General features: G+C 44.5%; 2 protein-coding genes and 1 long non-coding RNA gene across 5 annotated transcripts; 1 reads left to right on the plus strand and 2 right to left on the minus strand.

The window, feature by feature from the left end:
* Positions 1-20614: 20614 nt before the first annotated feature.
* SIGIRR (single Ig and TIR domain containing) lies at positions 20615-49487 on the minus strand. 2 transcript variants are annotated; one of them, XM_077287859.1, is made up of 10 exons: positions 49256-49487; positions 48920-48972; positions 40764-40956; positions 38153-38283; positions 35541-35681; positions 34158-34301; positions 22756-22858; positions 22042-22192; positions 21353-21515; positions 20615-21267 (listed from the first exon to the last, which is right to left on the minus strand). In XM_077287859.1, exons 2-10 carry the CDS (start codon positions 48924-48926, stop codon positions 21107-21109), a joined length of 1194 nt encoding a protein of 397 aa, XP_077143974.1. In that variant the 5' UTR covers positions 48927-48972; positions 49256-49487; the 3' UTR covers positions 20615-21106. The 2 variants fall into 2 exon arrangements, with proteins under 2 accessions (XP_077143974.1, XP_077143975.1); XM_077287860.1 differs by having other exon boundaries at positions 40764-40953; positions 49256-49467.
* An 11483-nt stretch (positions 49488-60970) lies between these two features.
* Positions 60971-66267, minus strand: TSSC4 (tumor suppressing subtransferable candidate 4). 2 transcript variants are annotated; one of them, XM_077287863.1, is made up of 3 exons: positions 66124-66267; positions 64188-64260; positions 60971-63073 (listed from the first exon to the last, which is right to left on the minus strand). In XM_077287863.1, exon 3 carries the CDS (start codon positions 62996-62998, stop codon positions 62105-62107), a length of 894 nt encoding a protein of 297 aa, XP_077143978.1. In that variant the 5' UTR covers positions 62999-63073; positions 64188-64260; positions 66124-66267; the 3' UTR covers positions 60971-62104. The 2 variants fall into 2 exon arrangements, with proteins under 2 accessions (XP_077143978.1, XP_077143980.1); XM_077287865.1 differs by having other exon boundaries at positions 66102-66267.
* A 1817-nt stretch (positions 66268-68084) lies between these two features.
* LOC143806883 (uncharacterized) lies at positions 68085-68916 on the plus strand. Its single transcript, XR_013221585.1, has 3 exons — positions 68085-68202; positions 68622-68650; positions 68790-68916. It is a non-coding gene; the product is annotated as an uncharacterized LOC143806883 (long non-coding RNA).
* The last annotated feature ends 3173 nt before the right edge of the window (positions 68917-72089 follow it).

A 72089-nucleotide genomic window follows, 5' to 3' on the forward strand; every position in this document is an offset into this window, starting at 1 on the left:
CTCCATTCTGCTTAACAGTGGGGCCAATCATTTACATTCACCTTGCCACCTGCATGTTTTCCCTCTATGTCCATCCCCTCTCCCTTACTAGACCGCTCTGGCTTCAGATCAACGGAGAAGGTTGGAGATCGAGGGAAACCAAGCAGGTGGGAAGATGCACTTAAATCATTGCCCACTGTGAAGCACCAAGCACCTGGACTTAAGCCCCCGTCACACTAAGCGAGGTCGCTAGCGAGATCGCTGCTGAGTCACAAGTTTTGTGACGCAACAGCGACCTCAGTAGCGATCTCGCTATGTTTGACACGTAGCAGCGACCAGGCCCCTGCTGTGAGATCGCTGGTCGTGTCGGAATGGCCTGGACCTTTTTTTGATCGTTGAGGTCCCGCTGGGTAGCACACATCGCTGTGTTTGACACCTTACCAACGACCTCGTTGACGACTCAGACACCGACACATAGGCGTGCATTTGCGTTGCCTTTTCCGCACCCCTCTGCTCCGATTGGTGGTCGCTACCGCGTTCTGATTGGCGGTCATGCCTTCAACAGAAGGCGACATGTGTCGCCTCATAAGGCAAGGCCGCCACCAATCAGAACGCAGTAGCGACCACCAATCGGAACTGAATGGGCGCAGAAAAGGCAACGCAAATGCACGCCTGTGTGACTACAACGTCACACAGGACGTCCCTCATCGAGGTCTGAATCGTCATAATAGCTGCCATGTGACAGGGTCACAACGACCAACGACATCGTTGTACAGGTCGCTACAGGTCGCCGCATCGCTGCTGCGTCGTTGGGAAGATCTCACTGTTTGACATCTCACCAGCGACCACATAGCGACGCAGCAACGATCTCTGACAGGTCGTATCGTTGTCGGGATCGCTTTAGCGTCGCTAAGTGTGACGGGGCCTTAAGTTGAACAGTCATTCTTTGCTGACAGAGTCCTTTTAAAGCAGTACTCCAGCGATGGGAAGAAAAAAGCAAGCATAGAGACACTAGCATACAATCACGTACTGTTATGGTGGACAAACGAATACATGGACTTGTTATTTACTCACACAGCCAAAGTTGCCACCGCGCCCACCACCCAGACAAGAATAATCTAATGGTCGTCTCAGCCTGCCTACCTCTGCCACCTCAGGCTGCCAACCAAATAAATGGAAAGTGTATATTATTGCATATATAATCACTTTATTGGTATTAAAAACCTATAAATTAGAGAAAATAAATACACCTCAAAACTTAACTGTAAGTGATTATATAAAAAAACACATAAATTAAAAAGGAGTCAAGAGTAAAGAGGTGATCACCCCATTTATTTATTTTACTCACTTTTTTAGCAGTAATAATTCCAAAACTCTTTGGCTGTGTGCACACGTAGCATATTTTTCGCGGTTTTTCGCTATAAAAACGCTATAAAACCGCGAAAAAAAACGCTTACATTAAGCATCCTATGTAATAGAATGCATTCCGCATTTTTTGTGCACATGCTGCATTTTTTTCCTGAGCGGAATCGCATTCCAGAAAAAAACGCAGCATGTTCATTAAAATTGCGAAATCGCGGCGATTCTGCACCCATAGGAGTGCATTGATCTGCTTACTTCCCGCACGGGGCTGTGCACACCATGCGGGAAGCAAGCAAATCATGTGTGGTTGGTAAACATTGTCGTCATCACAGGTCCTGAACCACATCATCTATAGGAACGGAAGAGAGAGCATGCACCGGAGAGGCGGGAACACTTCGGGGGCCATCAGAGGGTGAGTATATCGCTATTTTTTATTTTAATTCTTTATTTTTTACCAATTATATGGTGCCCAGTCCGTGGAGGAGAGTCTCCTCTCCTCCACGGACTGGGCACCATATAATTGGTAAAAAATAAAGAATTAAAATAAAAAATAGCGATATACTCACCCTCTGATGGCCCCCGAAGTGTTCCCGCCTCTCCGGTGCATGCTCTCTCTTCCGTTCCTATAGATGATGTGGTTCAGGACCTGTGATGACGTCACTGTCTTGTGATTGGTCGCGTGACCGCTCATGTGACTCACGCAACCAATCACAAGATAGTGACGTCATTGCAGGCCCTTCACTGCACTCCAGCTATAGGAACGGACGCCTGCAGGTGAGTATAACCATGTTTTTTATTTTTTTTATTATTTTTAAACATTCGATCTTTTACTATAGATGCTGCATAGGCTGCATCTATAGTAAAACGTTGGTCACACTTGTCAAACACTATGTTTGACAAGTGTGACCAACCTGTCAGTCAGTTTTCCAAGCGATGCTACAGATCGCTTGGAAAACTCTAGCATTCTGCAAGCTAATTACGCTTGCAAAACGCTAGTTTTCTGCGGGTATATGCATGCTAATTCTGCATGCGATATACCCGCGGCAGGAGGCGCAGAATTGCCGCGGAAATTTCCGCGGCAATTCTGCAACGTGTGAACTTAGCCTTTAGGCTATGTTCCCACAGTCAGTAATCGCTACAGGAAAGTAGACCCCCTAAGGAACTTATCTAGATGTGTGGTGAGAGCACTTTGATCCCCCAAGTGCTTGACAAAAGTTTATAATGTAGAGCCATAAAAAGAAAAAAATCTTATTTTTTTCAAAAGAAAGATCTTTTTTATTTTCCCTAACAGGAGAAATTGGACCCCAAACATTGTCGTGCAGCCACGTAGCATATAACACAGCCACGTAGTATATAGCAGTGTGGGCACCATATACCTGTTAAAAAAAAAAAATTAAAATAAAAAGAGATATATACGCACCTTCTGGCGGCCCCCGGATCCAGCCCATGCTTTAGCGATGCTCCCGCCAGCTACCATTCCCAGTGATGCTTTGCGACAATAACCTGTGATGATGACAGCAGTCTTGCGTGATCCTACGTCATCTTGGGTCATTTCGCAAGGCATCACTGGGAACGGGAGCTGCCGGGAGCATCGCGAAGATCAGGAAGGCTGCGGGGGGGGGAAGGGGCTGAAAGGTGAGAATAGCACGATTTTTTTTTTTAATTATTATTTTTAACATTATATCTTTTTACTCTAGGCAGCATCAATAGTAAAACGTCGGCCGCACTTGTCAAAATGCCCCCCCCTCCCCGTCTCGCTAGGGCCCCTGCAACTATGCTACATATGCCTGACAAACTATGATTTTTATGATTTTTTTTTTCTGGGGGGGGGGGGGGTGAATTTTTAGAAGGGAGGGGGGGGGGAAGGAAAACTGCAACTAGGTATATAGCTAATAAGCAGCAGCAGACAGTTATGGAGCTTTGGGAGGAATGGACGCACATACAGTGCCTGCAGGCCTTGCACTGATGTGGATATGTAGATATGCAGACAGCCAAATAACCAATATGTACCCTTCACATAGCCCTGCATCTGGACCCCCCACATGGCCCTGCAACCCACATATGTATCCCCCACATAGCCTTTCAATCCCCCATATGTACCCCCATATAGCCTTTCAACCCCCATATGTGCCCCCCACATAGCCCTTCAACCCCATATGTACCCCCCGCATGACCCTTTAAGCCCCCCATGTACCCCTAAATAGCACTACAACCCCCATATGTACCCCCACATAGTCTTAACCCCCCATATGTACCCCCATATAACCCTTCAACTCCCTATGAACAACCCACATAGCCCTTCAACCCCTTATATGTACCTTATAGCACTGCATGCCCTACAACCAGGGCCGGTTTTAGGCAAAGTGGGGCCCTAGGCAAAGTTTAAAATGGGGCCCCAAATGCTAACATATTGCACATCACACAGAAGCATTTCTGTTGTATTTACATGTGCTGAGTTCAGGCCGCTAAACGAGTGTGATCGACAATACTGAAGTCTTTCGCTTGCTTCCCGGCCTCTTTCTTTAGATCACTAACAGATCACCATACAGTATCATGCTATCAGCAGCACATCTACAGTTTACACCGGTGATGTGCTGCTGAGAACAAGGATTTTTATTCCGGCATAAACAATCCAATCACCCAATGAATATGCAGCATTTTGCTTGTTTAGTATAATACACCCCATACTCCTCCATATAATATAATGTGCCCCATAGTCCTCCATATTGTATAATACACTCCTCATAGTGCTCCATATAGTATTATACACTTCCCATAGTCCTCCATATAGTATAATACACTCCTCATAATGCTCCATATAGTATAATATACTCCTCAGTCCTCCATATAGCATAATAATCTCCTCACAGTGCTCCATATAGTATAATGCACCACCATAGTCATCCATGTAGTACAATTCACTTCCCATAGTATAATGCACCCCATACTTCTTCACATAGTATAATGTATTCCCCATAGTCCTCGATACAGTATAATTCAGCCCACATATAGTATAATGCAGCCACCACCCCACAGAGTGTAATGCAGCCACCCCACAGAGTATAATGCAGCCACCCCACAGAGTATAATGTAACCCCCTCACAGAATATAATGTAACCCCCCACAGAGTATAATGTAACCTCCCCATAGAATATAATGCTGCCCCCATATAGAATAATGTTGCCCCCTCATAGAGTATGATGCAATCACCCCTCATAGAATATAAATATATTGCAGCCCACCTCCCCATAGAATATACTGTAGCCCCATCAAAGAGTATGATGCAATCATCCCTCATAAAATCTAATAAAGCCCCCCACAGAATATAATGCAGCCCCCATAGTATATAACACAGCCTCCTCCATAGAATATAATGTATAATGTGTGTGAATAATATATAACACAACCACATAGTATATAACACAGCCTCCCCCTTGCACAGGCAAGAGGAAAGGTGAGGAGAGTGTTTTTTTTTTACTGGACTGTGTGGCCATTATCGGGGGGGAGATGAGATGTGGGCTGTGCTGTATATCCCACTGTGTGGGCTGTGCTGTATATACCACTGTGTGGGCTGTGCTGTATATACCACTGTGTGGGCTGTGCTGTATAGACTGTGGAGACCTGGGTGTCGTAACCAGTGCCTTCCCCCCTCCCATCAATCCCATAATGAAACACACACAGTCCTAGGTGGGTTGAACAGGTCGGTCACAGTTTATTAATTAAATAAGCTGAGAAAGGCAATTACATATCGTAACGGGTGCTCGCGCCGAGCTCTGTCCGTGATCGACAGGGGAATTGGCCGAACGAGCGGTTACTACCTTTGCCCTCCTCCGCTTCTTCCACCACGGAGGATCCCGTGTATTACCTACGCGGGACTCCGACCCCACCCATCAGTGTTAGGGCCTGTTCAGCCCCCTCCTGTAAACCCGACAAAAAAATATCAAGGCCAATGTCCGTTAGGTGAACTCTGCCCGGTCTTAATTGTGGCGTGTTATCCCCTTGTAGGTATTGGTGACGAATCAAGATACTGCCTCTTCCTCTCACATATTTTCCAATCCGAGCATTGAATTTCACCCTTGTCCACTCTATGGCTTTGTTATCTCTTGCTCCACGCCATACGGCCCGTGGAGTTATATCATGTTTCTGAACAGACAGTTGAACCGTTCCATATCCGTTGTCATCCATTTGTACAGCTCGGCCACCTTTTGTTTGCCTAGGTCATTGCCACCCGCATGTAACACCATTATCACAGGGCGTTCCGCCATCCTTGCTATGCCAACCATCTCCTTGAACACCTGTTTCCACTGGAGGTCTCTGATACCTCTCCAGTTAACTTTTATGCCCGGGAGGTGAAGATTTGTTCCTCCTGGCCGCAGTTTGGCCCTCTTTTCGGCCCAGTATACGTAAGAATCTCCTACAACCCAAACTTCAACCCCTTGTAAGAGACAACACATGTTAATTAAGCAAGTTGGGTCTTATGTATCTGGCGAAGTATGCGGACTTCCAACGACCCATTCTCTGCACTTCGGCCTCTGACACTCCTGCCCTAGCTGCTTCTGTAGCCACCCCGATCCGGAACGAATGTGTTCCGTACTCCTTTGGATTTGCGCCGGTTTTTTCCAAGCATAGCTTGAACATTGCCTGGAATTGGTACTTGGTCAGAGGGGACCCGTCTGTATGAGTGAAGAAAAATCTACCAGCACGTCTTATTACGGCGTATCTTTTAACAATTATTAACGGGCAAGCTGGGCCGTCTGTAGAGTTAACTAGGATCCATGTGCCCCTACCGGTTGGATCGCATTTGGATTTTCTAACCCTGATGCGCAGGGTGTCGCTGCATATTACTATGTCCTCATTAATTAGGCCTCCTTCCGACGCGTTTTTTGACCGCGGTAGCAATTCACTAATATGCAGTGCTCCGAAAAAGACGGTTGCAAAAGCTGCCGATATGAGGGCCGCCTCATATTGCGATGAGCAGACTGACGGGGATATCGCAATCAGGTCCTGCAATAGTCTCAGAGAAATGGGGCGGCGACATTCTTGGCTTGGCTGAAGCCTTTTCCAACCTTTTATGGCTTGTCTTATGCCGAAGGACTTAGTTACGTCTACCCATCCCAATAATTGAAAGAAAAATGCTAGCCCCAATAATTTCCGTTGTGCCGAGGTGCCTGACGTCCCGCCTTCCCTCATCCGTAATAGAACATCAGTTGTCACCGCGCTTCGAGCTCCGTCGCATTCATCGACTGGCCTACCCTGAATTAGTGAGCACCACTCCTCCCAAGCCTTACCATACACCTGCCAGGTAGCTGGCGAAACGGAGGCCCGGATTAAGGGCATCAATGATTGGCCACTGTGTCCCAGAGGGACAGTGGACACCGAATACCCCGGAGTTGCGCGTTGGGCTGCTGGGTTCTGAAAGCCTGCCAATTGGAAAATAACAGTGGGTTAATGATATTATCATCTACTTCCGCCACCACGGTGGCTCTACACCAAATATTGTTTTCAAGGCATATCAGCGCTAGCCGGCGCAAGAGAGCTAGTATGGGCAAGGAAGAAGATGACATGTGATTTAGACTCTTCGCTGTTTTCGCATTTTTTGTTTGGAAACAAATGTTCGTGTTTCTCAACTGATTGGCCCATATCTCCATCGCTGCCATTACCGCAAACAATTCCCATAGGGCTGGGTCTTGCCCCCACTTTGTTGTCGTCCATTTCTCTGGCCAACCAGACTTGCACCATTGGTTTTTATAGATTGCTGCAAAACCCTCTTTTTTGTTCCATCCTATTGTCAGCCCTAATTCCTTGCTTGTGATCTCGTTAGCCATGACGCACGTGTGACCGTTGTACGATTGTAGGAACGTCTGCCATACAAGCAGATCTGCTTTTAGCGAACGAGTGAGCCTAATTCTATGGCCGGGCAGCGAAGCGCCTTTTGTTGCCAAAGAAAGTCTGCGCGAGAATGCTCTGCCGACCGGCATTACGCGGCAGGCGAACGTCAGTAGGCCCAATAATGCCTGCATTTGCTGTAGGGTTACCTTGTTAACTTCGCGAAAGCCTTTCAACATTTGCTGGGTTTTTTGTATTTTATCCTCTGGTAATCAGAAAACCATCGAATTGGTATCTATTTCGATGCCCAAAAAGGGCAACACATTACATGGTCCCTCCGTTTTTTCCGGTGACAATGGCACGCCGAATTTGTGTGAGATAGATTTGAATTTTTCTAGTAAGTCGGAGCAGAGATTAGAATTTCTGGGGCCGACGAACAGGAAATCGTCGAGGTAGTGAATTAGGGATTTACTGCCTGTTTCGTACCGAATTACCCAATCTAGGAAGGTGCTGAATAGCTCGAAATAGTGACATGAGATGGAACATCCCATCGGGAGGCACATGTCGAAGTAATAGTGTTGGTCCACTTTGCAGCCCAGAAGGTGGAAACATTCGGGGTGCACGGGTAGTAAACGGAATGCCGATTCAATGTCGGATTTGGCTAGCAGGGCGCCGAGTCCGGCTGCCCGGACTAATTCTACCGCCTTATCGAAAGACGCGTATGATACAGAAGCTTCTTCTGGGGAAATTGCGTCGTTAACCGAATCGCCCTTTGGATGAGATAAATGATGGATTAGGCGGTATTTACCGGGTTCCTTTTTTGGAATAATACCTAATGGTGATATTTTGATGTTTTTGAAGGGGAGCGACTTAAAGGGGCCTGCTATCCTACCCAATTCTACCTCCTTTTCAATTTTTTGTCTAAGAATTTGGGGGAATTCGCGAGCTGATTTTAGGTTATCGGATAAGTTTGGCGTTCTTGTTAGCTTAAAGGGAATAAAAAACCCGTCGGAGAATCCCGCCTGCAGCTGCTGAGCCGCTTTCTTATTGGGGTAGAGCTTTAGCCAGGGGGCCATCGCGGTTACGCTCATCGGGGTTCTGCCGTGTAGGCGCTTTCTATGGCTGACGAGTGCACCTCGACGCTGGGTGTGTCCCCCCCCCCCCCCCGCAAGTGGAGCAATCGTGTCTGAATTTGCATAGCGCGTGGAATTGGCAGTTTCCCTCGTTGAATAGCCAGCAGGCCCCGGGTTTTCGTACGATCACTGAGTTCTGACCTGCGGCTGTGGAGTAATTAGTGGTCGTGCCAGAAAAGGGGGGCTGCTTTTGGGACAGCATCAATCGCAACCACACGTCAGTCGCTTTAACCCCCCAGCCTAGATCGGGCTGTAGGGCCAGACGCCTGCGGAACTCCTCATCGTACCGCCGCCAGGCTGAACCACCGTGCGACTTGTACGAACTATATATCATGTCCTGATATATAAACAATTCGGAGCAGCGTTCCGGATGTTTCTGGCCCATAATACAGCCCAATACTGCGAAGGCCTGGAGCCAATTATTCATGGTTAATCCGATTTTCGATCTCCCTCTATCAAAACCCCTATCGTTGGCTTTATCCACCGTTAGTTGGTCCGCTGATAACAGCGACCATATATCAATATAATCGTTGCTCCAGATTTTCTGTCTCGTTTCCTGATCTATGTGAGCGCCTAGCGGGCTGATCCCGCAGAAGAAGGCGTCTTTGTGTAGATTGTGATGTTGTATTGTTCACCACTTTTCCGCTCGAATGTGATAGCTGTAGGATTATCTCCTTTACCGCTGAGGTTAGCTCCATTTCTGTTATGTTAACCCCGCAATGTAACATTTCCTCGCTACTCTTGGAACACTCACCGCTGTGTGATTCTGGACGAGTGTACACCGATCCTGGAGGAACCCCCGCAGATGTTGACGGGGTGATGTCGCAGGATGGGGAAACTCTGGCTCCCGCTACAGCGAGGGACTGGCCGATGGCCTGGGTATCGAGCGTTGGAGCCCGATTGCAACCACGTAGTGGCGGATTAATAGCTCTGTCTTCCGCGATTGCATGGCAGTTGTGGCTGGAAGCCGTGGGGGATTGTTCTCCCCGGCTGAAAACCCTAGAGGGTGCCCGTGATTTAGCGGGTCTGCCACGTGCATGATGACTCCTATCCGGGCTCAGCGATACCTCGGACCCCTTGGATGTTGCTGATGACCGCCATTCCTATGGGAGCTGCGTCTGCGACGCTGACGGGAGGGGCGTTTAGAGGGGTAGCACGAATGGCGACGGGAGTTATCGGAGGAAGATTGGGAGGACGTTTGGCATCTACACCTTCGTCCGCCGTTACTTAGCGGTGTAATGGGGGCGATTCTAAAACTTTTATGAGGGGGATTACTGGCCGTGTACGGTCCCGCAGTGCTACTTAGCAGGGGGGGGGGTTAGGAGGTAACTGTAATCAGCCCCATTGCTGGGATTTGGTGGGGCGGCGTTTACCGGATAATTTTTATTAGGAATTTGGGCAGTGGGGGGGAGGGGGTGTAAATGTGTCCGTGTTTGGTGCGTCTAATGATATTTCGCAGTGATTCCCGCTGTGCGGCTGTTGAGCGCCATTCTCGGTCCTATGGGACCGAACAATGCGCTCTTCAGCAGCACTGTGACCTCTACGTCCTGACCCGATACCCCCGTGCAGGCATCAGTGCTGCGTCTGCCGGGGGTAGGCTGGAGGTCAGGCCAGGTGAGAAATCAGCACGCTGATCGGTCGGGTGTGACCGATCAGCGCGTACTGGGGACTGTGTGGGGTTAATGCCGGCCTCCCGGTTACCCCCTGCGGGCGACATATATGTGCCCGCAGGGAAGGTAACAGAGGGCCGGCCAGTGCTGTGTTTAGCGCTGATATCCGGCGACCGGAAGTGGCTGGGCGGGGACCGGAAGTGGCTGGGCGGAGCCTTCCCATCGTTCCCAGCGGTGCCCGAAGACGCCGGAAGCCGCCTGCAGCTGCGAGGCCGCCCCTTCCCCGACCTGGAGCCGCTCTGGGGTGCGGGGTAGTCGGGCGGAACGTCTTTCCCCCTGTACCGGACGCAGCGCCCCTGGAGCGGCCGGGGGATGGGGCGATGCCTCTAGCTGTCCGTCGCAGCACGCCGACACACCGCCTGCACCTGGAGCAGCAGGAGGGGAGCGTGGCGGTGATGCGCGCAGCTTGGGGCAACCTTCCAGAATGGGACCACCACCGTTTTTTCCCAGCCCTCACCTGCCACCTTCGGGAGGTCCCCTGCGCGCACACAGCTGGAAGGACCTCGACCGGCTGCGATGCGGAGAGGGGCTCCGGCGTGGGAGTTTGTGCAGCTCCCAACTCCGGCCTGCAGGTACGCAGCGCAGCGCGACCCACAGCAGGCGTGCCGGTCAACGGCGGGGGAGAGGGACCCGGGGGCGCGGGGGTAACGGTCCCAGCCGAACCAGGTGAGGGGATTGGGGGGTTATGAGGAAGGATAGGGAGGTGAGCCCTGACGTCGGTAATAATGGCCTGAAGCCAGCGCTCACCTCTCTGTTCCGCTCCTCTCAGCAGGGCCTCAACCAGGGGATCCGACATCACTGCAAGGGTACAGACAAAAGCTTCCAGGACAAAAGCTTCCAGGTGTCCGCTGGGAGGAAAAGAGAGAGTTCCTGGCCGGGCACCTGGATTTAACCCCTGTAGGAGTGGCCGTAGGACCCCTCCCCTCTAGTGACCACTGGTCGGCCGGGGGTCTTCTAATTAGTGCATCACTAGGGGGGGGGGAACTGGCACTGACAACCTTTTCGTGCTGCTCTCTATGGGTGCTCCCCAGTCAGAGACGCGCACCTTATGCAGTACCGCATCTGCCATACCACTGTGTGGGCTGTGCTGTATATCCCACTGTGTGGGCTGTGCTGTATATCCCACTGTGTGGGCTGTGCTGTATATCCCACTGTGTGGGCTGTGCTGTATATCCCACTGTGTGGGCTGTGCTGTATACTACTACGCGGGCTGTGCTATATTATGCAGGCTGTGCTATATGCTATGCGGGCTTTGATATATACTATGGGGGGTATATTATACTCTATGGGGGAGGCCGTGTTATATACTATGTGGCTGTGTTATATACTATTGAGGGGGTATATTATATTCTATGGGGGAGGCCATGTTATATACTATGTGGTTGTGTTATATACTATTGTGGGGGTATATTTTATTCTATGGGGGAGGCTGTGTTATATACTATGGGGGTATATTATATTCTATGGGGGACGCTGTATTATATACTATGGGGGGCTGCATTATATTCTATGGGGGCTACATTATATACTATGGGGAGGTGGGCTGTATTATATTCTATGGGGGCTGTATTAGATTTTATGAGGTATGATTGCATCATACTCTTTGATGGGGCTGCATTATATTCTGTGGGGAGGTGGGCTGTATTATATTCTATTCGGGGGTACATTATATTCTATGGGGGGCTGTATTATACTCTGGGGTGGCTGCGTTATATTCTGTAGGGTGGTGGCTGCATTATACTATATGTGGGCTGAATTATACTGTATTGAGGACTATGGGGAATACGTTATACTATATGAAGAACTATGGGGTGCATTATACTATGGGAAGTGAATTGTACTACATGGATGACTATGGCAGTGCATTATACTATATGGAGCACTATAAGGAGTGTATTATACTATTTGGAGGACTGAGCAGTGTATTTCAATATATGGAGGTCTATGAGGAGTGTATTATACCATATGGAGGACTGAGGAGTGTATTATACTATATGGAAGACTGTGGTGCACATTATAATATATGGAGGACTATGGGGTGTATTTTACTAAACAAGTAAAATACTGCATATTCAGATTGTTTTTTCTGGAACAAAAATCATTGTTCTCAGCAGCACATCGCCGCTGTAAACTGTAGATGTACTGCTGATAATATGATACTGTATGGTGATCTGTTAGTGATGTATTAGTGATGGTTCTGTCCCATCATTCTTTCTGAGACGGTGGAAAGAGGCCGGGAAACAAGCGTTGAACAACTTCAGTATTGTCGATCAAACTAATTTAGCGGTCTGACCTCAGCACATGTAAATACAACCAAAATGCTTTTGTGTTATGTGCAATATGTTAGCATTTGGGGCCCCATTATAAACTTTGCCTAGGCGTAGGGCCCAACATTGCCTAAAACTGGCCCTGCCTACAAGTGTACAAAGATATTATACAGTCACCATGTGACAAGTGGGCCTGTGTAACTTCAAATGCCAGGGCTGAATTTTAGTCCCAGTCCGGCCCTGGCACTGCCCACACAGTAGTATACAGCACTGCCCACACAGTACAGCACAGCTCACACAGTAGTATACAGCACAGCCCACACAGTAGTCTACAGCACTGCCCACACAGTAGTCTACAACACTGCCCACATCCCCCCTTCCCTCCCCTCCTCTCCCCTCCTGAGAATGGCCCCACAGTCCAGTAAAAAAATGAAAAAACACTCCTCACCTGTCCTCTCCTCGTGCCCGCGCTGCCCCCTGCTCCTGTGTCAGCGGCTGCCGCCGCACTGCCTGGCACACAGTGAGTGCGCGATGATGCACACCCGCAGTGTCAGAGGCAGAGCGAGGAATGATGGGAGAGGGAGCGTCAGGTAATGCTCTCTCCTCCATCATTGCTTTGAACTGTACCGGCAGACGCCACATTCACACATTCATTGTGAGAGACAAGATCCAAGAGAAACAGACCAATGTTTCCTCTGGTGTCGTCCTAGTTGTACCTCTTTCCTTCTGTGTGTGGAGGAGTCCATGCTTCCAAGGCAACAAAAATCCTTTGGAAGATCACGATAATATCACTAAGCAACAAATCCATGAACGGAAGCAAATGTGAAGTCACCGATCTGCATCCATATCTCACGGATCCCCATAGACCTGAGCGAGTCTGATCAGCCGATAGGATCAGATTAACCCCTTAGTGACAGAGCCAAATTTTTTAAATCTGACCAGTGTCACTTTATGTGGTAATAACTCTGGAACGCTTCAACAAATCCCTGTGATTTTGAAACAGTTTTTTCGTGACACATTATACTTTATGATAATGGTAAATTTAGGTTGATATGGTTTGTGTTAATTTATAAAAAATATCAGAAATTTGAAGAAAATGTTAAAAAATTAGCAATTTTCAAACTTTGAATGATTATCCCTTTAATCCAGATAGTCATAACACAGGAAAACATTAATAAATAACATTTCCCACATGTCGGCTTTACATCAGCACCATTTGTAAAATGTTATTTTATTTTGATAGTATTTTAGGAGATTTAAAAATATAGCAGCAATTTTTCATTTTTTTCAAGGAAATTTACAAAATGTATTGTTTTAGGGACCTATCCAGGTTTGAAGTGCCCTTAGGGGTCCCATATATTGGGAAACCCCCAAAAGTTATACCATTTTAAAAACAGCACCCCCTGGCATATTGAAAACTGCAGTCAGGTAGTTTATTAACCCTTCAGGTGATTATCAGGAATTAATGCAAAGTGGCATGACAGAAATTAAAATGTGTATTTTACCACCTAAATGCCTCTAACTTCTGAACAGAATACTACAGCCGTCAGACTCTAAGGCTGCTATTTGGTTGTGAATTGCCACGGCAAACATCATGACCACACAATCATGATCTGAGGACACCAATTGGGATAAAGAGGAAGTCCCCACACTCTGTTAACCATTTATATGATGTAGTCACTATTGACAGTAGCATCTAAGGGGTTAAACAGATTTCGACAGTGACAACACTGATAGTGGATGATGCAGCAAGTTGTCAGCTATAGTGCACAGCCCTTCAACCTCCCATATGTACCCCCCTCACATATCCCTGCAATCCCCATATGTACCCCCAACATAGCCCTGCAACCCTCATATGCACCCCCCACATAGCCCTTCAACCCCCCATATGTATCCCCCACATAGTTCTGCATTTGTACCCCCACATATCCCTGCAACCCCCATATGTACCCCCACATAGCCCTTCAACCCCCATATGTACCCCCCACATAGTTTTGCCTCTGTACCCCACATATCCCTGCAACCCCCATATGTACCCCCCACATAGCCCTTCAACCTCATATGTACCCCCCCATAGCCCTTCAACCTCATATGTACCCCCCACATAGCCCTTCAACCTCATATGTACCCCCCACATAGCCCTGCACATGTACCCTCACATAGTCCTGCAACCCCCATATGTACCCCCCACATAGCCCTTCAACTCCGATATGTACCCCCACTTTTCAGTTTTTGAATTTCCACAAAAATGTAAAATAACCAATAAATTTCGTTCAACTTCACAATTGTGTTCCACTTGTTGTTGATTCTTCACCAAAAATTTACATTTGGTATCTTTATGTTTGAAGCACGATATGTGGGAAAAGGTTGAAAAGTTCCAGGGGGCCAAATACTTTCGCAAGGCAGTGTAACTTCCCCATAGATTGCACACCTCCCCTGTCCAGAAAATGGCGGCTGATGTGAGGATCATGTGACTAGATCTGTCCATCAGCCTCCACCAATTGAAAAACAGCTTTCCTAATACCAGAGCTTTTAATTGGAGGAGGCTGATGGATGGGTCACATGCTCCTCCGCCAGCCATTTCCAGACTAGTAGACCTGTAAGGAAGGTGACACCAACAAGTCCCGGGAGGAGAATGTGTAATACTTCAATATTAATAAGTGCCACAAAATGGGGTTTTTAACATATTTAATAAACCAACTAAACGGGTAAGCAATACATAAGCTCCGCCATATCAAATACACTGAAAACCCAACAAAAAATGGACAATAGAGCTAAAAATTGTATAAATTTATTCAGAATATATTAAAAATAAATCAGATAAGCAATAATAAATAGCCAATGAATGAAGACACAAGAAATATTAAAAGACACAATAGATAAGATAAACAGGCAACACACTAAAGCCCCATCCAGGTGAAAAATGTCACAGGTTGTAATCAAAGTAGCCACTTAATAAAGCAAATATGCTGCATATATAGTTAATCTCAGAATAATATATTAAAAATTATATAGAAACTAGCAGTATTAAGTATGTAGGCTAACAGTTCATGGAAACCAGTCACCACCCTAATATCGGACCAAAATATCAATAAAGACAAGATGAATAGTACCAGCAATATAGTATCTATGGTTCCACAGTGGGACCAAAAAAATAATAAATGCACCAAAATAAGAAATAGTACAATTAATAAAGAACACATGCAAACAAAAAAAGTTGTAATGAATAATAATGGATGATATTTGTTGATACTAAATAGTTAATATATTAAATATATAGTGCAAAGTGCCAATAGTCCAATATAAGTAACCCCAAAGAGTAAAGCCAGAAATAGCCAAATTCACATAGAGTATATAAATGGCCAATGCATATAGAACTGATCTGGGTAAGTAAATCATATAATACAGTGCAAAGTGCAAACTGCAACAAATTATAGGGAACAACTTTTTTTGTTTGCATGTGTTCTTTATTAATTGTACTATTTCTTATTTTGGTGCACTTATTATTTTTGTGGTCCCGCTGTGGAACCAAAGATACTATATTGCTGGTATTATTCATCTTGTCTTTATTGATATTTTGGTCCGATATTAGGGTGGTGACTGGTTTCCATGAACTGTTAGCCTACATACTTAATACTGCTAGTTTCTATATCATTTTTTAAATATTATTCTGAGATTAACTATATATGCAGCATATTTGCTTTATTAAGTGGCTACTTTGATTACAACCTGCGACATTTTTCACCTGGATGGGGCTTTAGTGTGTTGTCTGTTTATCTTATCTATTGTTTCTTTTAATATTTCTTGTGTCTCCATTCATTGGCTATTTATTATTGCTTATCTGATTTATTTTTAATATATTCTGAATAAATTTATACAATTTTTAGCTCTATTGTCCATTTTTTGTTGGGTTTTTAACATATTTGTTAAAATAAAGATAAAATGGACAGCCCCTTTAAAAATCGCCCACTGACGATTGTTCTATGTATGTGCTTTATGCCGGGGTCAGCAATAATACTGAGTATATGGAGTTTCCTGGACACGATTCTTGCATCTTTCTATGCTATCTTGTGATAGATGCGTGCTCGTCAATGAGGAGTGCTTAGAGTGCAAAGAATAGACTTTTAAGAGCTACAAATTTCAGTCCTGACTATATTTTCAGGCATAACCCAGGTGAGAACGTGGCTCTAGAAAATTGGAGCTGATGTCAACTGTCCCTAAACTCAACGTCACAGGAGCTGGGGTGCGCTCCGGCAAGCAATTGGGTAGTGCCACAAGCCATGAGTGACACTGAGAGTCAGGGCTGTCACAAACATGACATTTACAGATGACTTTTTCTATTTAAAGATAAGTGAGTCATTGCACCCCATGCTAATCACTGATCCCCATGTCATTAAAGGGGTATTACCAAGATCCTATTGCAATATGTAGTAGGTATAATAATAAATATTAGCATTGAAATTAGAAATATAGTATAGTTCTTCTGATTCGCAATGTCGCCTACCACATGTCATTAAAGGGGTATTACCATCTCCAAGATCCTATTCCAATATGTAGTAAATATAATATTATTAGCAACAAGATTAGATATGTAGTATAGTTCTTCTGATTTGCAATGTCGCCTACCTCATGTGCAGGGCATTGCAGTACCTCAGGTAGCCATGGTTACATCATTAACAACCAACTAACTGTCACTATATGAGGGGTCGTTACTATAGCTACCTAAGCTACTGCAATGCCCTGTACATGGGCTAGGTGACATAGCGAATCAGAAGAACTATACTACATTTCTAATTTCATTGCTAATATTATTATTATAGCTATTACATATTGGGATAGGATCTTGGGAGATGGGAATACGCTTTTAAGTGAATGGAAACCTTATTCACGTTGTTGGTTGGGGTATATACTCTTCACATTGGCTCAGTTTTATAAGATTGTTCTATAAAATAAAAAAAATAAAGCTTTTTTATGCAGCTTTTAAAGGGTTTTATAAAATTAGAAAAGTAAAGCTATATTATTTTTTGGGGGCGTGGGGGAAATAACACCTCTCTTATCCACTGGAAGTTATTGGCATTGCAGCTTGGCTCACTTTATGCGAGTAGAACTCAGCTTTTAGTATTAGAAATAGCCCATGACAAGAGGTGTGCGGTTCAGGGAGAAAGCAGTCAAAGACGAAGGTTAAAGAGTGATCTTATTATGCTTTACTGTAAGCGCAATAAGATTATGGATTCTTTACTGTAAGAGCAGTGCGATTATGGATTCTTTACTGTAAGAGCAGTGAGATTATAGATTCTTTACTGTAAGAGCTGTGCGATTATGGATTATTTACTGTAAGAGCTGTGCGATTATGGATTCTTTACTGTAAGAGCAGTCAGATTATGGATTGTTTACTGTAAGAGCAGTGAGATTATGGATTCTTTACTGTAAGAGCTGTGCGATTATGGATTCTTTACTGTAAGAGCAGTGAGATTATGGATTCTTTACTGTAAGAGCAGTGAGATTATGGATTCTTTACTGTAAGAGCTGTGCGATTATGGATTCTTTACTGTAAGAGCAGTGAGATTATGGATTCTTTACTGTAAGAGCAGTGAGATTATGGATTCTTTACTGTAAGAGCTGTGCGATTATGGATTCTTTACTGTAAGAGCAGTGAGATTATGGATTCTTTACTGTAAGAGCAGTGAGATTATGGATTCTTTACTGTAAGAGCAGTGCGATTATGGATTCTTTACTGTAAGAGCAGTGCGATTATGCATTCTTTGCAGTAAGAGCTGTGCGATTATGGATTCTTTACTGTAAGAGCAGTGCGATTATGGATTCTTTACTGTAAGAGCAGTGAGATTATAGATTCTTTACTGTAAGAGCTGTGCGATTATGGATTATTTACTGTAAGAGCTGTGCGATTATGGATTCTTTACTGTAAGAGCAGTCAGATTATGGATTGTTTACTGTAGAGCAGTGCGATTATGGATTCTTTACTGTAAGAGCAGTGCAATTATGGATTCTTTACTGTAAGAGCAGTGAGATTATAGATTCTTTACTGTAAGAGCAGTGAGATTATGGATTCTTTACTGTAAGAGCAGGGCAATTATGGATTCTTTACTGTAAGAGCACTGAGAGTATGGATTCTTTACTGTAAGAGCAGTGAGATTATGGATTATTTACTGTAAGAGCTGTGCGATTATGGATTCTTTACTGTAAGAGCAGTGAGATTATGGATTCTTTACTGTAAGAGCAGGGCAATTATGGATTCTTTACTGTAAGAGCAGTGAGATTATTGATTCTTTACTGTAAGAGCAGTGAGATTATGGATTCTTTACTGTAAGAGCAGTGAGATTATGGATTCTTTACTGTAAGAGCTGTGCGATTATGGATTCTGTACTGTAAGAGCAGTGAGATTATGGATTCTTTACTGTAAGAGCAGTGAGATTATAGATTCTTTACTGTAAGAGCAGTGCGATTATGGATTCTTTACTGTAAGAGCAGTGCGATTATGCATTCTTTGCAGTAAGAGCTGTGCGATTATGGATTCTTTACTGTAAGAGCAGTGCAATTATGGATTCTTTACTGTAAGAGCACTGAGATTATGGATTCTTTACTGTAAGAGCAGTGAGATTATGGATTCTTTACTGTAAGAGCAGTGTGATTATGGATTCTTTACTGTAAGAGCAGTGAGATTATGGATTCTTTACTGTAAGAGCTGTGCGATTATGCATTCTTTATTGTAAGAGCAGTGAGATTATGGATTCTTTACTGTAAGAGCAGTGCGATTATGGATTCTTTACTGTAAGAGCACTGAGATTATGGATTCTTTACTGTAAGAGCTGTGCGACTATGGATTATTTACTGTAAGAGCTGTGCGATTATGGATTCTTTACTGTAAGAGCAGTGCGATTATGGATTTTTTACTGTAAGCAGTGAGATTATGGATTATTTACTGTAAGAGCAGTGCGATTATGGATTCTTTACTGTAAGAGCAGTGAGATTATGGATTCTTTACTTGTAAGAGCTGTGCGATTATGGATTCTTTACTGTAAGAGCTGTGCGATTATGGATTCTTTACTGTAAGAGCACTGAGATTATGGATTCTTTACTGTAAGAGCAGTGCGATTATGCATTCTTTATTGTAAGAGCTGTGCGATTATGGATTCTTTTCTGTAAGAGCAGTGTTTATGGATTCTTTACTGTAAGAGCAGTGAGATTGTGGATTCTTTACTGTAAGAGCACTGAGATTATGGATTCTTTACTGTAAGAGCAGTGCGATTATGCATTCTTTATTGTAAGAGCTGTGCGATTATGGATTCTTTACTGTAAGAGCCGTGCGATTATGGATTCTTTACTGTAAGAGCTGTGCGATTATGGATTCTTTACTGTAAGAGCAGTGCGTTTATGGATTCTTTACTGTAAGAGCAGTGTGATTATGGATTCTTTACTGGACGAAGCTCAGAGTGAAATGTGCATCTGGGTGAGGAGGAACGCCCAGACTATCCATCCACACTATTTCTGCGGCTCATGTGTTTAAGGTATTGAAGTCTATGTATTTTTAATTGGTTTTATATTGATGTCTCATACAGGGTTTCATCACAGCCTCTCCTTGTGTTTACAGGTGCATACTGGTTAGGGGATAATTTAGTTACCCCTCCACCTGATTCACTTTTTTCATTATATTTTCCAGGCATGCTCTATTCCATTGGTCGCATTAATTTCCTATGCTAGGCCCTAGTTCTGTGGGTTATTGATTTTTACTGGTTACTGTTATCTTTATGTTTTGGTCTACATGAGATTTTTCCCATTGTACCATTTATCTTACCCATGTATTTAGGATTTGTATCCCTCTACAGGGCTTTTGTACAGGTGATTTTACTTACCACTTTTGCTGGATAGTGTTGGAGTTCCCCCTACAAGGTACTCTGTGAATAATTGTTTTGTGCTATTTTTTACAATTTTCTATTTTTTTGTTTTGTTTTATGGATTAGCAATAAAATTTTCATCATTTTATTTCTATTCATGGGTCTCTTCTTCCGGGTCAGCTATTTTTACTGATCCGGCCTTTTGGTGTTTAAAAAGTACGAGGATGGCCTGGGTGTCTTTCTTGTAAAATATAATAGGTTATAGGTACTAGATCCTGTGATGGGACGTTGATCCAGAGAACTAGTCTGATTGCCCTATGTGGAGTAAAGAATGAATTTTCCCCTAATATGGGGCAATTAAATCCACCTTATGGGTTTTTTTGCCCCTCCACTGGATCAACTTAGAACATGAGATGAACTTGATGGCTTTATGTCTACCTTCAACCTTGCAAACTAAAACTTATTCTGACACTACAGGTATGTTGGAAGAACATGGAAGTTATGTTGGATATAAGAACTCCTGATTTTGCAGCGTTTTCCTGATTATTGACTCAAAGTTTAAAACATAACATAAAATGATATACAGTGTATACAATATGTTTCTTCTCCAATTTTCTCATGAATTATATAACAGTATCAAAATACAGTATTTCATAATGAGCAGAACTTCTCATGGTCAGCGAAATTCTTCAGTCTTAACTGTTTCTTCTGCTTTCCTCAGCTTTATTTGTCCCCTCTCAGATATTTTTAGCTTTGCCACTGACATAAGCTGCTTTTGGTAATTATATTCTTCCACCTCTACCGTAATAATTAGACCTAACATGAACATCATGAGGAAGGTAGCGGAATAAGATGATAGAAAGGGATTATTTCGCTTCACGTTTGTCTCTTGATTAATCCATTGTCACAGCTTTAAGAATAAGAATGATCCAGTCTGTGCTCCAGTTGGGTTCCTTCTTCACCATGATGTGACTTTTCACTGATCACCTCCATTGTCCTTAACTTTCTCAGTCTTCCTATAGATCAGGCTCAGTGACCAGACAATAATAATCTGTTCTGGCCGAGTAGTTCCGCGAGCCTAAATCTGAGATGTCCACATCTACTGGTTCTCTGTCTGGGACACGTGTCACTGGGGCTATCCGAGGTGGTGGAGCTTTATAGAAACTTCTTCTGACTCCTGAAAATAATGGACAGTGGTGAAGAGATGGGTAAAAATAGGCAAAGAAAGCAATGTCACTTGAGGTACAAGGAAATGCTGGTACCTAGGTCTCCCTCGGGGTCAAGATCGGCTGCTTCGTTATTTACAGTCAGCATTGGATCCTTATCCTCCTGAGACTGAATTTGAGGATCACCTTTGCCTTCAGAGAGTGAAATCTTCCGAGGTAGGGCCAGCCGAAGCTCCTTCCAGAACTCAGAGGCTGGAGACTATATTGAGATATGCAATACAATTATTTATTGTCATAGCAGTTACATTTACAGAATTCTGTTTTACATTATTTCTACATGATAGAAGAGTCTTTTGGTAACTTCAACCTTCAGCACTACTGCAGGGAAAATTAATCATTAGACCATGCCCATTCAAATCAACAGCTGCCAAGTTTATGATCCTTTACAAGCTGCTTTCAACCGCTGCTCAGCCAAAATGCCTGCTGTATTTACAATCAATCAAAGTAGGGGTACTCCCCTCACTGAACATCTCTGCTCTCCACTCACGTACTCAGTCAGGGGACTTAATGTATTATGATTGTTTGTAAATAGAGTACAGATCTTGCTGAGCAGCAGATGAAAGTAGCTTCTAAAAGAGCCTAAAGCCAGCCACTGCAGCAAAGTATTGGGGAGAGAAGGCTACAAATTAAAGTAATGAACTACGGTATATTACTGTATATTACTGTACATTTTGCTCAAACAACTTATACTCCCTCTCCTCCACTTTTACCACAGACAGTCATACCACAGAATTGGTCTTCCACATCAGCATTTTCAATGTCCCCTTCTGACTGTTGAGAAGATGGATGACTTCTGCAGGCATCTCCTTGTACTGATTCTCAAACACAATGAAGATAGGCGTCTGCGAGAGCTCCAGGAGGCGGAAGAAGCCATCCCTACGCACAAAAAATATAATCCATTAACGGGGTGTCTCACGGAATTCCCTATTAGACCATATGGCCATCATACAGGGAAGGCCCTGCTTTAGGACCACCCTTCTGTGACCCAGGATGGAGAAACACTCAGAGGTGTGGTGAAATGAATGGACATGCCTTATAATATCGTCATGGGACCTTTGGGACATGTAAGCACTTTCCATCTCGAATCAAAAAATTCCAAGTTACAACGTAGGGGCTCATTCAGACTTCCATTTTTATCTGAGTTTTTAAAAATAGAACAGGCACCCATAATAGTCCATGAGGCGCTATTTTGCCAACTGTATTTGCTTTTGATCTGAGACATGGATAAAAAACACACAGACAATGGGTCCATGAAAATCATTTGTTCGTTGTTCGGGTGGTCGGCAGCCTGTTTACAGCATTTTTAACAATGCTTGTTCACGATTTTCTTGCAGTGTAAATGCTCCTTAATAGTGAACATCCCCTTTAATTCTTTCACGATAGACAGAAAATAGTAGTGAGCTTTTTCTCTTCTAACTTAATTCAGTAGATAACCTCACCTGAAGTTACTTTGGCACCATTCTTGCTCTAGATACGCCATCGAGAGAACCACAATCAGACGTCGGCTGCGGCTGACATTCATCAGCAGTTCAGCAGAAGGTTCTGTGTATAAAGAGAATGACTTTGTGTTTGGTATTCAGTACTTAGTATCTACAGATTAATTAAAGAAGCCCTCCTCCTCCTCCATCAATGTTTTCATCTTCTTAATATATTGCAGTCATCATATTATACAGCACTGTGAACTTACAATTGCTCATTTTGCCTTTCTACCTATTAATTCTTCTCTTTTCCATTAGGTCTATGACATCGCATGATTAAAAACTGACTGGCTGAATCCTCCTAAGCTCTATGAAGAAACAGGAAGTCTCTTCTCCCTGTATGAGTCATCATTGGAACTGCAATTCTACATCACTGCAAACTCCCTGGTAGAGGGAAGGAACAGAGCAGCTGGGTCAGGAGTTGAAAAGGAGGTGTTCTGCCAAGGACTTTGCAGTGATGTAGAATAGTAGCTCTAATGATGACTCATGCCGGTAAAATAGACTTACTGCTACAACTGTTGTGAATTTGCTTTTTGCTCCCTCTAGTGGTTACTAGTTTTTTGACTCTGGTTTTTCTGTCATTCCTTTTATCCGCACCTGGGTCATTAGTTAGGGGTGTTGCTATATAAGCTCCCTAGACCTTCAGTTCAATGCCTGGCAACGTAGTTATCAGAGCTAGTCTGCTGTGCTCTTGTCTACTGATCCTGGTTCCAGTTATATCAGCTAAGTCTGCCTTTTGCTTTTTGCTATTTGTTTTGGTTTTGTATTTTTGTCCAGCTTGTTCCAAATCTATATCCTGACCTTTGCTGGAAGCTCTAGGGGGCTGGTGTTCTCCCCCCGGACCGTTAGACGGTTCGGGGGTTCTTGAATTTCCAGTGTGGATTTTGATAGGGTTTTTGTTGACCATATAAGTTACCTTTCTTTATTCTGCTATCAGTAAGCGGGCCTCTCTGTGCTAAACCTGGTTCATTTCTGTGTTTGTCATTTCCTCTTACCTCACCGTCATTATTTGTGGGGGGCTTCTATCCAGCTTTGGGGTCCCCTTCTCTGGAGGCAAGAAAGGTCTTTGTTTTCCTCTACTAGGGGTAGCTAGATTCTCCGGCTGGCGCGTGTCATCTAGAATCAACGTAGGAATGATCCCCGGCTACTTCTAGTGTTGGCGTTAGGAGTAGATATATGGTCAACCCAGTTACCACTGCCCTATGAGCTGGATTTTTGTATTCTGCAGACTTCCACGTTCCTCTGAGACCCTTGCCATTGGGGTCATAACAGTTTGCCAGGCCAGTATTAAATGTTTAATGCATTGCAGAAGAGGGATTATAAGAAAGAAGATTCTGAGTTTTTTTTTTTTTTTTTTCTTCTTCCCCTTTACCTCAGAGTGGCTATGCTTGCTGCAGACATGAATGTCCAGACCTTGATTACAAGTGTGGACCAGCTGGCTACTCGTGTGCAGGGCATACAAGACTATGTTATCAGAAATCCTAGGTCAGAACCTAAAATACCGATTCCTGAACTGTTTTCCGGAGACAGGTTTAAGTTTAGGAATTTCGTGAATAATTGTAAATTGTTTTTGTCCCTGAGACCCTGTTCATCTGGAGATTCTGCTCAGCAAGTAAAAATTGTTATTTCGTTCTTACGGGGCGACCCTCAGGATTGGGCTTTTTCGCTGGCGCCAGGAGATCCGGCATTGGCTGATCTTGATGCGTTTTTTTCTGGCGCTCGGTTTACTTTATGAGGAACCCAATCTTGAGATTCAGGCAGAAAAGGCCTTGCTGGCTATGTCTCAGGGGCAGGACGAGGCTGAAGTGTATTGCCAAAAATTTCGGAAATGGTCCGTGCTGACACATTGGAACGAGTGTGCACTGGCCGCTAATTTTAGAAATGGCCTTTCTGAAGCCATTAAGAATGTTATGGTGGGTTTTCCCATTCCCACAGGTCTGAATGATACTATGGCACTGGCTATTCAAATTGACCGGCGGTTGCGGGAGCGCAAAACCGCAAATTCCCTCATGGTGTTGTCTGAACAGACACCTAATTCGGTGCAATGTGATAGAAAAACCGCAAATTCCCTCATGGTGTTGTCTGAACAGACACCTGATTTAATGCAATGTGATAGAATCCTGACTAGAAATGAGCGGAAAATTCATAGACGCCGGAATGGCTTGTGCTATTACTTTGGTGATTCTACACATGTTATCTCAGCATGCTCTAAACGTATAGCTAAGGTTGTTAGTCCTGTCACCGTTGGTAATTTGCAACCTAAATTTATTCTGTCTGTAACTTTGATTTGCTCACTGTCATCTTATCCTGTCATGGCGTTTGTAGATTCAGGTGCTGCCCTGAGTCTCATGGATCTCTCATTTGCTAAGCGCTGTGGTTTTACTCTTGAACCATTAGAAAATCCTATTCCTCTTAGGGGTATTGATGCTACACCATTGGCAGCAAATAAACCGCAGTATTGGACACAGGTTACCATGTGCATGACTCCTGAACACCGCGAGGTGATACGTTTCCTGGTTTTACATAAAATGCATGATTTGGTTGTTTTAGGGCTGCCATGGTTACAGACCCATAATCCAGTCCTGGACTGGAAGGCTATGTCAGTCTCAAGTTGGGGCTGTCGTGGTATTCATGGGGATTCCCTGCCTGTGTCTATTGCTTCTTCTACGCCTTCGGAAGTTCCGGAGTATTTGTCTGATTATCAGGATGTCTTCAGTGAGTCTGAGTCCAGTGCACTGCCTCCTCATAGGGACTGTGACTGTGCTATAGATTTGATCCCGGGCAGTAAATTTCCTAAGGGAAGACTGTTTAATCTGTCGGTACCTGAACATACCGCTATGCGTTCATATATCAAGGAGTCTCTGGAGAAAGGACATATTCGTCCGTCTTCTTCCCCTCTTGGTGCGGGATTCTTTTTTGTGGCAAAAAAGGACGGATCTTTGAGACCTTGTATTGATTATCGGCTTTTGAATAAGATCACTGTCAAATTTCAGTATCCTTTACCGCTGTTGTCTGACTTGTTTGCCCGGATTAAGGGTGCCAAGTGGTTCACCAAGATAGACCTTCGTGGTGCGTACAACCTTGTGCGCATTAAGCAAGGTGATGAATGGAAAACCGCATTCAATACGCCCGAAGGTCATTTTGAGTACTTAGTGATGCCTTTTGGGCTCTCCAATGCGCCTTCAGTTTTTCAGTCCTTTATGCATGACATTTTCCGGAAGTATCTGGATAAATTTTTGATTGTTTATCTGGATGATATTTTGGTTTTTTCTGATAATTGGGATTCGCATGTGGAGCAGGTCAGGTTGGTCTTTAAAATTTTGCGTGAAAATTCTTTGTTTGTCAAGGGCTCAAAGTGTCTCTTTGGTGTACAGAAGGTTCCCTTTTTGGGGTTCATTTTTTCCCCTTCTGCTGTGGAGATGGACCCAGTCAAGGTCCGAGCTATTCTTGATTGGACTCAGCCCTCGTCAGTTAAGAGTCTTCAGAAGTTCTTGGGCTTCGCTAACTTCTACCGTCGTTTTATCGCTAATTTTTCTAGCATTGTGAAACCTTTGACGGATATGACCAAGAAGGGCTCCGATGTAGCTAACTGGGCTCCTGCTGCCGTGGAGGCTTTCCAGGAGTTGAAACGCCGGTTTACTTCGGCGCCTGTTTTGTGCCAGCCTGACGTCTCACTTCCCTTTCAGGTTGAGGTGGATGCTTCGGAGATTGGGGCAGGGGCCGTTTTGTCGCAGAGAGGCCCTGGTTGCTCTGTTATGAAACCTTGTGCCTTTTTCTCTAGGAAGTTTTCGCCTGCCGAGCGAAATTATGATGTGGGCAATCGGGAGTTGTTGGCCATGAAATGGGCATTTGAGGAGTGGCGTCATTGGCTCGAGGGTGCTAAGCATCGTGTGGTGGTCTTGACTGATCACAAAAATCTGATGTATCTCGAGTCTGCTAAACGCCTTAATCCGAGACAGGCCCGCTGGTCATTGTTTTTCTCCCGCTTTGATTTTGTTGTCTCGTATTTACCAGGTTCAAAGAATGTGAAGGCCGATGCTCTTTCTAGGAGCTTTGTGCCTGATGCTCCTGGAGTCACTGATCCTGTTGGTATTCTTAAAGATGGAGTTATCTTGTCAGCTATTTCTCCGGATCTGCGACGTGTGTTGCAGAGATTTCAGGCTGATAGGCCTGAGTCTTGTCCACCTGACAGACTGTTTGTCCCGGATAAGTGGACCAGCAGAGTCATTTCCGAGGTTCATTCCTCGGTGTTGGCAGGTCACCCGGGAATTTTTGGCACCAGAGATCTGGTGGCCAGGTCCTTTTGGTGGCCTTCCTTGTCAAGGGATGTGCGGTCATTTGTGCAGTCCTGTGGGACTTGTGCTCGAGCTAAGCCTTGCTGTTCTCGTGCCAGCGGTTTGCTCTTGCCCTTGCCTGTCCCGAAGAGACCTTGGACACATATCTCCATGGATTTCATTTCTGATCTTCCGCTATCTCAGGGCATGTCCGTTATCTGGGTGATATGTGATCGCTTCTCCAAGATGGTCCATTTGGTTCCTTTGCCTAAGCTGCCTTCCTCTTCCGATCTGGTTCCTGTGTTTTTCCAGAACGTGGTTCGTTTGCACGGCATCCCTGAGAATATTGTGTCAGACAGAGGATCCCAGTTCGTTTCCAGGTTCTGGCGATCCTTTTGTAGTAGGATGGGCATTGATTTGTCGTTTTCGTCTGCTTTCCATCCTCAGACTAATGGACAGACGGAGCGAACCAATCAGACTTTGGAGGCTTATTTGAGGTGTTTTGTCTCTGCTGATCAGGACGATTGGGTGACATTCTTGCCGTTGGCTGAGTTTGCCCTTAATAATCGGGCTAGTTCCGCCACCTTGGTTTCGCCTTTTTTCTGCAACTCTGGTTTCCATCCTCGCTTTTCTTCGGGTCATGTGGAGCCTTCTGACTGTCCTGGGGTGGATTCTGTGGTGGATAGGTTGCAGCAGATCTGGAATCATGTGGTGGACAACTTGAAGTTGTCACAGGAGAAGGCTCAGCGCTTTGCCAACCGCCGTCGCGGTGTGGGTCCCCGACTACGCGTTGGGGATTTGGTATGGCTTTCTTCCCGCTTTGTTCCTATGAAGGTCTCCTCTCCCAAATTTAAACCTCGTTTTATTGGGCCTTACAAGATATTGGAAATCCTTAATCCTGTATCTTTTCGTCTGGATCTTCCTGTGTCGTTTGCTATTCACAATGTATTTCATAGGTCCTTGTTGCGGCGGTACATTGTGCCTGTAGTTCCTTCTGCTGAGCCTCCTGCTCCGGTGTTGGTTGAAGGCGAGTTGGAGTACGTGGTGGAGAAGATCTTGGATTCTCGCCTCTCCAGGCGGAGGCTTCAGTACCTGGTCAAGTGGAAGGGCTATGGTCAGGAGGATAATTCCTGGGTGGTCGCCTCTGATGTTCATGCGGCCGATTTAGTTCGTGCCTTTCATGCCGCTCATCCTGATCGCCCTGGTGGTCGTGGTGAGGGTTCGGTGACCCCTCACTAAGGGGGGGGTACTGTTGTGAATTTGCTTTTTGCTCCCTCTAGTGGTTACTAGTTTTTTGACTCTGGTTTTTCTGTCATTCCTTTTATCCGCACCTGGGTCGTTAGTTAGGGGTGTTGCTATATAAGCTCCCTAGACCTTCAGTTCAATGCCTGGCAACGTAGTTATCAGAGCTAGTCTGCTGTGCTCTTGTCTACTGATCCTGGTTCCAGTTATATCAGCTAAGTCTGCCTTTTGCTTTTTGCTATTTGTTTTGGTTTTGTATTTTTGTCCAGCTTGTTCCAAATCTATATCCTGACCTTTGCTGGAAGCTCTAGGGGGCTGGTGTTCTCCCCCCGGACCGTTAGACGGTTCGGGGGTTCTTGAATTTCCAGTGTGGATTTTGATAGGGTTTTTGTTGACCATATAAGTTACCTTTCTTTATTCTGCTATCAGTAAGCGGGCCTCTCTGTGCTAAACCTAGTTCATTTCTGTGTTTGTCATTTCCTCTTACCTCACCGTCATTATTTGTGGGGGGCTTCTATCCAGCTTTGGGGTCCCCTTCTCTGGAGGCAAGAAAGGTCTTTGTTTTCCTCTACTAGGGGTAGCCAGATTCTCCGGCTGGCGCGTGTCATCTAGAATCAACGTAGGAATGATCCCCGGCTACTTCTAGTGTTGGCGTTAGGAGTAGATATATGGTCAACCCAGTTACCACTGCCCTATGAGCTGGATTTTTGTATTCTGCAGACTTCCACGTTCCTCTGAGACCCTTGCCATTGGGGTCATAACATACAACATAGAAAATGATCCAACTAGTCTGCTTTTAATCACGTTATGTAACAGAGTACATGGAAAAGAGGAGAATTATCTGGGTACAAAGGCAAAATGAGGAATTGTAGGTACACAGTGCTATGTTAAATGATGACTGCAACACATTAAGAGGATAAAAACATTGATGGGACGCTAGAGTTCGTGTACATGGGCGCTTCATTATTAATCCATCGGAGATGGAAGGGACAACAGTTCTCTGACTTATTGCACTTGCGTCTGATCCTACAGCTTTACATACATTAGAAACAGACACTGTCATTTGGCAAAAATTCCATTGTGAAGGTTTTTTTTTCAACATTTATAACTGCAAAGGTGTATTTAATCCCATCTGTTGAGCAACTGAGAAGCAGCACTCGGGCTCCTCTGTGTTTTAGCTAGGGTGGCCTAGGGCAGAGATCTGATGATCCATACATCCCTGGTGACCAAGGGCAGAGATGTGATGATGCCTGCATCCCTGGTGGCCTAGGGCAGAGATGTGATGATGCCTGCATCACTGGTGGCCTAGGGCAGAGATGTGATGATGCCTGCATCCCTGGTTGCCTAGGGCAGAGATGTGATGATGTCTGCATCCCTGGTGGCCTAGGGCAGAGATGTGATGATGTCTGCATCCCTGGTGGCCTAGGGCAGAGATGTGAGGATGTCTGCATCACTGGTGGCCTAGGGCAGAGATGTGATGATGCCTGCATCCCTGGTTGCCTAGGGCAGAGATGTGATGATGTCTGCATCCCTGGTGGCCTAGGGCAGAGATGTGATGATGTCTGCATCCCTGGTGGCCTAGGGCAGAGATGTGAGGATGTCTGCATCACTGGTGGCCTAGGGCAGAGATGTGATGATGCTTGCATCCCTGGTGGCCTAGGGCAGAGATGTGATGATGTCTGCATCCCTGGTGATGTAGGGCAGAGATGTGATGATGCTTGCATCCCTGGTGGCCTAGGGCAGAGATGTGATGATGCCTGCATCCCTGGTTGCCTAAGGCAGAGATGTGATGATGCCTGCATCCCTGGTGGCCTAGGGCAGAGTTATGATGATGCCTGCATCCCTGGTGGCCTAGGGCAGAGACGTGATGATGTCTGCATCCCTGGTGACGTAGGGCAGAGATGTGATGATGCTTGCTTCCCTGGTGACGTAGGGCAGAGATGTGATGATGCTTGCATCCCTGGTGGCCTAGGGCAAAGAGGTGATGATGCCTGCATCCCTGGTTGCCTAAGGCAGAGATGTGATGATGCCTGCATCCCTGGTGGCCTAGGGCAGAGATGTGATTATGTCTGCATCCCTGGTGACCTAGGGCAGAGATGTGATGATGCCTGCATCCATGGTGGCCTAGGGCAGAGATGTGATGATGCCTGCATCCCTGGTGGCCTAGGGCAGAGATGTGATGATGCCTGCATCTCTGGTGGCCTATGGCAGAGATGTGATGATGTCTGCATCCCTGGTGACCAAGGGCAGAGATGTGATGATGCCTGCATCCCTGGTGGCCTAGGGCAGAGTTGTGATGATGCCTGCATCCCTGGTGGCCTAGGGCAGAGATGTGATGATGCCTGCATCCCTGGTTGCCTAGGGCAGAGATGTGATGATGTCGGCATCCCTGCTGGACTAGGGCAGAGATGTGATGATGCCTGTATCACTGGTTGCCTAGGGCAGAGATGTGATGATGCCTGCATCACTGGTGGCCTAGGGCAGAGATGTGATGATGTCGGCATCCCTGCTGGACTAGGGCAGAGATGTGATGATGCCTGCATCACTGGTTGCCTAGGGCAGAGATGTGATGATGTCTGCAACCCTGGTTGCCTAGGGCAGAGATGTGATGATGTCTGCATCCCTGGTGACCTAGGGCAGAGATGTGATGATGTCTACATCCCTGGTGACCTAGGGCAGAGACGTGATGTCTGCATCTCTGGTGGCCTAGGGCAGAGAAGTGATGATGCCTGCATCCCTGGTTGCCTAGGGCAGAGAAGTGATGATGCCTGCATCCCTGGTTGCCTAGGGCAGAGATGTGATGATGCCTGCACCCTGGTTGCCTAGGGCAGAGATGTGATGATGCCTGCATCCCTGGTTGCCTAGTGCAGAGATGTGATGATGTCTGCATCCCTGGTGGCCTAGGGCAGAGATGTGATGATGTCTGCAACCCTGGTTGCCTAGGGCAGAGATGTGATGATGTCTGCATCCCTGGTGACCTAGGGCAGAGATGTGATGATGTCTGCATCCCTGGTGACCTAGGGCAGAGATGTGATGATGTCTACATCCCTGGTGACCTAGGGCAGAGACGTGATGTCTGCATCTCTGGTGGCCTAGGGCAGAGAAGTGATGATGCCTGCATCCCTGGTTGCCTAGGGCAGAGATGTGATGATGCCTGCATCCCTGGTTGCCTAGTGCAGAGATGTGATGATGTCTGCATCCCTGGTGGCCTAGGGCAGAGATGTGATGATGTCTGCAACCCTGGTTGCCTAGGGCAGAGATGTGATGATGTCTGCATCCCTGGTGACCTAGGGCAGAGATGTGATGATGTCTGCATCCCTGGTGACCTAGGGCAGAGATGTGATGATGTCTACATCCCTGGTGACCTAGGGCAGAGACGTGATGTCTGCATCTCTGGTGGCCTAGGGCAGAGAAGTGATGATGCCTGCATCCCTGGTTGCCTAGGGCAGAGATGTGATGATGCCTGCACCCTGGTTGCCTAGGGCAGAGATGTGATGATGCCTGCATCCCTGGTGGCCTAGTGCAGAGATGTGATGATGTCTGCATCCCCGGTGGCCTAGGGCAGAGATGTGATGATGTCTGCATCCCTGGTTGCCTAGGGCAGAGATGTGATGATGCCTGCATCCCTGGTTGCCTAGTGCAGAGATGTGATGATGCCTGCATCCCTGGTGACCTAGGGCAGAGGTGTGATTATCCCTACATCCCTGGTGACCTAGGGCAGAGATGTGATGACCTCTACATCCCTGGTGACCTAGGGCAGAGATGTGATGACCCCTACATCCCTGGTGACCTAGGGCAGAGATGTGATGATCCCTGCATCCCTGGTGATCTAGGGCAGAGATGTGATGATCCCTGCATCCCTGGTGACCTAGGGCAGAGATGTGATGATGCCTGCATCCCTGGTGACCTAGGGCAGAGGTGTGATGATGCCTGCATCCCTGGTGGACTAGGGCAGAGGTGTGATGATGCCTGCATCCCTGGTGACCTAGGACAGAGGTGTGATGATGCCTGCATCCCTGGTGACCTAGGGCAGAGATGTGATGATCCATACATCCCTGGTGAACTAGGGCAGAGATGTGATGATCCATACATCCCTAGTGACCTAGGGCAGAGATGTGATGATCCATACATCCCTAGTGACCTAGGGCAGAGATGTGATGATCCCTGCATCCCTAGTGACCTAGGGCAGAGATGTGATGATCCATACATCCCTAGTGACCTAGGGCAGAGATGTGATGATCCCTGCATCCCTAGTGACCTAGGGCAGAGATGTGATGATGCCTGCATCCCTAGTGACCTAGGGCAGAGATGTGATGATCCATACATCCCTAGTGACCTAGGGCAGAGATGTGATGATCCATACATCCCTAGTGACCTAGGGCAGAGATGTGATGATCCCTGCATCCCTAGTGACCTAGGGCAGAGATGTGATGATGCCTGCATCCTTGGTGACCTAGGGCAGAGGTGTGATGATGCCTGCATCCTTGGTGACCTAGGGCAGAGGTGTGATGATCCCTACATCCCTGGTGACCTAGGGCAGAGATGTGATGACCCCTACATCCCAGGTGACCTAGGGCAGAGATGTGATGACCCCTACATCCCTGGTGACCTAGGGCAGAGATGTGATGACCCCTACAGCCCTGGTGACCTAGGGCAGAGATGTGATGATGCCTGCATCCCTGGTGACCTAGGGCAGAGGTGTGATGATCCCTACATCCCTGGTGGACTAGGGCAGAGGTGTGATGATGCCTGCATCCCTGGTGACCTAGGGCAGAGATCTGATGATCCATACATCCCTGGTGACCTAGGCCAGAGATGTGATGATCCATACATCCCTGGTGACCTAGGCCAGAGATGTGATGATCCCTGCATCCCTGGTGATCTAGGGCAGAGATGTGATGATGCCTGCATCCCTGGTGACCTAGGGCAGAGGTGTGATGATCCCTACATCCCTGGTGACCTAGGGCAGAGATGTGATGACCCCTACATCCCTGGTGACCTAGGGCAGAGATGTGATGACCCCTACATCCCTGGTGACCTAGGGCAGAGATGTGATGATGCCTGCATCCCTGGTGACCTAGGGCAGAGATCTGATGATCCATACATCCCTGGTGACCTAGGGCAGAGATGTGATGATCCCTACATCCCTGGTGATCTAGGGAAGATGTGATGATCCCTACATCCATGGTGACCTAGGGCAGAGATGTGATGATCCATATATCCCTGGTGACCTAGGGCAGAGATGTGATGATCCATACATCCCTGGTGACCTAGGGCAGAGATGTGATGATACAAAACCTAAAAGAAACAAAATCAACATAAACCCTGTGGTAAGTAAATAAGTAAAAAGGAAAAGTGCATTTAAAGGGAACCTGTCAGCAGGATTGTGCTCAGTAACCTACAGTGTCAGGTCGGCGCTGTTATACAGATTACAATGATACCTGGTGATGAAATCCTTCTTGTGGTTATTGTGTAATCATTATTTTTAGTTAATGATATGCTCGTGCCCTAAGGCGGGGTTGGTGTATGTGGTGCTCTGATTATATATTCGTAATGCAGACTGCTGACAGGTCACTGCTCCCTCACTGCCCCGCCCCTAGTTTGCATAATGAATAGAACACATACTGAATTAAAAAAAGCTTCTGCAGGCAGGTGCCGGCCGTGGCCCCTGCGCTGCAGCATAGTTACATGGTTACTGTTCACTTTTATGCCTTTTGCAGATTTATTTGAGCAAGGGAAAAAAAAAGTCATTTTGAAAACGGTGCCCGCCAGAAAAATAAAATGTCCTCCACTAAGATGGCGCCGCCCGCGCATGCGCAATAGCAGCCTGTTGTGTGATGCCATTACCTGTGTTGGGCAGGAGACTCTGCTCGTCCAGGTGCAGCTTGTAGCCGTACCTGTTCTCCAACTGTGGCTTCAGGATGAAATTCGTGAACTTTGTGTCGATGTTTGAAGGACAAAAAGAGACGTATGCATCAAACAGGCGGCCATCTGTGGAGACACTGGGAATTATAGATGCTGAATACACATTATTGGGAATCCGAGCTGCTGTGTGTCACTCTACAATCTCTGTGCTCGCAGGTAACCAGAGCAGATTTTTGGGCCTCATGCGATTTTTTTTTTTTTGCATTCTGAAAGCTATAAACCTTTCATTTTCCTCCGAAGTAGCCATACCAGGGCTTGTTCTGTTTGACCTGTTGTATTTTTCAATAGAACTTTTTAATTAAAGCAAATCAATTCTAATATGGGTAAATTTGTGAATTGCTTATAAAATTTTGCCTCGTTCTCCCCAAATATTACTTTATTTTATTGTTTACTGCTCATTGGAAAAAGAACTATGAAAAAGCTTGTAAGCACTGCTCATAGTTGGCCTAGCACCAGCGGATAAACATGAGCAGTGCTTACAAGCTGGTTTATAGTGATCTTGTAAGCACTGCTCGGAGGCTGTCTGGGATTGCTGAAGGATAATGTTAGCTCTAGTGATGAGCAAACGCAGTCCAATGTTTCACTTGCACCCATAGACTCGCTGCCATTCGCAGCCTGCTGCTGTTGTTCTCTCAAGTCAAATGGGCATGAGAAAATAATTGCAGATGTGATCTGCCCCATAAAATAACACTGGGCCGACTGCTTTGTGATGTTTTATCGCATAGCACCTAGCCGTGTTATACGGTAGTGTGACTCCAGCTGAACCCTTTAACCTTTATTAACCAAAGTTTTCATTCACATGAGGAAAGAGACCTAGCGGCGAATCAGAACTACACTACATTTCTAATTGGAGGTATTTGCTAATATTATTATTAGTACACCTACTACATATTGGGATAGGATCTTGGAGATGGGAATACTCCTTTCATTTGTTCTACATATCTACTTTTTATTCAATTTTTTTTGTGAGGCAGCATAAAAAATTTGGAATTGTTGTAATTTTTTAGTTAAGGCTTTTACCATAGGGCATAGTTCACATGATAACTATTCTGCGGATCAGCGCATGTACAGTGATCCCCAATTTTTTATTGGTTTTGTAAGCTTTACTACTTCTGTAGAATAAAACTGAGTCTTTTAATTTTGGGGAACATGTCCGTCTATCCACTTTAGGCAGTAACACCAATGTTGCAGAAGAGATCCCAAAAAGAAGAAAATGTTATGGAATTTCACCAATGTTCCTTCAATGTAGCAGACCATATTACATCCAGGGCAGAAACTCATTTCCATCACTATTCTGACTCGTACCGTTTATTTCTGGGTCTCCGTATTTGTCTCTGTACCAAAGAGTAACGTTCAGACGACACTTGATGTAAAGAATGATACCGATCACCAAAACTGCCAACACACACAGGGCGAAGGCCACCGCGGCGATGTGTCCGGCCCTATCTGCAGGCACAAGAGAAGAACATATGAAGTGAACACCATTCCTACAGCAGCGCGTGATGCCCCCCATCTACATGGACCCCACCCCAATTAGGCAGAGACAACCCAGCCAAAGAACGTCCCAGCCTCCACCTACTGAGGTCCTGGGGCCTGTGAGGAGGAGAGCGGTCATCCTTTTATAAGGAAACTTCGTTTGATAACCATCTGCCATTCAGACAGCACATACAGGTCCTTCTCAAAAAATTTGCATATAGTGTTAAATTTCATTATTTACCATAATGCAATGATTACAATTAAACTTTCATATATTATAGATTCATTATCCACCAACTGAAATTTGTCAGGTCTTTTATTGTTTTAATACTGATGATTTTGGCATACAACTCCTGATAACCCAAAAAACCTGTCTCAATAAATTAGCATATTTCACCCGACCAATCAAATAAAAGTGTTTTTTAATACCAAACAAAAAAACCATCAAATAATAATGTTCAGTTATGCACTCAATACTTGGTCGGGAATCCTTTGGCAGAAATGACTGCTTCAATGCGGCGTGGCATGGAGGCAATCAGCCTGTGACACTGCTGAGATGTTATGGAGGCCCAGGATGCTTCAATAGCGGCCTTAAGCTCATCCAGAGTGTTGGGTCTTGCGTCTCTCAACTTTCTCTTCACAATATCCCACAGATTCTCTATGGGGTTCAGGTCAGGAGAGTTGGCAGGCCAATTGAGCACAGTAATACCATGGTCAGTAAACCATTTACCAGTGGTTTTGGCACTGTGAGCAGGTGCCAGGAAGCATGAAGTGCTCCAAAATCTCCTGATAGCTAGCTGCATTGACCCTGCCCTTGATGAAACACAGTGGACCAACACCAGCAGCTGACATGGCACCCCACACCATCACTGACTGTGGGTACTTGACACTGGACTTCAGGCATTTTGGCATTTCCTTCTCCCCAGTCTTCCTCCAGACTCTGGCACCTTGATTTCCGAATGACATGCAAAATTTGCTTTCATCAGAAAAAAGTACTTGGGACCACTTAGCAACAGTCCAGTGCTGCTTCTCTGTAGCCCAGGTCAGGCGCTTCTGCCGCTGTTTATGGTTCAAAAGTGGCTTTACCTGGGGAATGCGGCACCTGTAGCCCATTTCCTGCACACGCCTGTGCACGGTGGCTCTGGATGTTTCCACACCAGACTCAGTCCACTGCTTCCTCAGGTTCCCCAAGGTCTGGAATCAGTCCTTCTCCACAATCTTCCTCAGGGTCCGGTCACCTCTTCTCGTTGTACAGCGTTTTCTGCCACATTGTTTCCTTCCAACAGACTTACCATTGAGGTGCCTTGATACAGCACTCTGGGAACAGCCTATTTGTTGAGAAATTTCTTTCTGGGTCTTACCCTCTTGCTTGAGGGTGTCAATGATGGCCTTCTTGACATCTGTCAGGTCGCTAGTCTTACCCATGATGGGGGTTTTGAGTAATGAACCAGGCAGGGAGTTTTTAAAAGCCTCAGGTATCTTTTGCATGTGTTTAGAGTTAATTAGTTGATTCAGAAGATTAGGGTAATAGGTCATTTAGAGAACCTTTTCTTGATATGCTAATTTATTGAGACAGGTTTTTTGGGTTGTCAGGAGTTGTATGCCAAAATCATCAGTATTAAAATAATAAAAGACCTGACAAATTTCAGTTGGTGGATAATGAATCTATAATATATGAAAGTTTAATTGTAATCATTACATTATGGTAAATAATGAAATTTAACACTATATGCTAATTTTTTGAGAAGGACCTGTACATATGTTATTATATCAGTGATAGATCTTTATTACATTTTATGCTGTTTTCACTTATGGTTTTTCTTATGCAGCATTTTTAGAGGGGTATATAATGATACTGCCCCTGGAGTGGACACAAAAAGAAGAGGGCTCCGTGCAGGAACAGTATAGAGGTGGTAGTTGCTCCTTTACCTCTCGGTGCACCGTGCATCTGCCCAGGATGTGCCAATGGTATCTCCGCCCCTGTATTTCCCCGAAACCAGGTTCCCTTCATCTATGTCATCATTAGTGCTAATCTGAGCATACAATGGAGTTTACCATATTGTAATAGTAAGAAACTGTGAATTCACAATGTAGCACTCTAGGAATCACAGGGGGCTGCACTGAGGATTCACAAGGGGCCGCACTGAGGATTCACAAGGGGCCGCTCTGAGGATTCACAGGGGGGCCGCTCTGAGGATTCACAGGGGGGCCGCTCTGAGGATTCACAGGGGGGGCCGCTCTGAGGATTCACAGGGGGCCGCACTGAGGATTCACAGGGGGCCGCTCTGAGGATTCACAGGGGGGCCGCAATGAGGATTCACAGGGGGGCCGCAATGAGGATTCACAGGGGGCTGCACTGAGGATTCACAAGGGGCCGTTCTGAGGATTTACATGAGGCCGCTCTGAGGATTTTGATTTCGTCTACTAGTTATAATCGGTACCTGTCTTGTGGAGTGTAATTGAGGCAGAGACATTGTGCAGTTGACAGGTAAACCTCCCATAATCTTCTTCAGTGGTAAGATTAACATCTAAGATGCTGGAGAGGAACTTTACTGAACTATTAAGACCATTCCTATGCAAGAAAAAAAATATTATAATTAAAACTAAATTACATGATAATTATGTTTCCATAATAGACAAATCCCATCTCTCTTCTTGTAAGACACTGAACCTTACATTAAGCGTAACTTAGATCAAACCGCACCTTAAATCTTATGAATTATAGTTATAAATAGCACTGACAAAATGCCCTGGTGAAATGCTATCATTTACCATAGGGCTTGTTTCCACTTGCGAGAAACACGTCCGTGTCTCGCATGTGGAAACCAAGCTCTGGCGCCGGCACATTGGAGCGGAGCGTGCAGCTCCATGTGTTCCTATGCGGCCGCACGCTCCGCTCTGGAGTGCTGGCGCCAGAGCTTGGTTTCCACATGCGAGACACGGACGTGTTTCTCGCAAGTGGAAACAAGCCCTTACCCGTACTTCCAGCTTACATACATTAGTTTGGCTAATAAGACGTAGGGGACAGATAGAACAAAGTTTGACTGCCAGGTCTGACTACAGAGGGTTTGTTTGTAGTCTGTTACCATAGAAACATGTTTCTATAGGCATGGAAGACCCAGATTGACTGGAAACGAAGATGAATTAGAAAGGTGTTTTTTCTTTGTATCTTAAGCAGTAAGCAATCATGTGAGTAACATAAATTACACTGATCACTGCTGGACGTACCTATACCCAATTATCCATCCATGTTAATAACCCTTATCTTAAAGGGATTGGTCTGCCATAACAATTCATCACTTGAGAAGTTGCTGATTAATTAATGGGAGACCGACAAGCGGGACTCCCACCATGAACGGACTTTGGAATTCTCCATTTGAAACAAGGGATGGCCTCGCATAAGCACTACCACACCATTTATTGTCTACATGACTCTTGGAGAAAGGTGAATGCTCTACTTGGTTCATATAACTAGGTTAATTTAGGTACACGGCTCTGCTATGTTAGCCATAGGCAATAAAAGCAGACGTGGTGTAGGAATTGGTCATAGCATGGTGGCCCTATCAAGTATATTAAGAAACAATATAAAAAAAAGTTGTAGCTATAAATTATTTTCTTATACTTAACTGGACTATTTTGATAATTACTTGCATCATATCATTGAGATTGTCCTCTAACTTTTGGAATATCGCCCTCCCCAAATGAAACCCCATCCAACTATCCCTTTATGTGAGGCTTCTTCAACAAGGAATTGCAAGCAATCTTCTTAGAACATAGGTAGTTTTTTACACTTTTTTAATTAATAACAGCATTATCAGTATTTCTATGAAGGTCCTTATCTAAGCTACTTCCGAGGTGTCTCTGGCGTTAGGCTGACGATTGGCAAACTATAAATAAAGAATTTAACAAATTTTGTCAGAAAGCCAAGATTTCCCTTACCAAGTTTTACACTAACTAAGCCCTTTTTGGAGGTGCTCGGTCTGATCCAAGTAGACAAGACAGAGATCCCAAAGAAAACCATGAGAATGGTGTCCAATATTCTGACTTTATGTTATAAAGCAGGAGAAATGGAGTAGATTGATGTGTAGGGTCCGATTCATCAAGATCTTTTCGGCAGTTTTCTGATGTAAAACCTCTAAAGTGTTGCAAAATTTTTGCACAATTCGAAGTTGTGCAAAAATGGTGCAACATTTGTCGGAGGTGCGGTAGGACAAGGTATGGTGAAGCCGCCCTGAAAATTCCTCAAAATTATGACACTTTAGTGACTGGAGTAGCATGTTGGTGTGAATTGATTTGCACCACCTGGTCCATTAGCCATGTAAGTAATCTGAGTCCACTGAACAGGAGCCGTGAGGGCCACCTCCTACCTGGTGGCATCAACAGCTCCCCATTGGATAGAGATAACTTACTGATTATTAGGGGTCCAACCACTGTAACATCCATTGATCCTACGAACAGGGTTCTGCACTGAATGGTGCGAAAGGTCAACCATGTGCACCTCCACTCCATTCATTGTCTATGGACTGCCCAAAATAGCCGAGCAGAGCATTCTGTATTTACCGGCAGTCCCATAGACAATGAATGGATTGGAGGAGCGTATGTTTGACCTTTGCTCAATTCAGAAGGGGCTTTGTAGAGCCCCATTATCAGGATCACTGGGGAATCCAATCATGGACAGGGGTGGGTAATTTTTCACTTTTGCCTTATGTAGAATGAAGGCTAGAAGTATCCCAACTAAGGTTATGTGGAAAATGCCCATAGGGATATATAGGATATGTTTATACATCCATGGGGGTTTAGTTACAGCCTTCAGACCAGGCTGCCATGCTTCCCAATCCTAGGCCTAGTGACTTTCAGAGAAACTAGAGACGTATTACTGTACTTCATAATCCTGTCAACGGCGTTTAACCAGTTCTCATTCTACAATAAATTTTATGGGAGTTCCTGACCGGTTAGTGAACTTACATTACTGGATTAATTACCGTACTTACACCCTACAAATCATACCTTGTAAATAACACAGATCTGATGTGTGACAGATGGCTCTCTTACCACACAGTGTCGTGCCCGGTGTATGGGTGCTCCGCCGCCTTCCCGTCCTTCTGCCACGTGACACTGCCATTACATGAGCCTAATACCGACAGCGTACAATTAAGGGACACGGTGGTGCCCAGGTGCGGCCACAGTTCCTCCTCCAGGGTCGGGGGTGAAATGAAAGGAAGCGGAAACCCACATTCTCTACCTTCTAGAAAAGAATTGGGGGATATCAATAATATTAATACTAGATTTTTCATTAAACGCAAATACACTAGGAAATAAAACCAGAGGTTACAGGATCTATCCAGACTGGACTGTAGGTACAATGGTTGGTGCTTGCTATCGAGGCCTAGCGTATCCACGTATTACATGAACCCTATTGATCAAATACTGTGCAATGCCTCATATAACCAGTGGTGGCGCTGCAGATAAATGGAATACTTACAACAGATGACAGCTGATTGCCAGGGGTCTAATAATGCCACCAGAACACGTCTGGAACGTGACAACTTCAGCTCTCACAAAAGTAGGGAACTTCAGATCTGAAGATACAGAGCTTCAGAGATGGACATACTTGCCCTGAATCCAGAGACCTTCCTGGAGATTTGTCAATGGAAACTAAAGAACAAAAAATTATTCATTCTGGTATCTCATATATACTTAAAAATTATCTGCTTCCTTAAAGCAGATCATTTTTTTGGTCATGGATTTATTAAAAATATTAAATGGAGGCACATTCACCTTCCAGCACCACTACAGATCTAGTACAGGCCGCTCCAGAGGTCTACGCGTGCCAACGAAGCTGTGGCTGCTCTGTTTGGAGGTCACAGCACTGCTGCAGCTGGTGATTAGCTGTAGCTTTCACGTGATGAGAAGAGCGATTTGTCTGATGTTTCTCTGATAACTTTTCATCTGACCTCTATAGGTTGCAGATGTTCTGTGATTGTCCAACGGGGCAGACATTACTTCAAGAGATGGTGGAAACCTTCTAACTGGCCTGCGCTGGATCCCCGGGCATACTGGAAGGAGAGAATGCCACTGTTTATTATTTGGAATAAATTTGCAGACGTGACTTGAGCCTTCTGTCCTTTCATTCCTCCTTTCTGGCTTCCACTTGTGTTTCACATATAAATATTGGTGGGATCCGTCCGGCACTGACTGCAGTCAGGATAATATGGTGTTTGTGGACTAAAAACAATGGTTTCCCTTCCATTGATGAATGCCTGGAAGCTGCTACAGAAAAATGATGCTGAAGTATTACCTCCATGATCACAACCTCCCAGAAGTTTTTTCGTGGGTCATCCGTATACCTAGACTGGTGGGGGAACCAATATACAGTGGGAATATCACATATGGCCTGCGAGCCCATACTCCATCTATCCTGAACAGGTTGACATCCATATGTGCTACTATTATTATTCACATCAGGAAAAATAGTCAAAAAGGCCTGAATTAATGGAATTAAAGAGTCAATATTGACTTGTTGGATCGCTGCTTCCAATAGGTGACACTAGAGTTCTAGTCCTCTTCAGACGAGACAATTTGCTTATTAAATTTCCCAGGGGAGCATGCATGGCTTATAAGTCTCCTCACTCTTACATGCCAGGCTTGGCTTATCATTCTCCACAAAGAGAAACATTACCCCTTAGGCCACAGTCCAGAGAGTCTCACCTAGCCAAATCACATCTCATACTTTGCACTGATGAGAGGCAACACCCTGAAACACTATCTGCTAATTGAGATTCTGGTTTAGCTTTTATACTAAGTGGCGCTAGAGTTCTAGTCCTTTCTCTCTCTGAAGAGGTGGCACTAGTGTTCTGGTGCTCTTCTGAAGAGACAATTTGCATATTAAATTTCCCAGAGGAGCTTGCACCGCTTATGAGTCTCCTCACTCTGACATGCCAGGTTTGGCTTGTCACCCCTTAGACTCAAGTGCAGTGTAACATTAAGTCCTTGGGGTTCGGATTACCAGGACTGGATGGCAGATGAGATTATTTTCATTCATATAGTATCTATAGGTAGATGACCTCCAAAATTAAAGAGTAACTAAACCAGTGAGCATTTTAACAATGTACAAAAGTTTAGTTACTGTTTAATTATTTTCCAAGTTACGTGGTCATACTGTACATCAGCAGCTTCTGGAATGGTGCACAGAACCATGGGAGAACTACATGACTGACAACCACTTGGGGAGCTGATATGGTTCCCATAGAAGTTGTCAGCCAGTTTTCCAAGAGTTTTTAACAACTTAATAGAAGATGTCAATTAATGGACTTTTTCTTGTTAATGGTAGTGGCTGCTCCATCAATGGGAAAGGGGTCTACCTTAACTTGCTTGGCATTCTGGTTTCATAAAAAAATATTAATTGTATATGGGAAAGTTATATAATATCTTTTTTAGACATTTTGTATCATTCCCTCACCATCAAGATATCTGCTTGCTGCAATTTACTTGCAGCGTTCATTGTTTGCATCTAATGGATACAAATCTGCATGGGTCATGTGATGGTCACACGTGCAGTATAGTGATCTCATGACGTTGATAGGTTATTATGCCCAGGAAGATTGAAAATATCTGCAAGAATTTATACAGAAAGTATATTGTGCCAAATGATATAACTTTCCATTGCAGAAAAAAAAAAACATTGGCTGAAATCTTAATACCTCTTTAAAGGGGCAGTCCGTAAAAACAAGTTACGGTATCCCCTATCAGTGGGATAGGTGATAACTTGTTGATCGATGGGGATCTGACCGCTGGGACCTGCACTGATTCATGGCACTTTTACCCCTGTTAGAATGGATCGGTAGTTGCTCCAGTCATTGTCTATGGTGCTGTTGAACTATGTGCTTGACTTTTTCTGGCAGCCACATAGAGAATTAATGGAGTGGTGGTTGGGCCATTTTGTAAAAGTGACCCGCTGGGGATAAACACTCTCCGTTCTGCTGACCGATGCGGGTCCCAGCAGTCAGATCACCACTAGTGATGAGCGAGCATGCTCAGATAAGGTGTTATTGGAGCATGCTTGTGTGCTCATAGAGGGTCTTGGGTGTGCTCAAATACTATGTTCGAGTCCTCGCGGCTGCATGTCTAGCGGCTGTTCGACAGCCACAACACATGCAGGGATTGTCTAACAAACAAGCTAAGCCTGCATGTGTTGCAGCTATCATGACATGCAACTTCGGGGACTCAAACATAGTATTCGTGAATGCTGATGACACTATCAGTATCTTATCCGAGCATGCTCGCTCATCACTACCCATCAGTAAGTGATCACCTAACCCTTTAAACTGGTACTAGGCTCAAAACATTTTGGTTATGAAGCAGATTTTTGTTTATCATGAGTAGAGATGAGCGAACATCGTCGGCTCCCTCCTTATTCGGCAAGCTATAGCGCTTACTGAAGAAAATGCATCGGGAACCCAGATACCTGGAGCGCTCCCGATAATCAGCTGTTCTAAGTCGCAGCTGCATGACAGTCACAACACGCATGCTCTCCATGCATGTGCTGTGACTGTCACACAACCGTGACACATGCAGCTGCGGCGCCGGACACCTGATTATCGGGAGCGATCCAGGAAGCCGGGTTCCCAATGCAGCTTATTTAGTAAGCGCTATAGCTTGCAGAATAAGGAGGGAGACGAAGATATTCACTCATCTCTAATCATGAGTGACCGGAATCACAGTAACATAGGATGACTTTAATAATTAATGCGTGACCATCAGCGTTACGGACAGGGTAGAGTGGACGCACTTTGGAAGGAGGATGAGTTGTATACTGTAATCTTAGGTCAGAAGGCAATGTCCATTCATCCACGGCATAGTAAAGAATCATCCCATCCGTGACTGCAAGTCATACAAGGCTGGGATGGAAATAAATTATAAGGTAAGACTTTGGAAAAATACTTAGTGACTAATTTAACTGATAATTGACATGACCACTCCTCCACCCAGCCACCGGACAAAAACAGCCAACAATGAGGCGCACTGTTCTGCTGTGACCGGCGCTCAGAAAGTCACTGATTCACCTTTATAGAAGGAGGACTGGCTTACAACAACTCCATATTTGTACCATATATATCCATTTCTCCGATTGATGAATATATGAGCACGATACCGGCCAGAGGGAATAGCAGCCGATATCCTCCCCAGGGTGCAGCAGATACAAGCGGTCATAAAACAGTCCGTGTCCTACCCATAATTGTTAGAAAAGTCCCTTGATAATAAACTAATCATATAGAGTCCCTGGGACTCCAAACAAACAGCCGTGATTGGTGTTCACTGTCAGTAAGTGTCAGTAGGTCAGCAGCGCCACCAAAGTGAAAAAACCAAGCATTACATAGTGTCAAGCTAAATCTATTGGACAGGTCCGCCGAGAAATGCCAGGGGTGAGTTTATTCTTCCATTGCTAGGAAATAGAGAGGAACAGCAAGGAGCAGAGCTGTGAAACAAAGGATTGTCCAGAATAGTCAGCAACAGACATGTCAGGAAAGCTGATGAAGCAGATCAAGGCTGGAAGAAACAGCCACGGTGGAATCATAAGTGCTGCGAGCACCCCAGAGTATGTTCACACAACTAGGTTTTCAAATGGAAACCACAGCATTTGTTTCCCTCAAAAACGTTCTTTTTGGTCATTTTTTCAAGCATTTTGTAAACGTTATTGTTGGCATTTTCTTAAAGAAGCCTCCCATTAACTTTTTCTTCCAGGAATACCTGTGTACATGTGCACGTACTGTAGTATCGGTGTGTTCATACACTCACCTACCACTATCTACTCCTGTTTCCAACACCGCTCCTCTTCCGAGTCCCGTGACGAGTATGCCGACTTGCCGGATCACGCTGAGCTCTATGCACGAGCCGGAAGTCTCTTTTACAGTGTAATCATGTGGGGCTTTGTTCTGACAATCTATAGACGTACACTGTAAAACCCACTTCTGGGTCACACTGAGACCCCAGTGTGAAGAGAGGTGACGTCACTGCGAAGAGGAGCAGAATGGCCCTGGATGCCGGAGAAGACAGCGGTAGGGGAGTATATTTATACACTGAAACACTACATACACATGTTTATTGAAAAAAAGTTAATTTGAGGGTTTCTTTAAGTGTTTTTTGTAGCATTTTTTTGTAGAGTTTTTGGGGTGATTTGCAGGTGTTTTATTAAGTCCATTAAGCAATGAGTAAAACATGAGCATTTTTTCACAAAATGTTCCAAGACACCCGGCATGTTCAGGCCATTTTATTGCCTTCCTATTCGCTTTTTTTTTTGTAAACTATAAAGCATCTTTTACGCAGGAAAATGCCTGAAGAATGGTTCGCTCATTTTTTTTAAAGCACCACTCCAGCTTTTTTATATCACCACTGGAGTGGTGCTTTAAATCTAAGCCCCCAATCATATACTCACCCTCTGGCGCCTTTACCATTTTTCGATGCCGCTCCAGTCCTGCGCACCATCTTGTGACAGTAGCTTCTGACTAGCCGGAAGTCAGACATTACGTCAAATGCTCTCAATACAAGTCTATCAGAGCCAGAACCAGGCTCCCATGTATTGAAAAGTGACCTCTGGCCGCTCCGTGAAACACTGGAGAGTCAGGCAGGTCACTTTTCAATGGATTAATGACGGGAGCGGTGGCAAATGAAAATGCCGAAAGGTGATTATCAGACAGGGGGCAGGGGAATTACATTTAAAGCACCACTTCAGCAGTGCAATAAAAAAAATGTTGGAGTGGTGCTTTTAACTGCTTGACGTTTTTGGAAAACTGACGCACTTAAAAGACGCTCCAAGTCTGAACATAGGAACAGTAAGTCATTTTTTTAGATATGTGCACACAGAGTTTTTGCAGAGGTTTTGGAGCAAAAACTGAGCGGAAACTCTCCAAATCCTCCTGAAAAACTGAAATCATCAAAAATTGGGCGGTTTTGCTCATTTTTTGCTCCAAAATCTCTGCAGAAAAGACTGTGTGCAAATTCCCTTACAAGAAATGAATAGCAAAATTTTTTGGAGAAGTCTCTGTGCACTTTTTTCAGGGGGTTATCAGAGCAGTCCCACTCCAAACCCGCCCGAAAATAACCACGTAGGTTTCCTGTTGATAACCGAGGTTCCCAACTGACCAGTAATTATTGAACAGTCCCTAAAAATCATAGCCATGCGCAAATACCCCCTCAGGCCAATTTTCAGTCTGCATAATAAATCTACAATAATGTGTTATGCAATGCAACTGGACGGGATTTTCGAAAACCTTGACAAATTTAGCAAAAAGATTCATGAAGAATTGATTGCATATTGTGAAAAATTAAATGTACAATATGGCCCATCTGTCTCAGACCTGAAGGTCTCACGTATTGTATAGTCAGTGGGTGGTTAAATCCACAGAAGAATGTGCTATACAATCCACAGGAGATTTCATGTGGCCATACTTGTGAAGGACACAGCAGAAATAAACCCACGGCAGGTGAATGTAACCTTAGGAAAGAGCAAGACAACGAACATACCTGTTCTAATCTCTCATTATAATCTATGAAGAAATTTTGGCCCTTGATAAACACACTACATATTTCCAGCCACACAATGCCAATTCTCTGCAGCGCAGGAGACAACACCCCAATACGACACTGTACGATCTTTGATGAATGTTTTTTTGGTCTGTGCTTCCCCTTCAGCTAAAAAAAAAAAAAATCTGCATTCCAAAGTTTGCAATTATCAGACCTTTAGTCCTAAGGAACAGTCCTCACTGTTGTGGTCAAATGGGCATTACACCTAGCGCTAGGGCATGAAGTGAGTATTACAATAATGAAAGCGTAGCTTGAATAGGACTGAAAAGCAATACCACTCATGGCCTGTGAACAATAGCGGCGCTGTCTCGGGAAAAACAAGTGTGTGATCGATTTATGCTGTGGATATTCGCCGCAGTTTTCGAATCAGATTTCAAAAGTCTGGAACCACAAAATGCAGCAGATATACCCAGGGGTTCATAACTCAATCCTGCAAAACCGTGTGCCCAATAACAATGAGAAATAAATTAAAAATACTTTTTAATAAACCCCATGTGTTCGTACCCTAATCGGTTCTACAGACTCCTAGTGGGAGGCAGGTGGCACCAGATTTTCTATTTCTTCTGTTACCCAACCTCTCCACCCCCAGGTTTGGAGAAGAACATGTCTGCTACCATGCATACTTAAATTAAATGTAGCCAATCAGAAAAATGGGCATGAAGAGCCGCAGAGATGGTGCCACTCTCTCAGATAGTCACCCATTCTGGATGGACATAAAGGTTACCTGTCATGTTGTACATGCACCCTACTCTCCGGACAGCATGGTGTAGATAAGAGAATCTGAGCAGATTGATATACAGAACAGGCTTGTTAGAAAATAGTCAGCATAAGTTGTATTTTATTCATTTAAATCTATGTCTGCATGCAGTGGGCAGTTGTACTAATGACTGACAGCCATGTCTGCTTGCCCGCTCATATATGGAAGACTGTCAGTCACTGGACAGGACCTCCCACTGGACTCATAAGCCAACACCAGGGCTTTCAATGAATATAATGCAAGATTTGCCTAAACTTTCCAACAAAGAAGTATATCTGATCGACTCCTTCTTCTCTAGGACATCCTGCCTGCACATTAGAAACCAGATTCTTTTTAAGTAATTCTGTCTGGGATACGTCATCAAAAGCCAAATTTGGTGGGATCTAGAACCATACACCATGAATCAAGGCTCTGCGCCAGTGTTACCCAACTCCAGTCCTCACGAGCCACCACAGGTCATGTTTTCAGGATTTCCTTAGTATTTCACAGGTGATGGAATTATTGCCAGTGAAGGTGATGCAATTATCACCTGGGCACTACTAAGGAAATCCTGAAAACATGACCCGTTGGTGGCTCTTGAGGACCGGAGTTGGGGAACACCGCTCTGCGCTCTAGACATGAGTGTGACAACGATGGTGCACCATTTGGGTCATTTTACAACATTGTTCTGGAGTAAAAAAACTCTATGAATTTCCATTTCTAGAAATGGCGTACAAACATTTTCTAAATAGGAGTTTGGGCTAGAACTTCAGAAAGAAAACCTTGAAAATTTCAATTACTGGTAATAACAGCATGACAATGGAAGAATTGTCACTTGCAACGATTATGGCACGTTAGGTAGGTAAAAATGTAAGTAAGTGGCAATCCTCACCAGCCATTATCTTAGAACGTCACAGGCTTATCGATGAGATGAGTGTGTCCGAGCTGCGAGAAGACAGAAGAACATGTGACACCAGGTGCCATGACGTAGAAATGACATACTGTGACAGTAACAACGTAGGTAATATAAAACACAATATAAAAATGTCTAGAATAAAACGTGACGGTCTCAAGGTCACGTAAATATCCCAGGTGCTGGTGCCAGGAACTCGCTATCACCGCCACTTGCCTTCATGCAGATATTTCACAAGGGATACATACATTATAGACAGAAACTGTTACCAATAACAAAAAATAATGAAAGAAGACAAGGAAGGAATGTACAAACCTGGACGACGGAGTGAGCAGCTAATGATTACCTCCTGACATGTCAACCCAGAGCTGCAAGAAGACCCATGATGAGGAAGAAGGCACAGCATCCAGCGAAAAGGTAACGGAGATACAAAATATGCAACTTTACAGGATTTCAGCCCTTCCAATCCACTACAAAGACACACAAGCTTTACCTACAGCCCGAGTGCTCTTCTGCACTATGCTCCTAGCCTGGCACCTACAACACCTGTGTGAGGAGGAGCAGGAGGCGGGCGGTGGAGAAGCAGGAAGTGTGCGACTACCTGGATGAAGAACACAGAGGACAGACGCTGCATTGCTCAATGACTATATGGGAGTAGACACAGAATAACTGCTGTCAGGAGTGAATGAGTTCAGGACACGAAGAGCTTACAGGGTTTATCCAGTGAAAACAAGTTATTAACTATCCACAAGAAAAAAATCATTTATTGGTTGGTGGGGTCTGATCGCTGGGACCTGCACTGATCGACAGAACTGGGCACTTTTATTTCTAATAGTGCACATGCTCGGCCGCCAATCTATTCGAGGCTGCAAAGCATTGCATTTGGCTTTTTCTGGCATCCTCATAGAGAAGGAATGGAGCATCGGACAAGTATCCAACCCGCCGCTTAATTTTGTAACTAAAAGCGTCCCGTTGGCAATAAAAAAAATTCCCATTCTGCCAATTGGTGCGAGTCCCATCGGTCGGAACCCTACCAATCAGTAAGTTGTCACCTATCCTGTAAATAGGTGACTTTTTTTTTTTTACTAAACGATTTTTTTAAGATTACTATGCTCTTCGCTCTGTCCCATGACTTTTCCTCTTGCATTCAATTTTCTTTAACTTCTTACAGAGTCTGTGATATTTACCAGGGCTGTGGCGTCACCAAATCTCCTTCTCCGACTCAATGTCCCTGACTCCACAGCACTGGTCACTACTATGTACATAAAGTGCAGCACAGATTCATCTCATCTACTACAACCCCACAGGCCTGGACACTACTGAGCATGTACATAAAGTGCAGCACAGTTTCATCTCATCTATTACAACCCCACAGGCCTGGACACTACTGAGCATGTACATAAAGTGCAGCACAGTTTCATCTCATCTACTACAACCCCACAGCACTGGTCACTACTGAGCATGTACATAAAGTGCAGCACAGATTCATCTCACCTCCGACCCCACAGCTCTGGTCACTACTGAGCATGTACATAAAGTGCAGCAAAGAATCATTTTATCTACAATGCCACAGCTCTGGTCGCTACTGAGCATGTACAAAAAGTGCAGCACAGATTCATCTCAACTACGAACTCCACAGCACTGGTCACTACTGAGAATGTGCATAAAGTGCAGCACAGATTCATCTTATCCACAACTCCACAGCACTGCTCACTACCGAGCATGTGCATAAAGTGCAGCAGATTCATCTCATCTACAACCTCACAGCACTGGTCACTACTGAGCATGTATATAAAGTGCAGCACAGATTCATCTCATCTACGACTCCACAGCACTGGTCACTACTGAGCATGTACATAAAGTGCAGGACAGATTCATCTCAACTACGAACTCCACAGCACTGGTCACTACTGAGCATATGCATAAAGTGTAGCACAGATTCATCTCAACTACGAACTCCACAGCACTGGTCACTACTAAGCATGTGCATAAAGTGCAGCACAGATTCATCTCAACTAAAAGCCCAGATCCTTAGATCAGGAACAGAATAGGCATTTATAGGACATTTTCATAACTTTCCAAAATTCTTTTGAAAAACAGCACATCCTACACTGAACTACTGTACCCAATATATTACTGTATACATTTTAGGAGTCTGTCCATTTCATAAAGACTCCAACTCCACCAAAATGGACACCGACTCCGACTCCACAGCCCCAGTATTTACTAGATGTAGATTTCGGCCTCTCCCTAGCTGCTCCCATAGCCTATAAAATGTGTACCCATTGCAATCGATTCTATACCTAGTCCTCGGTGCTCTCCTAGAGTCTGTATGATGGCACACGATCCCTTTGGCTCCACACTATGAAGCAATAGGTACTTCATAGGTCACTGGATCACAAAACATCCCGCGTAATTTCTAAAGGGAGAATACCTCCATAATATGACATCTGATTTTCTCAGGTCCTGTATGAAATACAGCACAGTCATTAAACTGCTTTATAACACAGAGAAAGTGGTTGAGGACCAAAGGTTTATCTTAGACCCGCTTTCATATCCCATAGTTACAACCACCAGTATAGGTTTTGAAACGCGTCAGCTACCCTGTTTTTTGTCAAATCCCCCATCAGTAGGGATCTGTACTGTTAGGGGCCTGTAATGGTTCATAAGGGACCCCAGACTGACCACATGCTCAGATCTCTACAGTCAGCCAGGACATATTGGTGGGGAGGTCTCGGCCCCTAAATCATTTTAGCACTAATGTTCCTATCTATGTGGCTTCCTAGCAAATTAAAAATTGGGAAAAAAAAATATCTTGACAAAAAAAACCTCAAAGTAAAAAAAAAAAAAAAAAAAGCTGAAATGTACGAGACAAATGAGTGAGTAGTAGTATGTCTGCACACCTGTTTGTCTCTTCTCTATAGTTATTACGAGTTTTTGTCGACCAGTGATTCAGTGAGAAAGTTCTCAAGTTTCCTGACAATGCCTGAAGGTGCCCGAATTCCTCAGAACATTTCATTTTATCGTTACATGTCTAAAAGACAAGATCTATGGGGAGTGCTAATACGGCTTTCATGTGCAAAGAGTAAAGGAACAGTATCATATATTATACATATACATATATTATAGAGTAAGATAATATTCATCAGTTCACATGGAAGTTATATGTACGGTTATTCCGCAAAGACGTTCCCACCAGATTACCACCACCTCTACGTATTAGAGAATGTGATGAGACCCAAGCCAACGGAACCATAAATCTTATATCCTCATGATCCAGCAGCTGTTCTGTCACTATACATACATGCCGAAGACCTCAACATTAGGCTCAAGACGTTATAGGGCAACCTTTTTTTGGTCTCTATGCTTAACGACAAAAGGTATTTTTATTTTTGAGTTTTCGTTTTTTGCTCCCCTTCTCCCCAGAGCCATACCTTTTTTATTTTTTGGTCAATATGGCCATGTGAGGGCTTGTTTTTTGTGGGACAAGTTGTACTTTTGAACAACACCATTGGTTATAACATATCGTGTACTGGCAAACGGGAAAAAAATTCCAAGTGCGATGAAATTGCAAAAAAGTTCAATTCCACAGGTTTTTTTTTTACCATGTTCGCTAGATGCCAAAACTGACCTGCCATTATGATTCTCCAGATCATTACGAGTTCATAGACACCAAACATATCTAGGTTCTATTTTTTATTTAAGCGGTGAAAAAAAAATCCAAAGTTTGATAAAAAAAAAATAAAAAAAAAATAAAAAAGGCTCCATTGTCCGAGACCTGTAGGGTCTCCATTTTTCGTGATCTGGGGTTGGGTGAGGGCTTATTTTTTGATAGATTGGGCGATTCTGAACGCGGCGATACCAAATATGGGAGACTAGAAGCTGCAGTACTTTGATCTGCTCTCCTACATACAGGTGATGACCAGATCACCTGAGTGCAGGAGAATTGCTCACTTGCTATGGACGCCGACAACCGAGCAGCGCTCATAGCAGTTTGGCAATGACAACCATAGAGGTCTGCTGGAGACCTCTGCATGTCATGCCGACCCATCGGTGACCCACAATCATGTGACAGGGTCACTGGTGGGCAGGATTTATGATGCGCTTCCGGTAGAAATTGATAGCTAGTTAACAGCTGCAGGTGGATTGCGATTCCACCCGCAGCTGTTGCAGGTTCATGTCAGCTGTATATAGCACTGCTGCGAAAACGAAGTTTTTTTTAGAAGAGAAGCTCTTTACTGCCTGTGTTCTATATACAGTGCTAGTTGAGCACCATATACAAGAAATCAAAGACAGAAGCGCTTAAAAAAAAAAAAAAAAAGAAAAAATCCTTCTGGGATCTTCGGAGTCAATGACAACCAGACCTCTGAAAATCAGGTGTAAGATGGAGAGCTCCACCCCAGCTCCGCCTCCTCCCTGCGAACCTTCCACCGTTCCCTAGCAACCAGGCAACCCCCACATGTACTCAGCCTGTCTAGTAGCTGTAAATCATTCAGCTGCCGAGATGAAAACTAAGTCTCCGAGCAGTTATAAATACTCGGAGGTCACCCGAGCAACAAGTACACTCGCTCATCACTACTTCTGATGATCACTGTGCCCGATACGCCAGTAATGCCCTGCACGCTGCACACTCCGTTTCCCCCCACACAGTGGTATCCATCAGCCCAGATGCGTGAAGTCAACAATGTCAAAATAGTGAGACAGCAGAGAGCCTGACTTCAGTTTCCCTTCATTGCAGGACAAGCGCTATTAACCTAAAGTAGACATGAGTTTTTTCACACTTATATTTAGTGTATTTGAGAAAGTATTTACATTTTGGCCTTCATTTATTTTACATGATGAAGTTTTCCATGTTCTCTTTGTCAATCTTCTGATTTAAAGAGGGTTATCCAGGTTTATCACTAAAGTGTGCAGTCACTCTAGGTGGCTGCAGACTTGTGACTCCTCACATAGCGCACAGAGCAGGATCTTACAGACGACCGAACCCTGCGGTCATCAGAGGACCTCAGGTGGTAATAGCAACTATCGATCGCAAGGAGCAGATAGTGTTGGAGAGGGAGTGCACTCCCTCATTTCACCATTTAGATGCAGCTGTCGTAATTGACAGTGGCACCTAAAGGGTGCAATAGGTCCCGATCCAAAATTGTTACCGCAGGGTGTCAGCTGTCATATATATCTGACACCGTCCTGCATTTTTGACCGTCAGGGGGGTGCTTTACACTTATTCCTCAGCACCATAAAACAGTGGCATTGCGGAATAAGGCCCCTTGATGGCTGCTGTGAAAAGGTACCTTAGTGGTCGTTAAGAGTTTAATAACTATGGTTTTTTTAGAAAATGTTTGCTGTAGAAGCAGAGGTGTTTATTTTGGCGCCAACTACTCCGGTTTATAAATTGCAGTTGTTTCTCTTATTCCGCTCTCTTATCACATGAGAAATTGTCCCTTTCAGCCCTGAAACGCGTTGTGTTTGGATAACAAGTACAGAAGTATTATCGTTTTCTATTTCTGCTCTGAACATCATCCGTCCTTTGCGCCGAACAGTTCAATTTTTTCTGAAACGCTGGTTCTCGATGAAAGATTCACTACATTACTGGAAAACAAAGACACCACAAAAAGAGGAAAAATCCTCCAATATTCAAGAAAACAAACCAAAAACAGGCAGAGATGCTTACCTGTCTAAATGGGCCTCAATACAATTGCACTGACAGGGTGCAGCGGACCCAAGTAAAATGGCAACTGCGCAGGTGCAATACCAAATAAAACAGCCAGCCTTCAATCAGGGATTGGCCGTGTGGCACACCAATGCACTAAAATATATACCCTGTATGTGGCGTGTTCACACAGGGAATGCAGAGCATCTTGTTCTCAGCCTATTAATGACGCCCTATGGCGGGCTGCCCAGTGCTAACTATAATGCATCCTGTGTGAACAGAGGCCACAGTGTACAGAACCATTTGGGCCCAACTGCACCCCGAAAAAAATACAACGTGCAAAAGAAAACATATCAATATGTAGGGCATTGGTTGATATTCTGGCCATAATATACAGTCATATGAAAAAGTTTGGGCACCCCTATTAATCTTAAGCTTAATGTTTTATAAAAATTGTTTTTTTTGCAACAGCTATTTCAGTTTCATATATCTAATAACTGTTGGACACAGTAATGTTTCTGCCTTGAAATGAGGTTTATTGTACTAACAGAAAATGTGCAATCTGCATTCAAACAAAAGTTGACAGGTGCATAAGTATGGGCACCCTTATCATTTTCTTGTTTTAAATACTCCTACCTACTTTTTACTGACTTACTAAAGCACTTTTTTTTGGTTTTGTAACCTCATTGAGCTTTGAACTTCATAGCTAGGTGTATGCAATCATGAGAAAAGCTACTTAAAGTGGCCACTTGCAAGTTGTTCTCCTGTTTGAATCTCCTCTGAAGAGTGGCATCATGGGCTCCTCAAAACAACTGTCAAATGATCTGAAAACAAAGATTATTCAACATAGTTGTTCAGGGGAAGGATACAAAAAGCTGTCTCAGAGGTTTAATCTGTCAATTTCCACTGTGAGGAACATAGTAAGGAAATGGAAGAACACAGGTACAGTTCTTGTTAAGGCCAGAAGTGGCAGGCCAAGAAAAACATCAGAAAGGCAGAGAAGAAGAATGGTGAGATCAGTCAAGGACAATCCTCAGACCACCTCCAGAGAGCTGCAGCATCAACTTGCTGCAGGTGCTGTCATGGGCTCTGAGAAATACCGTTATCGGTAAGTAACTACACTATTCTCAGTCGCCCATGACAGCACTACCAGAGAGAATTGCAGAGATTATTGCTTTAGGGAGGGACCACAGCCTGCAAGACCCTTCTTCCGAAGGTTAAGTCAGACGAAGAGGCTAGGTCTAATCGATAGTGCCTAAAGAAGGTTGAAGGTGTTGACCAGGTGGCCGCTTTACAGATTTTATCTATTGGTACCTCCGACCTTTCGGCCCAGGAGGTCGCCATAGCCCTTGTAGAGTGTGCCTTGAGCCCTTCAGGCACTGCATTTCCCGTGGATGAGTATGCCAGGGCTATCGCATCAGTAACCCAGCGAGCTATAGTGCTTTTGGAGGCTTTGAGTCCTTTCCTAGGTCCCTGAAAACAGACAAAAAGAGACCCTTCCTTCCTACACTGTCGGGAGGATTCTAGGTAATGTATTAAACACCTTCTCACATCTAAAGTGTGGAATTTTTCCTCTTTTTGATTTTTCGGGTTTGGACAGAAGGAAGGAAGGATTATCTCCTGGGACCTATGGAAATTGGAAGCAACTTTGGGTAGATAAGCAGGGTCTGTTCTTAATACTACCCTATCCTCCATGATTTGTGTGAAGGGAGGATTCGCAGATAGAGCCTGGAGGTCACTAATTCTACGGGCAGACGTTAGGGCTGTAAGAAGGGCCGTTTTGAGAGATAAGATTTTTAGTGGTATCGAATCTATGGGCTCAAACGGGGGTTCTATCAGAGCTGATAGTACTAAATATAAGTCCCAAGATGGAGGACTTTTGATTTTTAAGGGCCTAGAACGTACAGCGGCTTTAATGAATCTTGTTACCCATGGGTTAGTGGCAATACTATCATTGTATAACGCCCCTAAGGCCGCTACCTGCACCTTTAAGGTGCTCACCGAGAGGCCCATATCCAAGCCCTTCTGTAGGAACTCTAATATTTTGACCACTGGGACCCCATCTTGTAGTTTTACCCCGGAGGTGGACAGAAACTTTTTCCAGGTTTTACCATAGATTTTAGTTGTTACCGTCTTCCTACTTTTTAATAGTGTGGACACTAAATTATCTGAGAAGCCCCTTGCCCTTAGCAGTGACCTCTCAAGTTCCACGCTGTCAAGTGGAGATTTGCTGACTGAGGGTGGAGCACCGGTCCCTGTGATAAGAGGTCCGGAAGAACCCAGGGATCGGTGACCGATAGAATTCTCAGCCAGGAAAACCAGGCCCTTTTGGGCCAAAAAGGGGGCTATTAGGATGATTCTCGCCCTGTCCTGTCTTATCTTCCGCAAAACTGCCGGGATAAGTATATGAGGGGGAAAGGCATATGCCAGACCATGAGTCCAGGGAATCGAGAATGCATCCATTGCCCGGGGGTTCCCTCTGTGGTTCAGAGAGCAAAATTCCTTTACTTTTCTGTTTTCTATGCTGGCAAAGAGGTCTATTACTGGGACCCCCCAGATTTTGGTAATCTGATCGAAGATGCTTTGGTTCAGAGCCCATTCCCCCTGTTTTAGCTGGGTACGGCTTAGGAAGTCTGCTTTTTTGTTCACTACGCCCCTTATATGTAACGCCGAGAGGGATAGGAAGTGGTCTTCGGCTAAGGTGAAGATTTGGGAAGTGGTCTTCATCAGGGCTTGGGATCTGGTCCCCCCCTGGTGGTTCAGGTAGGCAACCACTACCTGATTGTCCGAAAAAACCCGGACATGATGTCCTTGTAGTTTGGGAAGAAAAATTGACAGAGCATGGCTCACTGCGCAAAGTTCTTTTTGATTTGAGGATACCTGGTACTCTTGATCTGTCCAGATCCCGAGTAATACTGTTTCCCAGGTGAGCTCCCCACCCCGTGGGACTGGCATCCGTGGTAACTACTCGATGTGTATCTATCACCCACGGAACTCCCTTTGATAGATTGTTGGAATCTAACCACCAGTCTAGGGAACGAATAGTGTCTGAACTTAGAGTCATGCAACCTTCTAGGTGTCCCCTCAGTATAACCTGATTTCTCAGAACATCCCACTGGAGGTCTCTCGTGTGGATTTGAGCCCACTGTACTGCTGGGAGACAAGCAGAAAGGGACCCCAGCAGTGACATCGCTCCTCTCAGGGTCATATGAGGGTTTGAGCGAGCTCTGGACACAATACTTAATATTTTTTGTTTCTTCTGGTCTGGAAGACGACATTCCTGTAAAATAGAGTCCAGAGTTAGGCCCAAAAACTCTTGCACCATGGTCGGTTCCAGTTTTGACTTTTGGAGATTTAGGAGCCAACCTAATTCTGTTAAGAGTTTTTATTACTCTGCTGCATTGTTGTCGACAGTGCTGGGCTGAGTTGCTGACAATTAGGAAGTCGTCTAGATATGGTATTATAATAATGTCCTTCTCCCTTATGTGGGCCATCATTTCTGCTACCACCTTGGTAAATACACGGGGCGCTACTGAAATGCCAAATGGAAAGGCCTTGTACTGGTATTCTTTTACTTCTCCCCTCCATGACTACTGCTAGTCTGAGGTATTTTTGTGGATGGGGACGTGATAGTACGTGTCGCTGAGATCCAACACTACCATGAAACAATTTGGAAACAGGTTTGTTATTGTTGATTTTATTGATTCCATTTTGAAGGTTTGATTCTTTACATAACTGTTTAATTTCCGTAGATTTATTATTGTGCGGTAGGAACCGTCCGGCTTTGGGATCAGAAATAGTGGGGAAAAGAATCCTTTCCCCCTTTCCAGTAAGGGAACTTCTCAGATCACATCTTTGACTAGGAGTTTTGAGATTTCTTGTTCCAAGGCCTGTTGTTGCCGCAGTGAGTGTTGGGGAGGAAGGGTGGTAAAGTTTATTTGAAGTCCCATCTTTATTAAGTTTAAAATCCAAGTAGTGGAAGAGATTTTTTCCCAGGCCGGAAGGTATTGAGAGTCTCCCTCCCACCGTGGGGGAGGTGTCACTTAGGTTTTTTTTTATTTCTTGGGGAATTGCCAAAGAGGAAGCCCTTATCTCTATTTCTCCCATCCTCCCACCTGTTCTGTTCTCTAGGGGGGCGTCTGCGGAAAAACTTTCTGTTCCGAAAGGGCCGCTTAACAAATGGCGTGGCCAGGTTAGGGAATCCCTTCTTCTTATCTCCTGCTTTTTGTAAAATGTCATCTAGGGTTTCTCCAAACAGAAATTTTCCCTCACATGGGATTGAACAGAGTTTTTGTTTTGTCTGTAGGTCGCCTGGCCAGTTTTTCAGCCATAGCGTCCTACGAGCTGCATTAGACAAGGCTGCCGATTTTGAAGTGAGCTTGATAGAATCAGCCGAAGAGTCGGCCAAGAAAGCTGCCGCCCCCCTAATCATGGGAATTGATTCAATTACTTTTTGTCTGGATACTCCATCTCTTAACTGTTGCTCTAAATTGTCTATCCAAATCATTAAAGTTCTGGAAGTACATGCGGCTGCTATTGCGGGTCTTAAACATCCCCCTGCTGACTCCCAGGCCCCTTTAAGGAAGGTGTTAGCTCTTTTATCAAGGGGATCCTTCAGCATTCCCATGTCCTCAAAGGGCAATGCAAATTTCCTTGACGCTTTAGCTACTGCCACGTCAAATTTAGGGGCTTTGTCCCATGAAGCAGAATCGTCTTCCGCAAAAGGATATTTCCTTTTAAGAGAGGGTACAGATGAATTTTTTCTTTCTGTTTTCTCCCACTCCTTTTTAATTAAGGCCTGCACGTTTTCGTTAAGTGGAAAGACTCTACGTTTTTTCTGGCCCAGACCTCCAAACATAATGTCCTGTACTGTTTTGTCAGGACGTGGATCTAGGACCCCCATTGTAGATCTTACAGTCTTTACAAGGGCATCTACTTTGTCTAAGGGGAAGCAGTGACGGCCTCCACTTTCAGAGTCCGAGGAGGAACCTTTTTTGTCTGATATATCCTCATCAGAACTAGAAGGATCGGAGTGAGAAAGGGGCACAGGTGTTTTTTCCTTAACCCCCTCCCCTTTAAGGGATTTGAACGCTGTTTCTACCTCTGATCTTATTACTGATCGTAATTCAGAGGCAAAACTAGGGGTTTCTTCACAAAGGACTTGTCCTATATAGGAACCGCATAATTTCTTATCCCAGTTCTGTAACAGGGGTTCTCCACATAAGGGGCAGTCTCTATGTTTAGTTTTCTCCGTTTTTTTTCTTGCCTAAAAAAATAAACGGAAAAGGGGACCCCAAATATTTGGTGAACTTTCACGAAGATCACTCACCCATCTTGCACAGCCACAGGTACCAGTTCTGGAGGAGGTATGGGATCTTGTATGAGACCCGAAGTTAATGGTGTCGGCAGGCTAGACATATTGGAGGCTTAACTCTGCGGCGTGGAATGACTCCTGGAGCGGGTACTTCGGGTGCCTGCAGAGGTCCTTCCGCCTGACTTGCGCTGGTGGTGACGCTGCTGTTGCTGCTGCGGCGGTGGCTGTAAGGGCTGCGCCGGCTGAAGCTGCTGATCGCTGTCCGCCATATTGGGACTGCATGCAGCAAAGGGCGATCCCACAGCGGTCTTTTTAAATAGCGTGCCGATTCACCCCCTCCTCCAGGGCTGCGTTCCAGGGAAGCACCGGTCCCCTCGTTCCAAGTGCGCATGCACGCTCTGCCCAGGACCCAGAAGTGGTCGCGTCTATATCCGGTGCGGCCGCCATCTTGGTGCTCTCACACACCAAGCCGCCGCTCCGGATCAGGAAGTGCCCCGCATGGCGCAAGGGCACACCGGGTCTCCGAAGCCCCTACCCCAATCCGGGGAGGCAGCCGCGCTCCCCTCCGCTCGCTCTGCAGCCCCATCGGACCCAGAAGCGGCGGCGTCGGACACCAAACCAGCGGTGACAGGGGCCTCCCCGCCGTCATACCCCCACTGGTCGGCTCCGGATCTCAGGTACCGATCCTTGAGGGTTCCCTTGTCAGGGACAGGAAACAAAACTGACGCAGGAGAGAGGTACCGCCCTTTTTATCCTGTAGGTTTCCTGTCCCTGAAGGGCGGATTCCCTCTCTCTGGTAGTGCTGTCATGGGCGACTGAGAAATAGCTGTTGCAAAAAAAACAAAACTATTTTTATAAAACATTAAGCTTAAGATTAATAGGGGTGCCCAAACTTTTTCATATGACTGTATTAGCTGGCAACCCGCGTCAAGGGTCCTTACGTGGAAAACAAGGACCTCTTACAACAGTAAGAGGCACAAAATAGGATCATCCGTATGAAACGCTTTTTACTGCTGGATTAATGTGAAGGCTGCATTCCCTTACGTACTCAATAATGGCTTGAAGACTTTGTCAAGGTTGTCCTTTAATAGCAGTTTTCACAAAACACTTAACAAAAATGACAAAGAAGAAGAGCCTCAATGCAAGTTCTAACTCTTCACATATACAGATTTTCACAAATGTCTTTACCAAGTACACCAATCCTATTTATATTAAAGGGGGTGCCTTGTCATTCCTAAATTTACTAGTATGGTCCAGGAAATAAATTTTATTTGGGCATATTGGGGTTTTCCTGGGCAGGCAGCTAGTGAGGGATTACACCAATTCTGGGATTGTTCAGAAAGACGTCCTGGAAGGGGATACACGTACACATTACGAGTGTGCTAGATCATTGCAGCCTCTTCCTTACCTAGGGGTTGGGATACACAGCAGCTGTGGCCACTGGTATATGTACCATAGAGGGAAATCATGTGGCTATGAGGCCCCCCCGGGAAAGAGAAAGGTTCGATGTTTACTACTTGGTCGGGAGAGCTTGTGCAGGACTCCTTGTGACAGAAGAACTGCATTGTTAGCAAACAAGATGTGGAACGGCCTTGAAAAGAGAAACAAAGAAGGTGTCACATCCCGTCACCATAAAGGGGGCCCCTCAATAGTTCTTCGTTAAGGAGACTGTGCAGACTGATCCTATGATGGATGTAAAAGGGTTCTACGTGAATCCGTTTGAATCTTTTACAAAGCAATCAAAGCCCCAGGAGCAGAAATCTTCACATACGTTCTTCTTCCATGGATGTGTACGATGTAAACACACAAACGTCATTACATAGGGCATGAAGCACACACTGCAGTTAAAAACATTGAAAAAGGAACACACCTAATCTAAAAAGCCCCCTCTTAGACAAGGAAGGCTTATATAAAGAGCTGCTGGTTTTGTTCACATGTATTGATGTGATTGCATCAGGAGGTTTTCAGATCTGGGGGTGTGAGACAAATGATGTCCACAGCAGGAGACATTTATAAGCCAGGTTCAGCATCCCCTTATCTCGTTCTGGAAATGAGGTTTGATGAGCTGATGGTGTCGAGTTGGAACTACAGCAACATGCACAATGTTTCTAACGTCATCATTACATGACTACAGGAGATTGATCTTTGATGAGGCTCTCTCTTTGAACCTGACCAGTCCAACCCATCATCTTCAACCTCTTTAAGAAGCGTCTGCTTCGTCTTCATGAACAGCTTTAGGCCTGATATTTTTTCGGACCCGTTTTTTAGCTCCGTGGAACCCCAAGGTATCGCCCTCTGCTTGATCCTCTGGCCCCGCAGTCTCATCCTGACCTTCCTCAATCAAAGCCTCAGACATGTCCAGAGATCCTGAGAGCGAGACACTTTTTTCACTGCTCTGCTGCACCTTTTTGGTGGGCTTTGAAAAGAGAATTCTGCCTTCTCCGGAACTGGAGGAGTCTTGGTTGTAGGAGCGTTTGCTCGTTTCTTTGGGGCCCGCTTTAGATTCCTTTTGCTGCTTTAGCTCCGTCAGGAAGGTTAGAGCTGTATTGCGATTTGTGCGATCACTGGTGTCTGGGACATTCTCCAAGCTGTATTTAGTCCAGCGTTCTGGATGTGCTAAATAATCTGGAAGTCGTCCACTAGGAACTAAGGGTTTTGCACTGGTCGTTTTCTTGCTGGTTGGCTTGTTAGTTTCTTCTTCAACACCAGTACTATCTTGCACCGATTTCCCCCCTTTGATGTCATCCAGTGACTTATCTGCCACCTCGCGTTTTCTATTTTGCTGGCCAAAAGGTGAAGTCTTCTGTAAGTCGAGTAGACCTCCAAAGATACCATGGCTGCGCTGGGAGAAACCTGCATTGGTTCCCTTCAGGGTAAATGGAAGCACTGAAGGTTTTAGTTCTCCTTCCTGTCTAGCATCTTCTTCATCATCATCCTCTTCTTCTTCTCCAGGACTTAGAGACGTCACATCTGCCTCATCTGACAAGGCAGGATCAGAATCACTAAGCGAGAGCGTGTCAGGATCATTTTGGGATTCATAGGCAAAAGCACTGAAAGGTTTTGGGGGACTGTCTTTTTCTTCTGACTCTGACATAACTCAAGAAGTAGGGGGCAGTGGTGGTCCGGCAGCAGAAAACAGTCTCTTCCACACAGATAAAGATTCGGATGCCTAGAAGCAAATATATAATTATGTTAAATGTCTTAAGAATGATAATTCTTTAATCTGACAAATGCTGTAACACTTTTGATGACCGTGCAATTTAGACGCCAATAAAACCTCAATTAAAAAATACAAACAAACATTATTCTGCCATACCCATATATATTTTCTGGAAGTAAAAGCCTAAAACTTCATAATCAATTTTGCATAAAAATTTATCATTTTGTTAAATATTACTGATGAGTGAATGTGATTGGATAAGGTGTTATCTGAGCATGCTCGGGTGCAAACAGAGTGTCTTCTGTCCGTTCGAATAATATGTTCGAGTCCCTGGGGCTGAATGTCTCGCAGCTGTTCAACATCCACAACACATGCGGGGATTGCGTGTGATCGACAGCCGCAACACATGCAGGGATTGCGCGTCTGATCGACAGCCTCCACACGTGCAGGGATCGCCTGTTTCCTGTTTGTTAGGCATTCCCTGCATGTGTTGAGGCTGTCGAACATCCGAAAGACATGCAGGCATGTGGGGACGCATTATTTGAGCACGCCAAAGTCACTTGATTAGCACACGAGGATGCTCAGATAACACCTTATCCCAGCACTTTCACTCATCCTTAGTGACATGAAGAAAAGTCCCAGTGTTGTCCTACGACAATCTACTGGGGGACAGTCACAAGGTCCCAAAAGACATTAGGGCTATGTGCACACGTTGCAGATTGGGGTGCAGAATTTTCCGCACAAAATCCGCATCTCCCGGCAGAAACCGCAGGTGCGGATTTGGATGCAAAATTAATGCGGACTTTGTGCGGATTTTCTGCGGTTTTTACCAATGCGGATTTCTATACTGGAAGGGTGCAGAAATGCTGAAGTTCCACACAAAAGAAATGACATGCACTTCTTTTCAATCCGCAGCGGATTCAGTGCTGATTTTTCTGCACCATTAGCACAGCTTTTTTTTTTCCCCTATTGATTTACATTGTACTGTACATCACTGTGCGTAACTGCAGCATTCCTGCGCGGAAAAATCCGCTGCGGAAGAGTTTGATGGATCCCAAATGGTAGGATGAGCCATTATCTAATGTGAATGGAAGGGGCCTCAATTCACATATGACATGCTTACCTGGTTATGAGCGTTTGCCAGCTCTCCTTTTTCAGGGTCTGTGAATTCCACCAGTTGTCGGAGAGACTTGACTCTACAGCAAAAGAAAAGAATAAAGTATGAAGGTAAGCTTGAGTCAAGGAGAGGTGCACAAAATCAAGGGGTCTGTCTAAAGCACTTAGGGCTCCTGTAGAGGTCTGTGCAGATTGGTCCCAGCACAGACAGTCTCCTAATCTGAGCGTTACAGCCTCATAGGATTATATGAAGCCATCACGCTCCGGTTGGGAAACCCGCGGCTAGTCCGTGCTTGGGCCAATCTGCACAGACCTCTACAGGAGCCCTTAGGCTGCCGTCACACTAGCAGTATTTGGTTAGTATTTTACATCAGTATTTGTAAGCCAAAACCAGGAGTGGGTGATAAATGCAGAAGTGGTGCATATGTTTCTATTATACTTTTCCTCTATTTGTTCCACTCCTGGTTTTGGCTTACAAATACTGATATAAAATACTGACCAAATACTGCTAGTGTGACGGCAGCCTTATAGTGTATTACGAAGGGTGGTCTTATTACATATGTCCCTTTCTGATGATTTTTGGGCGAGACTGGGGCTGACAACAAAATTCAACAGGTTGAGCCTTCTTCACCCATCGGTGGCCACTGGAGGAGTCAGCAGCAGCTCAGCCCACTCTCCGTATTCAGGACACATGCATGCTCGCCAAGTGTACATGCACTGGGGAATAACAGCCGGCAGGGGCAGCCCTACGTCCGCTGCTGAGAGACGGCCTAAGGATACATATGGCTAATTGACGGGACCAATGCATGAAAGTAGCCTTTGGGCGAATAGGTAAAGATTATATCCTATAACGTGAGCGACTAAAACATGAAAGAAAAAAAAAAAATGCAGAATCTCTGGTTTTGGTCACATTGTCTCACCCCTCCAAAAAAACCAATAAAAGATGGTACCAATAAAAACTACAGCTACCTCCATACAAAAATAGTCAACAACTATCTGCAGAAGAATAAAACTAATGGCTCGCAGGATGCGGAAACAAAGTTATTTTATAGGATTTAATTTTTTTTTTTTTAATTTAAAAAAATCCCCATTTGTTATAACAAAAACCGAACAGTTACCACAAAGTGAACGAAACCCCCAGAACACTGGAAGATAAAGGCTCTGTGCCCATCTGGAGTATTCGCAGCAGGACAGGAAAACTGCTCAGTAAAACACCTTCAATTTTCACCGCAGTTTTTTTCTCCATTCATTTGAATGGCTGAAAAATGTTGAAAGAGTCGACGCGATGCAGAAATGAAAAAGAAAACGCTCTGATGGTTCAAATCTGCACGGAAAAAATAAGCAGCGAGGGCAGAAGAGTTCAGAAATCTCACTCACTTTGCAGGCCATGGAAAAAGATGCATTTTTTTTTCCTCCATGGGGAAAAAAAAACTGCAGCAAAAATGCAACATGTGAACGGACGCTTACTTTTTTACCACACATGGAATTTATGGTAAAGTAAATGGTGTCACTCATAAGTGTAAGTCGTCCTGCAAAATACAAGTCGGCACACGGAAAAATAAAAATATTATGGCAAACGGAAGACGGTGAGGAAAAAGGAAGGGTGCAAAAATGGGAAATTGTGCAAAATGAGGCCCTGCTATGTGCTGGGCCCGGGATAACTGTGCACTACTGTACAACTACTACCCCCTTCTGGTATGCTGGGAGTTGTGGTGCCACAGGCCCTACATGGCGACAGATAGCACCCACTGTCTCCTCTGTGCCATGTGCCACCTTATACTACGTGCTCTGGGGGGTATTTACATCAGGCAGTAGGAAGACACCGCAGAACTACAATCCCCAGCATGCCCTGCGGGGGTGCATGACTGGGACTTGTATTTGCACCGAAATGAAATGGCGGCTTCACGGGATTTACTCGTACTTAGGTGAAGGTGAAACCTTACAGACTGTCCGTGCTCCTCAGGATCGCTCTCAGCTCAGCGATTATTGCTTCTCTTTGCTCAGCCTCCATGCCGCGGGGTGAAAGGTCACCGATTCCCGGGGTTCAGGACACCTACAGGAAAACTACATTTCCCGCAGTGCAGTGCGGTGACGCGTCACCTCCGCTCTGCTTTTACAGCGAGCGCCACCTGCTGGGAGAATGATTGTAAATATGATACCCTGTAGTAGTTCAGACTCGCTGCTTCTCAGTTTCACTTTACCTCAGGCAAAAAAAATAAACTATGTCTGACTTATGGTTCCCCCAATAATAATAATAATAATTAAAAAAAATTCTCTTTCACACAAATTGACTACATTTCACTTTTCGTTTAGGTGATGGAGTACTGTACAACAGACTATTGGTACTATCACATTGCGTTTGTGGGTATACATCCGAAATACTCCCCTAAAAATGGGGACATAGACTGTAATGGAGACGGCAGAGCTCAGACGTGCACCGTTTTCTGAAGTGTAGAACGTACAAGTATCCACGTGACTTCCTGTAGGCGTACACTCCCAAAAATGGTGCATGTCAGAGCGCATGTTTGCTCTGGCGTCACCATTACAGTCCATGGGCCCATCGGCGCATATGTCTGAACCCCGCTTTGCGCTGTGCTTTGGACGTATGTCAGGACGATACCCACAAACGCAATGTGAAAGAAGCCTAAGGCTATGGTCACAACTTGTGTTTTTGCTGCTTTTTCTGCAGGCAAATCCTGCTCTTTTGGCAAACGAAGCTGCTTACAAAAAGCAGGTTTTGTTGCGTTTTTTTCATGCAGATTCCATGTGTCGTTTGCCTACAATACGCGTTTATTCAGCAAGAACGCGTTGTTGCGCTTTTTTCCCTACGTTTTTCTACTTTTTCATTATCTTATATGGTGAAAACACTGAAAGAATTGATGTGCTGCAGATTGAAAAAAAAGCAGCAGTTTTCCAAGTCAGTCAAGGAAAAAAGTAATTTTGTGCATGAGATTCCTGAAATTTATTACTGTAAAAAGCAACTTTTAATTTGCATTAAAAAAGCAGCAAAAAAACACAATGTGTGAACAAAGTCTAAGGTTCACAGTTGATGCACAGAACTAATTAGTCCCCTCGCCTCCACAGCCTATTTTACTTTTTTTCACTTTTTCCTCCCCTTTTTCCAAGAACCATAACTTTTTTTTCCACCAACATAGCCATACGAAGGACTGTTTTTTTTTTCTGTTGTTTTTTTTTTGCGAGACGAGTAATCATTTTGATTGATACAGTTCATTTACCATACGATATACTAAAAAACGGGAAAACAATTCCAAGTGAGGTGAAATTTTAATAAAAACACACAATTCCATCATTATCTTTAGGGTTATGCATTTATTATGTTCTTCGTGGGGTAAAAATGACCTGGAAACATGATTCTCTGGGTCAGTACGATAACGGCAATACCAAACTTGTTCAGTTTAATTTTTTTATATATATTTAAGTGGTGAAGAAAATTAAGACGTTTGTAAAAATAAAATAAATAAATAAATGTATATATATATATATATATATATATATATATATATATATATATATATATTTTTTGTTCTGCCATTTCTGGGACCCTTAATATTTTTGTTTTTCCGTTCAATGAGCTGTGGGATGGACTTTTTTTTATGCGGCAAGTTAACGGTTTTATTGATATCAATATATATACAACATTTTTATCGCGTCTCATTTCTTCTCTTTAGAGGTGTGATAATCGAAAAAGACTCTGCCATTTGGATTTTCTTTCTTTAATTAATTTCATATTTTGAAAGACCTGAGTTTTATGGACGCGGCAATACCAAATATGTTTTTTTTTATTATTTTTAACAAGGGAAGAAGGTGATTAGAATTGTTATATTTATTTTATATATTTTTAAAAACTTCTCTCACCCCCCATTTTTCTCTTTATTATGCTTAGGGGGTCTAGAACCTTCGATCATCTGATCGCCTAAACTGTATACTGAAATCGTGGTCTCTTATGAAGTGCAGCCGAGCTTGTAAGGGCTACCCAGAAGGCAGGACCCCCGGCTGCCATGGTAATTTATTGGTTCCCCGTAATCATGGTGCGGGGATCTGATGGGGGGCCAGTGCTCAGAAGCACCAGTAACAATTCCATTTACACACTGCTGCCAGAGACTGTCCAACTTTTAAATGGTTAACAACGAGACTGCAGCTGTAAGCAATACAGCCTACATCTACTACACGTGGCAGGAGCTCTGCTCCTCACCCCCACAATCATGTGCATGTATGTGATTTCGCTTTAAGGGGTTAAAAACTCTAAAAAGTGTTTTTCTCCCGTGGCAATCTCTGAAGGTTTTTTTCTTCCGTTTTTTTCCTTCCCTCGTTGCAAGAGTCATAACTTTTGTATTTTTATGTTGACATAGTCGTATCAGGCCTTGATTTTTTGCAGGATGAGTTGTACCTTTTCAATTACATTTTTCCTTTCACTTTGCAGATAAACGGCCTGGAAACATAATTCTCCAGGTCAGTATGATTACGACGATACCAAACTTGTCCACTTTCTTATCATTTAAAAAAAAAATTGTAAAAAACAAAAATTTGCTTGTGTCACAATTTTTGGCAAATTTTTAATTTCTTTTCTTCCATCAATCTGGATGAGCAGGACACATTCTAGCTTCTCTGCAGCCTGCAGCAAAAATTTAAATGGCATCCTCCCCCATCTAATAAAGGCATCCAGCAATGAATAAACAGTACACACAAATGTATACCAGCAGTAAAGAAACCGGTCGCATAAGTGTATACCAGCATCCAGCAATGAAGAGGAAAGGAAAAACGATAGCCAACCGAACATAGAAAATTAAACCGGTCTTTATCTTGGTGGGTGGCGTTCCAATACTACTGACCGACAGAAAAAAGGAGGGGAGGAATGGAACATCCACATTGAACGCAAAATCTTCAAACTTTATTACATTTCAGATTAAAATCCACATGATGGATTGGGGAAAAAAATACTCTGCCATGTTTCTGGCACTAGATGCGCTTTTAGTTATTGTTGTATCCTGCAATTAATAAAGCATATACAAAACCGTACACCTAAGTATATAATAGCATCCAGAAATAAATATACTGTACACAAATGTATACAGTATATCAGCAGTGAAGAAACTGTATACATAGGTACTGTATATACTAGCATCAAGTAATGACAGTGGCATGAAAAAGTGTGGCACCTCTGGTCAACATTACTGTTATTGTGAACAGTTAGGCAAGTTGAAGATGAAATGATCTCTAAAAGGACTGAAGTTAAAGGGTACCTGTCACCTGAATTTGGCGGGACCTTTTTTCGGTCCGATGGGCGGTGTTTTCGGGTGTTTTATTCACCCCTTTATTTCCCGCTGCTGCATGCTGGCCGCAATATTGGCTTGAAGTTGATTCGCTGTCCTCCGTAGAACACGCCTGCGCAAGGCAATCTGGCTTTGCCCAACTGCGGGCAAAGCCGAAAAGCATTAGTGCGCATGCGCCGGCGCACTATGTCCTGGAAGTATTTCGCTGTGTTCCGGGACATAGTGCACCGGCGCATGCGCACTAATGCTTTTCGGCTTTGCCCGCAGTTGGGCAAAGCATACTGCACATGCGCAAGGCAAGATTGCCTTGCGCAGGCGTGTTCTACGGAGGACAGCGAATCAACTTCAAGCCAATATTGCGGCCAGCGTGCAGCCAGCGGGAAAGGGAGGGGTGAATAAAACACTCGAAAACACCGCCCATCGGACCGAAAAAAGGTCCCGCCAAATTCAGGTGACAGGTTCCCTTTAAAGATTACACATTTCCTTTGTATTTTTGTATTTTAGGCAAATATATATATATATGGATTTTGATGTGTGATTAGGATCATTATACATTTGTAGAAGCCATCTTCTTTTCAACTTCAGCTTTTTTATAAATGGAGTTATATTTGCATCAATAATTGGTTGAAATTGTACTGAATCCATTCTTCCCTCTACCCGTGAAACGTTCCCCGTGCCATTGGCTGCAACACAACCTCGAAGCATGATTGATCCACCTACTGGCGGACCAAGGCAGAAAGTAGCCCCTGTTCAGAAGTAGTATATAGGCCCTTTGCAGTCCAATAGCACATCAAAATGCACAACTCCACTTGTTTTGGAGATGGAAATGGGCCCCCTTACCTCTTGGGCCCTTGTGCAACACCAATGATATGTCCGCCCCTGGATCCATCCCCCATGCTTAATGGTGAGATGTTCTTTTCCTGAAGTGCTGTACCCTTTTTTCTCCACACATACCTTCGATCATTGTGGCCAAAGAGTTTTATTTTAACCTTATCAGTAAACAGGGCATGTTTCCAAAATGCATTAGGGTTGTTTAGATGTTCTTTTGCATACTTCTGATGCTGAATTTTATGGTGAGGACGCAGGAGAGGTTTTCTTCTGACAACTATTTCACGGAGGCCATATTTGTGCAGGTGTAGGGCAATGTAACAAAACTCCAGGGTCTGCTAAATCTTTCTGAACGTCTTTTGCAGTCAAGTGGGGGTTCAGATTTGCTTCTCTACTAATCCTATGAGTAGCTCTCACTGACAGTTTGCTTGGTCTTCAAGACCTTATTGTGACTTTGACTGTTCCTGTTTACTTACATTCCTTAATTAAATTTCGAACTGAGGAAAGGGCAACTTGAAAACACTTTGCTATCTTATCGCCTTCTCCTGCTTTGTGGTATACATAGACAAATTAGGCGCACCACTATATGTATATATTTATGTATATAGTAAATCTAATGGGGGTGCAATATCAGCAGTAACAGCATGAACAGAAAAATAAGAAGGAAAGCACTGCTGCAACATATGCACACTACACCATTATATGCATAGTGAAACACAAAATAGTTTATTTACGAACATGAACACAACACAACAATAAAAACATAGTTAAAAACCAAATGCATGAGAACAGCCACCCCTCAGGACATCTAATAAGCCCCAATAGAAAGTATCACATATAAAATCTATATTGAATGTAAACCTATCGGCTCATGAGGCAAAGGAAGGGCCCTGATTCAATAAAGCAGATAAATGACCTCCGTGGTCCTAAAAATAAGGAACGTGTATTCTCAGAGATAAGTCCAACAAGGCCCTAAAGTGGCTCATGAGATTCCCATACGCATATAAACAGTGAGACGATAAATACCATAAGGTCCATAAGAATAGCTCATGAGAAATCCACTATGCATACACATGGGAAAACAGTAAAACCCATAGAGCCCACGAAATGGCTCATGGGGAATCCCATGTGCATATGCATGGGAAGACAAAAAATCCCATAGGGTCCCTAAAATAGCTCATGAGAATCCAATCTGCACAGGAATAAATCCCACAGGATACAAGGCAGCCAAGGGTTACATTACCCAAAATGTAGCAGAGAAATATATGTGAACCTCCATGTACCCATGTATATTTAAAGACACAGAAGCCGAGATATATATATAAAAAAAAAATGAGGCTATCAGCTTCACTCACACAGGCGCAGTCCTATTATGAGACGGGCATGCGCTGTCAGCGCTTGAGGTCTTCCGGTCTCATGTTCCAGTTCACGCCGGCCGGCTATTAGGTAATTTGTGTCGTGACTATTTAATCACGGCGAACAGGTTCATTGACACTTCCCTGACAAAGCTCCTCGTGTGGGAGCGATACGTGTGGGTCATCGCTGTCACCTCCTCCGGACTGGGAATTTGTTCCCTTGCCCCTTCTATATGCTACGTTTTGGGTAATGCAACCCTTGGTTGCTTATTACATGTCCTGAGGGGTGGCTGCTCTCATGCATTTGGTTTTTAACTATGTGTTTATTGTTGTGTTAATGTTCATAAATAAACTATTTTGTGTCTCACTATGCGTATAATGGTGTGGTGTGCATATGTTGCAGCAGTGCTTTCCTTCTTATTTTTCTGTTCTCCT

Source organism: Ranitomeya variabilis, chromosome 2, assembly GCF_051348905.1.
Source record: "Ranitomeya variabilis isolate aRanVar5 chromosome 2, aRanVar5.hap1, whole genome shotgun sequence".
In the NCBI taxonomy this organism is placed as follows: Eukaryota; Metazoa; Chordata; class Amphibia; order Anura; family Dendrobatidae; genus Ranitomeya; species Ranitomeya variabilis.

Coding starts and splice junctions, on each gene's coding strand:
- SIGIRR (XM_077287859.1), bottom strand. Junction 38,284..40,763: donor ACCGGGCACGACACTGTGTG/GTAAGAGAGCCA, acceptor TTTCTTGCATAG/GAATGGTCTTAATAGTTCAG. Junction 21,516..22,041: donor TGTGGAAGACCAATTCTGTG/GTATGACTGTCT, acceptor ATCTCAATATAG/TCTCCAGCCTCTGAGTTCTG.
- TSSC4 (XM_077287863.1), bottom strand. CDS start 62,998: ATGTCAGAGTCAGAAGAAAAAGACAGTCCCCCAAAACCTTTCAGTGCT.